The 61,326-nt window shown below is 46.3% G+C and overlaps 3 protein-coding genes across 4 annotated transcripts in view; 1 reads left to right on the top strand and 2 right to left on the bottom strand.

Annotated features, from left to right (window-relative positions):
• Positions 1–5,237: 5,237 nt before the first annotated feature.
• On the bottom strand, positions 5,238–22,120 carry TPX2 (TPX2 microtubule nucleation factor). Of its 2 annotated transcripts, none has more exons than XM_066586355.1 (17): positions 22,028–22,120; positions 17,518–17,676; positions 16,996–17,082; positions 15,923–15,998; positions 15,241–15,354; positions 15,039–15,161; positions 14,721–14,854; positions 14,463–14,620; positions 12,499–12,676; positions 12,286–12,424; positions 8,070–8,283; positions 7,891–7,989; positions 7,141–7,314; positions 6,911–7,057; positions 6,718–6,829; positions 6,231–6,397; positions 5,238–5,611 (listed from the first exon to the last, which is right to left on the bottom strand). In XM_066586355.1, exons 2-17 carry the CDS (start codon positions 17,615–17,617, stop codon positions 5,501–5,503), a joined length of 2,133 nt encoding a protein of 710 aa, XP_066442452.1. In that variant the 5' UTR covers positions 17,618–17,676; positions 22,028–22,120; the 3' UTR covers positions 5,238–5,500. The 2 variants fall into 2 exon arrangements, with proteins under 2 accessions (XP_066442452.1, XP_066442451.1); XM_066586354.1 differs by having other exon boundaries at positions 6,231–6,418; positions 22,028–22,119.
• A 7,800-nt stretch (positions 22,121–29,920) lies between these two features.
• Positions 29,921–40,363, top strand: BCL2L1 (BCL2 like 1). The gene is made up of 3 exons (XM_066587424.1): positions 29,921–30,114; positions 35,373–35,983; positions 39,991–40,363. Exons 2-3 carry the CDS (start codon positions 35,483–35,485, stop codon positions 40,126–40,128), a joined length of 639 nt encoding a protein of 212 aa, XP_066443521.1. The 5' UTR covers positions 29,921–30,114; positions 35,373–35,482; the 3' UTR covers positions 40,129–40,363.
• Positions 40,364–58,245: 17,882 nt separating this feature from the next.
• COX4I2 (cytochrome c oxidase subunit 4I2) overlaps positions 58,246–61,326 on the bottom strand; it is a 6,860-nt gene continuing 3,779 nt past the window's right edge. Inside the window, exons 3-5 of the mRNA XM_066586422.1 lie at positions 58,918–59,076; positions 58,581–58,712; positions 58,246–58,503 (exon numbers count right to left, since the gene is read on the bottom strand). Of these exons, the coding sequence (XP_066442519.1) occupies positions 58,367–58,503; positions 58,581–58,712; positions 58,918–59,076 (428 nt within the window). The 3' untranslated portion in view covers positions 58,246–58,366. The remainder of the gene's footprint in view (positions 58,504–58,580; positions 58,713–58,917; positions 59,077–61,326) is intronic.

Here is a 61,326-nt window from a genome sequence, read left to right as displayed (position 1 = left end):
CTACCTGATGACCAGTGTATCTAAGCCTTACAAGTGTGATACTGTATGCTATGCTGTGTATCGAAGCAGGATGCTGTCTCACACAGCCACTCAGTATTATATCATCTCCCATCTAGATCAGTTCCATATTTCCGCTGCTGTGCGGGTTTTCAGCATCGGAGTGTATTACGTTACGCCTCTTCCTGGACCTTTCAGCAGAAGTCTCATCTGCCTGAGGTTAGAAATCAATGGCAAATCATTTCCAGGACCAGTAAGTATCGGCACGCAGCGCCAATCTGCAGCTCTCAGGGCGCCCTCACATGTAGCTTCACAATTAAGGTTTTGGGAAAACCTGTGTGAAAACCAATAGGGACCCCAACATGTTCCCATGTTTGATTTCACGCTTTAGGGAGATCTCACATGAATGGATTTTAATTGCAAGATCCACAATCGCCATCTGCCGGGCAGATCTGCGGTAAAATGTGGGCATTGAAAGGCATGTATTTTCAGTTCACACTTGCGGGTACGAATTGCAGCATGCTTTATTTTAGCGTGGATTCTGCGCAGACAGCCTCCATTGAAGTTAATGGAAGCGAGTGTTTCGTCGTCCATACACAATTAACATTGCGTATGAGCGGCAAAATGCTCGCAACTTCCAAGGGAAATAGATAGGAAAGCCGGAACGCCGGCATACATCCACATGGAAAACCGGTCGCATTCGTAATTGCTTTCCGCAAATGATCGCTAGTCTTTCACTGCAGAAATTTGACGTGTTCATGTGAGCCCGGCCTAACTGTGTACGGAATAATAACTTCCTGTTGCTACTGTACCCAGAAACCATCGGCAAGCAGGAGCCCTTCTGTTCAAGGAGGTATCCTTATTTAATGACTGCAGGTAACATAGTGTAAGGCTGAATGAAGACAATGTCCATCTAGTCCGGCCTGTTTAGCCTCCTGTGTTGTTGATCCAGAGCAAGGCAAAAAAAAACAAAGAGGCAGGAGCCAATTAGCCCTTTGGGGGGAAAATTTCTTCCCGACTCCCTAATGGCAATCAGACTGTTCCCTGGATCAACCCCTAATAGTTCCTACCTGCCTGTATACCCGGATTAACAATTAATCTAAGACTTATATCCTGTAATGTCCTTCCTCTCCAGAAAGACATCAAGTCCCCTTTTAAACTCCTCTATGGATTTTGCCATCACCACGTCCTCAGGCAGAGAGTTCCACAGTCTCACTGCTCTTACAGTAAAGAACCCCCTTCTGTGTTGGCGATGAAACCTGCTTTCCTCTAGACGTAGCGGATGCCCTCTTGTTACCGCCGCAGTCCTGGGTGTAAACAGGTCATGTATTTATACATAGTTATTTGGTCGCCCCTTAGCCGTTTCTTTTCCAGGGTAATAATCCCAGTTTTGGTGCCTCTCTGGGTATTCCAGTCCCGTCATTCCATGTATTAGTTTACTTGCCCTTCTTTGAACCCCCTCCAGCACTGTAACATCTTTCCTGAGCACCGGTGTCCAGAACTGTGCGCAGTATTCCATGTGGGGCCTGACAAGTGCCTTATATAGTGGGAGGATAATGTTCTCGTCCCTCTCCCCTATACCTCTATTAATGCACCCCAAGACTTTATTAGCTTTTGCAGCAGCTGACTGGCATTGGTTACTCCAGTTTAGTCTACAGTCCACTAGTACCCCCAGGTCTTTCTCCATATCACTTTTCCCTAGCAGTACCCCAGTTAGTGTATATTGGTGACATCCGTTTCTCCTGCCCATGTGCTTAGTCTTACATTTTTCAACATTGAACTTCATTTGCCATTTTTCCCCCCAAGCCCCCGGCTTATCTCGGTCCGTTTGTAGCCGCACATTGTCCTCCATTGCATCAATTATATTATATAATTTTGTGTCATCTGCTAATATTGATATTTTGCTGTGCAGCCCCTCTATCAGGTCATTGATAAATATATGCCACAGAATGGGGCCCAATACTGAGCCCTGTGGCCCCCGGTAGAACCTCTGTGGGTGGCCTTAAAGAGTAGATCATATTCATAGATCTCTGTGGTGACCCAGTTGCAGCTGCAGTCGATTCACGGTTGAATCGCCATTGATTTCCATCGCTGCATTTAGACCTGCGATTTTTAGGCGCATGAAGAAAAAAAAAAAATAGAGCATGTCCTATCTTGGTCCATATTACAGACCACAATATACGGTAAGTCAGCGGGATTGTAGAAATGCCCCTGCCACTTGTGTATGGACTATGTACTTCTGCATGAAATCAGTGGAGGCGCTTGTATTTTTTATTTTGCCCGTGAAAAACAGTTTCTACACATGAAAAAAAAAAAGAAAAAAGTGCAAGCAAAGCCAGATACACAGTTTTTGGTCCATGAAACCGCTGCTTAGTCACAGCCCCAACTCTGCATACACCTGTGTAGATGAGCCTCTAGGGCTCCTGCACGAGCGGAGACGAGAACCCACTGGTTTCAATGGATTCACGCGCAATACTTTTTTTGCGCACATGATAAAAGCTCGTCCCGGATGCATTCCGCTTACAGAAGTGCTTTGCCCATATGCGTATACAGAGTTCAGAGTTTGAGCCCAGCAGTTGCCGCGCAGATATATTGCGATACGATATATATTGGAAAAAACCTAAATGAACTTTTCATAAAAGGGCAGAGAAGGCTCCACATGGGAACATGACGACCAAGCTCCAAAACCCGGCCATTCCCCTTCCTACACTCCCCTCTGCAGTACGTGAGCAGAACGACATGCCGAGGGACGTTAAAACAGCCAATATTATTGCACAGGGAGGGGCAGCTGCACGTCCCCCCCTCATTACACAGAATCTGATCCTTGGAGACCATGGCAGTGTAGAGGCCCCACAACTGGTGTCAGTTCTTTACAGCTTCTCTAGGCGGTGAATAGGTTCCCCCATGTCTGTACTCCCCAATAACGAGTCTATTGGACAGTTGGAGCCAAGATAAGCAGCCTTCACATGAACAATAGGAAAGGCATTACTGAAGACTGCTGATACAGTGAGGGGTCAAGGGAGGTCTGGTGAGGTCATGTGTAGTGACTACACCCAGATGGTGTAAAGCGTGATCAGACATGCTGGGTGTTGTAGTTTTACCCTTCCTATTAAAAAAAACCCACCATCTTGCTTACTGAAGCAGAGAGCAGTGCTGGTTTATACAAAATGTGTTTATTTCACCCAGTAGAGAAAAAGCCAAAATCATTAGTCATGGGACTGGGGCAGAGTGTGGCATCATCATGGGTCAGATGAGCCCAGGATGTCTTTACATGACTGATTAGGTCTGTCCAACTTCTGTCCTGAATGTGCAGCAGTCTCATTTATATCGCTACCACAACTCCTGGAGCAGAGATGCAGGATGACACAGGCAGGTCGTACCAATCCGATGCAACCTCTCCACCCCTGGGAAGGAGGGGCAGCGGCGGAGTTAGATTTGTCAGATGACCCTATGGGTGAAAGGTTGCTTTAAATTACTAGAATGACCCAATGTTTGCTATGTGAACATAAAATGTTTTCAGTGTACCAACTTCCGGCTTCTCTCCCTAGCGGCGCTGTTCGCTGAACTCTGCTAGACTTAACATAGGAACCTTGACCTAGTCTGACAGTCAGGCAATGTATCAAGCTCTAATTTTATGGTGGTGGTGAGGCGGTCACAAATCTAATGACACCAAAAGATCACGCAAAAGGGGTCACAGTGGGTGCAGGAAAAAGCCTGTAGGTTTTTATATTAGCTATGTAATAGGGGTCCATATGACCCAAGCACATTTGAGCAAAGGTTCATTTGCAAGAGTGAAGCCGCACCCCTCTTGCAAGTTGTCCGCGGCCGTCTTTGATACAATAGGAGTTACAGCTGTGTCAGGAGAGGCAGCAAACAAAGGAGCACATGCTGCTCAGGATCAGTGTGAGAGCGCAGCGACCAACATCTGCAGCGGGTGTTGATTGTTGGAGCAGCACTGTCTCCATGCCAGGAAAGCGAGCAGCGCTGATGAACGGAGGGCATACCAGCAGAGGCGCTATGGGCAGTGGAGGACTGTGTAGCTAGTGTCATGAGGGACTGTTTCTGGATAGGAATGGAGACCAAACTTCTAGAATGAAGCTGGAACTTTGGCCGTGCGACTGGACGATCTTCCTGCGGTTGAGGCCCACCTTCCGCCAACAATAAGTGTGAATTAGCAATGTGAGATTGAGGAAGTGTGGGAGCTACGATGCCCTAAGCCTTAAAGATAAAAGTAATGGACCTTCACAGATAAAGTAGGCAGTATTATGATGAAGACATAGTTACAAGACCGTTCAATGTGCCTTGTGAGTTGGAGATCGAGACACAGTTGTAGTGTGTAACCAGTGGAGTTGCATCGCTTTCTACAAAAAAAATGTTTAGGTTTGTTATAAGAAAAGTGAAGTGAGGCAAATCAAAAAAAAAAAAAAAAAAAAAAAAAGTCATATTTGTGCCCAGCGCAGTTGTCACCTGTGGCCACCATGGGAACCTGGAGTATAAAAATTACATCCCAACTCCTTGTCACCTCCTGGAACAGCACCATAACATTATGCTGTTCTGATGTCACCGGTTCCCTTTAACGGGGTTTTCATTGAGTTCAATGAATGGCTGAGCGCTGTGACCAAGCACAGACAGCGCTCCGCTGTCATTCAATGACAGCCGAGTGCTGCCTCCGATTGGCTGAGCACTGTGACCAGAGGCAGCACTTTCTGGAGGCGGGGATTTTTCAATCCCAGGCCACCAGAAGACAGATAGACTGCCGGGGATGGAGAGAAGAGCCGGAAGGAGAGAAGAGCCGGAATGCACTTCTAGGTGAGGTTTTTTCCCCCCATTAATACAGCTAGGGATGATTCAGGGTAGGGCTTACATTTTCTGTGGTTCTGAACACAATCTAGTATATGACAGCCCAAGAGTGTAAGAGATGTCAAGACCTTGCGGATCATAAAAATGTACAGTAACTTAATAGGCAGTGTGGATTTTAAAGGAATCATGTTTCAATTTTTATTATGCAGATTGTCCCTTTAAGGGAAAGTGAATCTGTAGTGAATCCACGTGTAAGGCTTGCAGATCCACAAAATACAGAACTGAAGTTATGTTCCCGATGCACATACTATGAGTCACGACAACGTGTCAACATGGGCATCACTAGTCATACAGGGTAGAGACTGGAATGAGCTCTGACAGCATCATCCACCATGACTGAGCGACTGATGGAGAGCAGCAGACGGCAATAAACTCACTGGTTATGGCAGTTAAAACTGCGAACAGTCATAGGATTTTTTTATTATAAAGTTACATTGTACACTAAGAAAAAAAATAGCAAAAAACTAAAACCAGGACAAGTATTTACATGTATGCTTTACATCCCCCTCCAGCACTTCCCCATACATACCATTTAACAATACTTTTTTTCTCCCCCCCCCCCCCCATGTCTTCATCATGAAACCATCCAGATTTTATTTATACAGAACACTAAGCTGTAAGGTAGCAGGCGGCAAACGAGGCACTATATATTAAACCGGTCTGAGAAGTTAGGGGTTTTGGGCACAGTCAGTGGAACGTCACTTGTTTTGATGTCAACCTGCTTGAATTTTCTGACTGGTTGAGCCTTGTGAACCTAAAATTAAAAAGAGGTAGGGAGATTGAGGAGAGTTACATATCTTGAAAGGGAGCAATTATCCACTGACATTGTGTGTGTAGCCACCACTAAAGGGAGCTCACTGCACAGATTTATACAGCTCCTGCGGAGCATCAAGCAGTCCTTATAGAGCTCCTCTAGTGGCTGCTGCCGGATACCATCGTTTTATCATTTACACAACAAATTTTAAAAATCAGGAGGCTGGAATCGGCAATGGACGGCACAGAGCCCACGGTGCACCATGGGAGAAGACCCGCGGTGAATCGTGGGCGAAGATCCCGGCGGCCATCTTGGAGGAAAAGGAAGGAGTTGCAGACAGGGGATTCGGGCAAGACAAGTTTTCTTTAGGGGGTCTGTTTATACAAGCTGACTATTGGTCCGTTGTTTTGGAGTGCCAAACAAAGTATGTCAATCGACGCTCACAGCTGATAGTTCGCCTCCCATACAGCCATTGTGTGTCTATCCACAGAAAAAAAAAAGTGCGGCGCACGAGTGTTTTATGCTCACATTAGTGAGCTGATCAGCATTTGCTCATTCATTGGCAGATCATGTATGAAAAAGTCAGGGAAAGGGAGAAGAACCTTTTAAGATCACCTACCAGTTCATATCTTAGTCTGTTGATCTCTTCCTTCTCCTGCTCCTCTTGCTGCCTGCGTTCCTCTTCTTCTAGGAGGCATTTTTGAGCCTCCATTTCTGCCAAACGCTTTTCGAATTCCTGCCGTTCCTTGGCGCGTCTCTCTGTGGCCAGCTCAAAGCCTTCTTGAACTATGGAACCAGAAAGGCTATCTAAGTTCGGAAACAAAGGAGAGAATTGGTGCACCAAGGTGGAGGGGAAGGAACTAGTGTTCAGGGGCTTCAGGATGCATTCAGACCCAATCATTGCCTTCCAACAGTGCCCAGGAATAGGATCAAGAGTTAAGAGTGAAGCATAGCATTATGTGGAACCAAACAAAATGTGACAATTTCCCACAAATCTCACTTTACAGTGGCTTGCTGTGCTCTTCCGACACCTATAAGCTATAATAGTGCATACGAAGAGGGGGTTGTGCAGTTGGCGTTACCAGACTTCCTGTGACTGTCCCCACCTGTTAGTCTACGACTGTCTTTCTTGGGCACAAATGGCTCTTGATGGGTCACAACGTTAGGACGTGCCTTGAAAATAGTCATTTCCTTCAGCTGCTTCTCTTCCTCTTTAACCTGGAATTAGGACATACCCTTAGATAAACACTGAACAGCAGTCACCCCAAGTCCACAGAAGTCCAGCCCCGAAGGCCTCACCTGTTGCTTCCACCTCTGCAGCTTCTGCTCTCCACGTTTATCCATCTGAAGGTTGAAAGGTTCTTGATGCGTCACCTCCTTCACCTTCTTCTCGGGAAGGGCAATGTGGTCAAAGTCAGGCAGAGGTTGAGCCTTGAATTTAGGAACCTGAAGCAGATCACAAGAGAGAAGCATCTTAGGACACCTACAGGCAGTGAAACAATGATCTCACACAGAACCCAAGCACTTACTTCTGGATTTCTGAGCTGGTCCAATTTTTTCTCCTTTACTTCTATCTTTTGCCGGTCACGTTCAGTGAATGAGAAGGGACACGCTTCTACTTGTCTCTGCTCAACCAGCTTTGGTTTAAAAGGTACTCCAAAATGGGGCATTGGGTTGGCTTTTATCACAGGTGCAGGTTCCTCCTACAGATGCAAACACAGTTGCTATACATCAGGGATGCACACCTTTTTCTGGTGTGAGGCTCCCAATGTCAGACTGCATGACAATAAAATCAGAAGAGGCATCCCCATGTATCAACAGTATATGCCATAAGTGTTAATTTTGGGTGTTTTTTTTTTACTTAGGGCTTATGTCCACATATGGGTTTGAATTGCAGAATCCCTGTGTAGATGATCTGCAGTTCAAGATGCCCATAGGGAGACGCAGGCTTCTGCAGCCTAATTAAAGCATGCGGATTTGTTTTGCGGACTTTCTGGTCCAGATAAATCCCAGGTGGTTTTATTTTGCTGCAGACCCCGCAGTGACCGCTTCCATTGAAGTCAACGGAAGCCATCCGATCTGCGGCACAGCCGGTTGGGCATATGCAACACTCCATTCACATGGGGCATACAAGTGTGCTGGTCTTGGCACCCCTGGGGGTCCCAGAAGTCAGACCCATGACCAGACATCTGCGGATAAAGGATAGATATCCCATCACAGCGTTTGGGGCAGCATGTATATGCATCCCTGCTTTACAGAACTCACAACTAATAACTTGCCTTCATTTCCTCCCAGCTTTGTACACGGACTCTATTCTTAAGTGCAAAAGCTGGAGACTGCGGCACAGTTAACGGCAGCGGCTTCTTCTCAGGAACCCCCTGAAACATGGAAAAATAAAAGCTGCATTACAGCTGAACATCATGGAAAAAGGAAAACCCGGTGACTGCAGACTACTGACCACTACATCTGTCAGGATCTTGCTGGGACACGGTTTGGAATGGAAGGTGAATGCCTCTTCCTCACCATCCTTCTTCTCCCTTTGCTGAATCCGCTTCTCAATTTCCAGATTGAAGCCAATAGGTTTGGTGGGTTCTTTAACTGGGGGCTTCTTTAGAAGGACAGGGCCGCCTTCCAGCATTTTCGTGTTGAGATCTTGGGCTTTAAACTTATATCTGAAAAAATAAAAATATATCATATGAAGTTAAGGTGTGTAAGCGTTTGAAACCAACATTGAGCTGTATTGGAGAGAAAAGGAGTACAACACAGTAGCATTTTATACAAGTTTCATGTTAAAAAGTTTGTACCAAAAACTACAGATAGTCCCCGACTTGCGAACGTTTGAGTTACGAACAATCTGTCCTGCGCAGTATGATGTAAGCCTGTCCAGTCAGATCACGGGACACTGTGCGGTTGCTAGGCAGCCGAGGGCCTTCTGAAGGGCCCTAGGGCTGCCTATGCAGAGTGCCTATCAAGCCGTGTGCTTGATGGGCACTCTGCACAGGCAGCCCTGGGGCCTTTCAGAACGCCCCTGGCTGCCTAGGAACCTCACAGCGTCCCACGATCTCATCGCAGGACACTGTACAGGACCTCCGAACGTTAGGTGCTGGCTGTTTCTTACAGCCGGCACACGGCGGCAGCAGTTCCGACAAGCCATGCCGCTCATCTGAACTGTTAACACTTTAAATACCGCTGTCAGAGCGGTAGTTTAAAGTGTTAACAGTTCCAACAAGCGGCGCGTCAGAACTGCTGCCGCCGGGTGTCTGTAAGACCAGCCGGCACCTGACGTATGAAGCGGGATCCACCCGCGATCCTGCTCCATACAAGCATTTGTTCGGCCATACGAACAAATGTACTTGAACAGGTCCCTGGAACGGAACCTGTTTGCAAGTAGGGGGACCATCTGTACTTACCTTTCTACAGGATCAGCAATTGTCTCATTGGTGGAGTTTCAGTGCTGAGAGCCCCACTGCCCCTGAGAAGAGAGGTCCCGTGTCCCCCCCTCATCACTGCAGGGTTTCTACACTCGGCCACAGTGAGGTCAGATTGAATGGAGCAGCAGTTGCACATGTGCAGCGCCAATCATTTCAATGGGACTATAAAAATGGTTGAATACAGATGTTCAGCAATTTCTAGCAGTCCCACTGAAGCTGAATGGAACAGCACAGAACGTGTGACCGCTGCTCCATTTAATACACTCATTGCAAAAGAGTGCAGTGAGCAGGAGAGGGAACATGGGAAACCCCTTTTTGGGATCGGTGGGTCTCGGCAGGAAGAACTCCAGACTTTTACAACCCATTGTGTTCATAGAACAAGATTTTTGTACTTACTAGAGGACACAACTAAAGACTGAGTAATTATATATACATACACACAATCTCGCTACAGCCACTAGGAGGCAGACACTAAGCAGAAGGGTTAGCTCCTCCTACTACTAGCTATACCCCTCCTGCAGGTACCAAGCTAACTAGTTTGTATGCAAGCAGTAGGAGCAGCCAAGTAGCATATGAAAAAAAGTAAAAAAAAAAATGTGTTTTTTGCTCTAAGGAACGCTTGAACAAGGAGGAAGATCTGGTTAATGTGCCAAGAACAGACTGGGTGGATGCCGCGTCACTGAATGAACAAGACAAAGATTTTACAGCAAGTACAAATCTTGTTTTCCTTGTCTGTACCATTGGGGGACACGGCTGAAGACCGTGACAAGTTCCAAAGCAGGCCCTTGGGGGCAGAAAAAGTATAGAGGGACGAATTCGGTCAGTTTATGAAAGTCTAAAATTCTTCCGACTGAAGGAGGTGTCCTTAGATGCAAGAGTATGCATCCAGGAGGGAAAAAAAACAAAACAAAAAAAACCTTGCACTTTGAAAAGGTGTGCAAAAGAGGTCCATGTAGCAGCTTTTACACACTTAAATAGCAGAAGACATACAGGAACTGGAAGTCCATCCATGGAATTACTTGTGCGTCCACTGCTCAAGCTTGGGGGATCTTGAGACCTGGACACAAAGATTGTCAGCTTGCGATTCCAGACGCCATCAGATAGACATCCGGTTGACCCCACGTGCTTCATGATGTAGCTTTATTCTCCCGGGTCAACTGTCTCCCTACTGAGGAAGTCAGCTATCCAGTTGTCTACCCCTGGTATGTGGAACGCTGCAAGGTGATCTTTGGCCCATGTCAGGATTTTCGCTGCTTCTTCCAGGACCTCTTTGCTGTGGATCCTACCTTGATTTATATACGCCATGGCCATCCAGGTTTCTCCAAGACATAAATCTTGATTTTCAAAGACACCCGTGGAACTCGTGATACATGCAATCAAAAGGTTTAGGCCGGTTTCGCACAGTCGAGGAAAACAAGACAAAAACAAACCCCCACACGATTCTCGCACTGCGACGGTGCTACAAATTGCATGTATGTGAAGCTCATGCTTTCCAACGGGCTCTTCCACATGAGTGAGGTTTTGCGGGCTGCTACATTGTTAGAATATAAGATCGCAGCATGCTCTATACAGGCACTATTTTGCTAGGTTTTGTAGCCAGTGTTTCCTGCTCTGGCAGATGTGCTTGTAGGTTTTCAGTCAGTGCTTCCTGGTTTGGAGGTTCAAAATCCCCCACCTCCAGGAAGCGCTGGCTGTGATTGGTTCTCGAGTGCCATGGGTCAGCCAATCACAGCCATCACATTGAAGGTTTATAAACTTTGAAACCAAGCTTTACAAGGGACACTTAATAAAATAAAAGCCACACACGATTTGACCCTTAGCAAAAGAGATTCCATAACAAAAATCAAAAATACATGACCCATATGAACCCTGCTGTTGTATTGTCAGCTTAGACCTGTCAGCTGAGGTTTGAAGTGATGAAACTACAGAAGACTCAAAATCCCAACACCTTTTCTCAGTAGTGTTGACTCATGCATGGTTCAAGTGCCCTACGCCGTTGGAGTCTGCAGAGTATCTCCCTATCCAGCTGAAGAGGCTGACATCCATTGCGAGTACCTGCCATTGGAGGGTCAGAAAGGAGTGCCCCAGATGGATCCATGGGTAATCCAGCCACAAAAACAGCAGAAGTAGTCAGAGTCATGGATCAAAGCCATGGATTTGTTCTACCTCGAGAAGGAAGGGGGGGGGGGGGGGGGGGGAAATGGGAGGAAGAGGAAGGGAAAAAAAACAAAACAACCGCTCACTGGAGAAGCTGAGCATAAAGTTGACCAAATCGCACAACTGCTCAGCCAGTCACAGGCTTCAATGATTACCGTATATACCGGCGTATAAGGCGACGGGGCGTATAAGACGACCCCCCAACTGTCACCTTATACGCCGGTATTCAGTGGAGAAAAAAAAAAATTTTATTACTCACCTCCCACGGCGTTCTGTCGCGCTCCGGCAGGATGTCGCTCGCTCCGGCAGGCTGTCGCTCGCTCCTCGTCCCCGCCGCAGCATAGCTTTCTGAATGTGGGGCTTGAAATCCCCGCTTCCAGAAAGCTAATACACACGCCGGCAGCCATGACATCATTGAATGGCTGTGATTGGCTAAAGCACACGTGGCTTCAGCCAATCACACTATTCAATGACAGCATTGAATGGGTGTGATTGCTAACACGTGCGCCTTCAGCCAATCACAGCCATTCAATGATGTCATGGCTGCCGGCGTGTGTATTAGCTTTCTGGAAGCGGGGATTTCAAGCCCCGCATTCAGAAAGCTATGCTGCGGCGGGGACGAGGAGCGAGCGACATCCTGCCGGAGCGCGACAGAACGCCGTGGGAGGTGAGTAATAAATTTTTTTTTTTTTTTTACACTTTTTTTTTTTTTTGTATTACCGGCGCATAAGACGACCCCCGACTGCAGAGCAGATTTTTCGGGGTTCAAAAGTCGTCTTATACGCCGGTATATACGGTATGTACCATTCATGGCTATACTGCTGTTGAAGCCAGCATTTGGCTAAGCCATCACGTGACCAACACAGATTTTTTTGCGAACCCAATCCCTGGTCATACATTTTAAAACGGGCAGAAAACTAGATTACGACTATACAGATATTGAATGTACAATATACAATGTGAGTGACGAAATCAAGGGAATGTGAGCACAAAGCTACAGTTAGCGGTCGGCCATCACCAATCTACTACTACCTCCTTCAAGGCCAGGTTCCAGTTTATCAGTTGTGTTTTCTCCAGGTTACTTACTCCTGCTGCTTTGCCAACTCCTCCGCTTCCAGTTCTGCAGAACTCTTGCATGTAACTGGTCTGTGTCGCTGCTTGGTCTGTAGTAGAGGGGTCTTTGGCTGTGTGACTTTTAACTTCACTGCTTTCACAGGCGAAGGCCCTGTAAACGACAATGTACATCAGTCAGGGGCCACAACACAACGTCCTTTATAAAACTCGACTTCTTCCACCAACCTTCAGTGTCCTTCTGCCGGCTGCGCAGGTGGAAGCGTTGCGGTGTCTTATTGCAGAAAGCCAAAACTTGCTCGGCTGTAGAAACATACTCCCCGGCGGTCTCCTCGTGTTTCCTCTTGTTGCCCTGAGACAAGTTGAAAGGTTTGGGGATGGTGCGACCTCCCTTTGGTATACGGGCCTGAAAGCAAAGCAGAGAAGATATAGCTCAGGTTTGTACATTATGGTGGATATATGAAGCTGGAAATCCTTATAGGCATAACCTCCTCAGAAGAGAACACGAATGATAGCAGTCTCTAACGTGACTAAACCTCTTCAGCAATGGTAATTACCCAGTTGGGATTTCCATCTCATAGCAAGCATGCCCCCCCCCCCCCCCCCTCAACCAATTATCAAATGGTCGACCACTGGCATTAGGAAATCCAACCCGAGGCCGCCATTCATTCCCCTGTACAGTGTTCACTGCAGGGAAAGAAAATGGGAACAAGTTGTCCATACAAGGCATTGTACCAAAAACAGACTTATCACCCATCCACAGGATAGGTAATGAAGTCTGATCAGTAGGGATTACATTGCTGAACATCCCTCCCACAATCCCATGAACAAAGGTCCTAATTCCCCACTTCCTTCTCACTACACCCCTTGAAGTAAGGAAGAGACTGAATGGAGCAGTGATCACAAGTGAACGTTGCCACTCCATTCATCTTCAACGGGACTGCTGGCGATATGGCCAAGTACAATTGCTTGGCCATCAGACGTCCCCGTTGAAATAAATGAAGCTGTGCCATGCGTGTGACCACTCCCTTTAATCTCCACATAATGGTCAGTGGGTGCAATTAGTGCACAGTGACAAAACAGGTAGGTTATCTGGATTGGCAAGGGGATGTCTCAGAGGGCAACAGAGCAATGAGGGTCACTCAACAAAAAAAAAAAAAACAAACAAAACCACAGCATTCTGAGCCAAGACCTATGGCAGTCCAAGAGCAATCAAACTGGATTTTGGTCTCACAAGCAGCTTCACCATAGTGGCAGGCAACTGTGACTCAGATCAAACTTTTTGTAACATGATTATTTATCACTAGCTTTAAAGAAGCTTTCCCGTTACTGGACAACCTCTTATCAATAAGACCCCTTGTGTGAAAACAGATACTTACCCCCTCTGGATGGTGGGATCCAGCACTACAGCCTGCTACAGGTTGGGGTTTGTTGTAACAGATAATGAGGCTGCAGCATCACTTTCTTGAACTCCAGGGATCATGACGCTCAGGATATGAGCACCGATGCCAGAACGGGCAGTGACACTGTAGCCCCTCATTGGCTGCAGTGGGCACCCGATTTTCTGTGATATCTGACAGGAATCCCTAGCACCACAGTGAGGTGCAGCACTGGATACCAGAGGTCAATGAAGTAGTATACGTTTACTTTACACAGGACTCTTATCGGAAAAAGGGTTGTCCAGTTGTAAACTACCGAAGACCCATCTTTAGAACAGACCATCAATAGTAGACCAGTCAGGGGTCTGCTGTTTGGGCCCCCGCTGATCAAACTCACCAGATGGCATGCTTGTGTATTGAACTGATCTTTTCAGGAAACAGAAAGCTCTGTTTTCACTATAGTGGCCAGGCCTGGATTTGCAGACCAAGCTCCCATTGAAGTGAATGGGTGCAATACCAAGCCTGGCCACTGGAGAGAGAACAGAGCTGTCTGCCTTCTGCAGAAATCAGCTGAGGGCAAAAGCACACTGTCCGGCAAATAACTGATCGCCAGGGATCCCTGGCAGCAGTCTACTACCGACCTAATATTGATGGCCTAGTCTTAGGGTAGGCTAACAGTTTACAACTGGACAACCCCAATTAACGTGAAGCCTGTGACAATGCTTTATGGCTTCCATTAACTCTTCCATAAAGTGCGATTGAAAACCATTGCACTTCTGACACGTAGCTGCAGCATTTTCTGCAAATACTCACTGGAGAGGGTGGATGTTTGCGGAGCTCTGAGGTAAAGTCCACAGGTTTGTACTGCGCCTCACTAGTCTCCTCTTGATGTCGCTTTATGCGATCATCTGTGTGGAAATGAATGTCTATGGGTTTCGTAGCCTGAACTGGTGCCTTCTTCAAGAGCTGACCTGTAGCAGGGAAGCAAGGATGTCAGTTAGCCCATGAGTACGGGTGCCAGATATTAACATGCAGGTCTATCCTGACGCTACGGTAGTTACACTCCCCTACCTGCTCCAGCCAAGGCAGATTTCAGGGACTCCTCATTCTGCTTAAGTTTTTCTGCAAGTTCCTGCTGAAGTTGCTGCATCTTTTCAAGGTTTTGTTCCTCTGAGTTCTTTACCCTTAAGGGCATATGCTTCCTCCTAGAGGGACAATACACCATATTAAACAGCACAGCTTCCTGCAAGTGATACAACATCCCTCTCCAGACCTCATGTGGACACAAGTAAGTAACCCTGACTTTAAAGTCAAAAGCGTTTGGGGTTCAATATCGCACTCTAAAGTCAACTATGGTCAACCCAAACACGGAAGCCAGAAGAGACCTACTTGAGCACCATGGGGGTGGATGGCAGAGTCAGCTTGGCCTTCAGTTTGGGAGAGGTTTCTGATACTTTAGAGGATGGCCCTTTGTTGATGGAGGAGTCTGTGGATTTACATTTGCTGGCATTCCTAGAAGAGAGACAACGTTAGTGGCCTGGGGAGGATTTTCTTGTTTATTGGCTTCAGCAGCTGAAGACCAGACACTTACAACTTCTGTCTCTTGTAAGGTGGGTGTTCTTCCTGCTTAGGAACTTTTCTCCTTTCAGCTCTGATTTTTGACATTTGCTTGCTCCTTTGTTGTGCCGACAGGCGTTTTGACGATCTTGGGATTAAAAAAAGAACTACATTATAGATCACACAAGATTCAGATCTGATCAGAAGAGGAGAAGCAAATATGGATATGTCAGAGGATCTGGAGATATTTTAGAGGCGGAGGGTCACGTGACACATGGACAATTAAGAAAGTAGCTAGACCAGGTACAGTGAACCCATTACTACATGACTTATTGTTATGATGTACATTAGGAAGAGGTAAACAGACCTTGGGTCCTTAGATTATGTCACAGGAAATCCCTGTGATTCTACCTGTACTCTGCCAAGACAGTCCAATTAGGAAAGTGGCATGCTTCAATCATAGCATAGAAGGGGTTAAACAGATCAGAGGTGAACACCGTAGTAAGTGACAGGCACAGTAGTAGTGCCCAAGCAGTCAGAGCATAGTAAGAGTATAAGGCAGGTGCTGTCGGTTCCATCCTGCATGTACTATTAGGAGGCGGGTCGTCAAAGGGGTTAAACTGAAATGCTGTTTAAGGCAGAATTGCCCTGTAGACAGCAGTGTGCCCCCCCCCCCCCCCCCAACCATTACATGCACTAAACCTCTGTGGTTTTACCTTCTGGCCTGTGTTTTTGGAGTCTTCAGCTGTTTCTTGGAGTTTCCAGGATCATTTTTGCCAGCTGCACTCTCATCTGAAACAACGGTCAGTATATAAAGTACAAATCCAGCAAGAACCCCACCCCCAAGATCTCAGAGGCAGTGTGCATATCAAAAGACAGGCTCTCATATGGGGGGGGGGGGTGACAACACATAATCTAGCAGAAATGTGCAATACCCTGCAAGTTACAGCAGATCCCACACTGTTGGCCTCCTATGGAGACCATGTAATTACATGTACAATATGCATACAGTAACTCCACCAGCAGAATAGTGAGTGCAGCTCTGGAGTATAATACAGGATGTAACTCAGGATCAGTACAGGATAAGTAATGTATGTACACAGTGACTCCACCAGCAGAATAATGAGTGCAGCTCTGGAGCATAATACAGGATAAGTAATGTATGTATACAGTGACTCCACCAGCAGAATAGTGAGTGCAGCTCTGGGGTATAATACAGGATGTAACTCAGGAGCAGTACAGGATAAGTAATGTATGTACACAATGACTCCACCAGCAGAATAGTGAGTGCAGCTCTGGAGTATAATACAGAATGTAACTCAGGATCAGTACAGGATAAGTAATGTATGTACACAGTGACTCCACCAGCAGAATAGTGAGTGCAGCTCTGGAGTATAATACAGGATGTAACTCAGGATCAGTACAGGATAAGTAATGTATGTACACAGTGACTCCACCAGCAGAATAGTGAGTGCAGCTCTGGGGTATAATACAGGATGTAACTCAGGATCAGTACAGGATAAGTAATGTATGTACACAATGACTCCACCAGCAGAATAGTGAGTGCAGCTCTGGAGTATAATACAGAATGTAACTCAGGATCAGTACAGGATAAGTAATGTATGTACACAGTGACTCCACCAGCAGAATAGTGAGTGCAGCTCTGGAGTGTAATACAGGATGTAACTCAGGATCAGTACAGGATAAGTAATGTATTAGGTTTGTGCTGCTGGCAGACCTTTTATGATTTCCGTCAGCAGAATAGTGAGTGCATCCTTTCGGTCATTACCTGTTTGCATACGTGCCGTATCCTCAGATACAGAACTCTCTGTATTCTGATATGTTGGGGGGATGTTTTCTCCTTCCTGCACTTGATCTGTGGTACAAGAATAGGAGTTAGTCAGTTAAGGGGGTTTATCTCAGAGAAACACGTCAACCTCTACCCATGGTGGGGAAACAGACAGCTGGGGACCCCACCAATAGCTTCAGAGGTGCTCTGGTGTCCTGAAGTGTGAGCAGCGGCAGTCGTACACCACTACTGCACTCATGGCAATAGGACTGACAGATTGTAGAGTACAAGCGCCCGGCTATCTGTCAGTCCCAGTAAAATGAACAAAGCCACAGTGCACATGTGCAACCGCCGCCATCGCTTCAGGATGCGCCCACAGCCCCTATCTAGGTACTGGCGGGAATCCCAGTGGCCGGTCAGCCCCCCCTGTGGCTAGGGGATGACTCATTTCCCTTAGAGCAACCCCATTTAGTGGTTTACACCATCAACCCTTTAAAAGGGAAGAAAAAAAAAAATCCTCACCAAACCAGGAGTCTGCATTGTGATCCTCTTCTTGGAAAGACTCAAAGTTAATAAATGTGGAAGGAGCGTCATAAGAGTAGCTTCCTTGTAAGTCCGACATGATTTGCTCCTCTTGCTAACAAGTCTTCTTGGAATCAGTATTGCAGTATTCTATTAATCCTGTATGAAAATGAGCGGGAAAACAAAGTTACAAGAGTATTAAAGGCCGATACGATGGTCTCTTTTGCATACCAGGATAACCAGCTGCTGCAGAACCTCAATACACAGCATATGACTCCTTCAATTGAGTCACCTGGATCCTCCCCAGAGTGAACACTGTCCAACCGAGTCCACACCTCACTGTCTAGAGCAGAGGTTCCCAAGCTTTTTTTGCCCCGTAGACCCCCTCTGCCTGCCTAAGGCCGGCTGTACACGACCGGGTCGGATTCCACATGCAGGAGTCCTCAAAGAATTCCGACCCTGTGCCCAGCCGGCATCTGCGAGCCTGTCATTTCTTCTTTTCTGTGCTGCGGACGGTCCGCTCGCCGTCAGACATGTGCAGTACAGATTTCTTTTTTAAACCCCTGCATCACAGCCTAGCGATGATGCGGAATCTGCAGCCTTTCCACAGTCAGTAGCAGTCGACACGGAATCTGCTTAAGAGAAAATGCTGCGATTTTTCCTCTGAGTGGAGAGGGAAAATAAAGTATGCGATTGATTTGCGCTCGTGGGCAGGAAAAAGCATTTTTCAATAGCATGCTACGGGCGGTATTCGCTGCGGAATCCAGAGGTGGGCGCCTGCTTCGGTTTCTGTAATGCAAATCCAGCCGTGTGCAGTCGGCCTAATAGTGAATTTTCCTTAAAGGGGTTGTCCCGCGAAATCAAGTGGGGTTATACACGGGACAACCCCTTTAACTTATTAACCCCTTAAGGACCGGGGGGGGGGGGGGGGGGAGGAGACACGAACATTCATTTTTTTTTTTCTATTTGACACTTTCCCACTGTAGCTGGGGCATCCATGGGAGACGCATCCACAGGAGCCCCAGTTACAGGGAAAACAGCCCCTGCAGTGACATTAGTCACTGGGCAGAGCTGGCCAGGGTCTAGTTTGACCCTCCAAGTTTGCTGTAGCAGGGAACCCAGGTGGTCACATGACCCCCCCCCCCCCCCCCTTATTGAGCACTGTGTACTAGGGGAAGGAAAGGCAGGAAGGGATAAAAACCCCTCCTGCCTTCTCCACCAGGTTATCACCACCCATTCCTGCCTCCTGATTGATTGCAGAGCAGGAGGCTTAACGCACCACCGTAATTTTACTATCGGCGGTGCTGTAAGCCCAGGAGCCGTATATTTACCACGCCTGGTCCTTAATGGGTTAAAGTCAAATGGGTTTTCCCAGCTGACAGCGCTGCTCACTTAGATGGGGCTTTTTGCAGGGTGGACAGCAGTTTTTTTTTTTTTTTAATTCAGATCTTTATTGAAAAGACAAAATACAAGGAAATATTTGGAACAAAACACCAGAATCTAATAAGATTCTTTCACCAAGTTAATCCACAAGTGATGCCGTTAGTGGAGGGACGAGCCGGACGCTGATAGCAGCTGGGCAATACTTGGCTTCACATTAGTGAGGTTTAGTCTCAAATCGCCATTTTCAGAAATCTGCATTTAAATTATTTTTTGTAAGATTGGCGCCGCGCTAAAACCCCTTTCCACGAGATATGAAGATGGAAAAGCTATCAAACCTTCTTGCGATAGTCCATAATGCAGGGTGAGCAGCAGGTACGGTGCTGCTGGTATGAAGACGAGCACCCGGCACACCACAAGGCAGATGGGTCAAGGTCACACAAAACCTCTTGGGCCGCGGCAGATCACGTGAAAACAAGGCGCAGTCGAAGCTTTATAGGCAGGTTCGGTACGGCGCAGCTCTGATATCCATCGCCCAAGGAGTTTTACGAACTCTTACATTTATGAAATCTCAAAGAGGTAAGTAGTTTCTGTCTACTATAAGTATTATGTACAATCGGTGTATGATGTCATTTATAGAACGCCTAAATGGAGTCCGCTCACGTGGAGTCTACCCCCTCCCCCATTTACATTTCGTGCACTCCCAGATTTTTTTTCTTGCCGACAGACTCCTGGGGGTCCATATAGACCACTTTGGGAACCACTGGTCTAAACAGTCATCACTGACCCCTCAACACACCCTCCTCCCCCAATTCAGTCATCCTTGTCCAAAGCACCTTCCACCATCCAGTCAGCGCCCATCCCCCCACTGCGCTAATTTCATACCATTTAGTCATATTTGCTGACAGCGTCTACACGTTAAACACATCCTTCAGCGCCCTACTGAAAGGGGAACGGTACCTTCAGACGGGGCAATTAGTGCAGGAAACAGTCCGTTTGGAGGATGGTCGTCCTGTGTACCAGCGGACACCAGTAGGGCACCGAGTGACAAATCGCCCACTTGTCAGACTTGCCTGATGTTTCGTGCCTACTGGCCCATGTAAATGAATGACTCGTGTTTACGGTTGGCCGTAGATCTCCGGTAGGCTCGGCCTCCATTCATACAATGACCATCACTCCCGTGTGAAGCTGATCTCTGTATGGGAGTAGCTTACTGCCAGGCTTATGGTGGGTGCATTAAGTCTCTGGGTTCCATTAGTTCTTGCTCAGCGTTGGGCAGATGATTACGGTTTCTGGCGAGTTGCCAAAAGAGAACTAATTGTGAGGATGTGGGAACCCTCACTGAAGAAACCTCAGGATGGGTGGAAGGCATCCTCAAACCACTGGTGAGGACCACAACCAGCTATCTGCAGGACACCATGGACCTACTGAACAAACTGCCAACCGTAGGTCCCCTGCCCGCCGGCGCCATCCTGGATGTGGAGTCCTTCTAGTCCAACACCCCACATGAAGATGGACTGACGCCGGCCAGGCGCACCTTGAGACCAATGGCGTTGCCTCTGACTCCGCGCTACAACTCACAAGGTTCATCCTCACAATTACTTCTTTGTAAGCAGATTTTCATGCAGCTCACCAGGTCCGCCATGGGCAGTAAGATGGCACCGCAGTATGCCAACCTATTCATGGCAAAGCTGGAGTGCGACTTCCTGGCCTCCTGCCCCAACAAACCATTGGCCGACCACCGCTACATTGATGACATTCTAATCATCGGGCCCCACACGAACATTCCATGAGAGATTGACTGCATGCCACCCACCATGAGGGCCGATGCCCACCGCCGTTACACCGCAGCTGGGTTCACACAGGGCGAATTTCACCACGACAAATCCACCTGTGGACGCCAATCCCATGATTAGCCAGCCAGAAATCTCATCCACACAGGACGGCCAATCCGTCGTGGCGAAGCTGGGCGCAGCATGTCCATTTTTTTTTATTCCGCTGCGCCGTGTTCTCCTCTATAGGAGCGCCGGCCGCAGCGGAAAAGAGAACAGCCAGGCGGCTTCACAACCCTCAGCTAAACGCCACGGGGCTGGAAGCAGCGCTTTTCCCAGCAGAAATTGTGGTTTTTCGCTGCGGCCAAACCGTGAGATTCCTGCCGGGTGTGAACCGCGCCTGATAGCTGAATGTCACCCTGCGGATTCAACAGCGCGAAAATAGCCGTCCTATGTGCCACGGGGATCCGTGCGGCGGGCTGCCATTGTGGTCAGTGGAAGCCGGCGGTCATGCTATACTGCTGGAGTAGAGCGTGAATACATGCCCCGCCCACATCACATGACATGACCCTGCCGCCACATCGGGCCCTGTACTGCGCATCACGTGGGACTCCGCCGCGTTGCCCGCAGCCATTAGGTTCTATTGAACCTAATAGCACAATGCGGGATTCCACCGCGGAATCCCGCGGCGTGAATTCACCCGTCCTCCCCCGCGGCGTGAATTCACCCGTCCTCCCCCGCGGCGTGCTCTATTTGTCGCGGGTGTACACGCGGACGGCTTCCATTGCAGTCCGTCTTGTAGCACAGTGGAAGATAGCGTGAGACGGGGCGGCATCCATCGCCCACAGCCGGACCATCAGATACAGCCCAGACAGGGGCATCGATACCAGCTCATAAACCAGGGCGACCGTCCCACCGCAGCTGATGACCAGGATACCCGGGAGAGACCCCCCCCCCAGGATAACCATCAGTGGGGGCCACAGACGATGAGGATGAGGGGGGGGGGGGGGCCAGGCTTCCTCCTATGAAGCAGAAGGACTCAGGCCCCCGCAGTCAGTTACCTTGTGGGGTCCCTTCATTACACAGGACGACCTCATGAAGCCCCCCAGTCACTCTGCGGCCGCCCCTCCCCCACTGCAGACCCCATAAACCATCCCGTGCCTGTCCGATATGTGGCATCCTTCACCCCCCTACTGAGCGTCAGATTCTACCCCCTTCACCTCACACACATCTAGCGCCCCCTCATCCCTGCCGCCGCCATTCTAGTCCTCCACCAACACTTCCAAGACCCCCTCCCGGCGGTGGCGGCGACCCCGCTCCTCACTCTTATCCCCCACATAACGGCTCCCGGTGCTCACCGTCCCCGCCGGCCGCGGCCTCCTCCGCTCAGCTGCTGCCTCAAGCTCGTACGTTACCAGTTTAAAACTAATCGCACAGTCCAAACTGACCAATCAGAGCGTCCTGTGTCAGCGCCTCTTCTGATTGGCCCGTCATGAGGGAGACGTGGTACGATAGGATGCTGGGAAATGTAGTAAACAGGCACGCGAACCATAGTTACTCAGGACGGGTAAGAAACTACAGCTCCCAGAATACATTGCGACGGTCTTTCCCGCCCACTGTTATTTAGGTGGTAGTGAGCTATGTGTGGCGCGGTGTAGTGTGTACATGAGGTATATAATACATAGCATGAACACGGGCCTTATATGATCAGCTGCTGCAGAACTGCTTTTTAAATAAAAAAGACGAGGGGGTAGATTTGTCAAAAGAAAATCAGGTTTAGTTTCTTATAGCAACCAATCAAAACGCAGCTTTCATTTTACCTCAGCCGTATAAGAAGTGAATACTGCGCTGTGATTGGTTGCTATGGGCTGACATGTACCGCGCTCGAGGCGAATACCCTGGTGGTTTATGGCACCGCAGTTTTTAACCCTTTATTATACAGTTTGTGGTTACCAATAGCAACAAGTCCCCACTACACGGCTTCTTGCACTCTGGTGCGGTTTTATCACGGATGCGACCGGCAATTCTTAACCCTTTACGGACCGGCCTATTTTGTGTCTAAAGGACCATACAATTACAGTAGCCATAACTCGTTTCTTCCTGACGCAGCGATACCAACTATGTGTTTTTATTTTATTATCGAGATTCATTTATTATAAATAAAGCGGGGGGGGGGGGGGGGGAATAAGCATTTATTACCTTTTATTTTTTTGTAATAATTAGTAAAGCCTTTTTAAACTTATTCTTACCTTTTTTTTTAGTCCCCAGAGGGGACAAGAACCCGTGGTGCTTTGATCGCTCCTGCAGTGTGTTGTAATGCCGTATCATTACATCATACCACGATCTGACAGGCAGTCTATAAAGCCACGCCACAAGCATAGCTTGATAGGCAATCTGCCATGGCAGCCCTGGTGGCTTTCAGAAGGCCCCCGGCTACTATGACACTCGCACGGCAATCCGCGATCTCATCGCAAGGGGCCATACGGGACCCCCAAACATGGGTTGAGGGATTTAAATACTGCTGTCAGAATTGACCAAGGTACTTAAAGGGTTACCAGCTCTGATGAGCCGCGTGGCTTATTGGAGCTGTTGCGGGTGTGCGTCGGCTGTAAGAAACAACCGGCACCTATGTTGTAGGGAGCGAGAACGTCCCACGATCTCCTTCACACAGCGCCGAACGTGCAGGACGGAACGGCAAAAAACGACCAGAAATTCTGCCATTGTTTTTTTAGATATTATTTTCACACGGTCACCAAAAATAACCTGATAACGTCCTTATCTGATCGCCCGATCACTGCGATAACAAGTTTAGAGAGATTTTTTTTACTACTTTAGCACAAAAATACCACATTTTTAAAGAAAAACAAGTGACTGCATCGCCGCATTCTAAGCCTGGATTCACACGAACATATATCGGCTCTGTTTTCACGCCGGCCAATATACGTCATCTCTCTCTGCAGGGGGGGAGGCTGGAAGAGCCAGGAGCAGTGCTTTGAGCTCCCGCCCCCTCTCTGCCTACTCTCCGCCCTTCTGCACTATTTGCAATGAGGAGAGGCGGGAGGGGGCGGGGCTAGTGCACACCACCTAGCCCCGCCCCTGCCCCACCTCCTTTCATTGCAAATAGTGGTGAGGGGCGGGAGCTCAGTTCCTGCTCCTGGCTCTTCCATCCCCCCCCCTGCAGATGAGGACACCGTATATCAGCTCGGCTGAAAACCGAGCCGATATACGGTGGTCTGAATCCACCCTAAGACCCAGAACATGTGTATTCTCCTCGGAGATCTGTGAGGGCTTCTTGTTTATCAGGTTTGGCACACTGTTAGCCAGTAGAGCGAAGTGCGATTGTCCCAGGAGGTAATCCTGTAGATATGATGCCTTTTAATGGCTAACTCAAATACATGATGTCATTGTGAGCTTCCACCCTCTCAGGATCCTTCCTCAGGCATAATGAAATAGATCCAAAGATGCATACATATATATACACACATAGGCGTACCGTCAGGGGCCCCGATGGCGACCGGGCCCCTGCGCTGAAGGGGCCCAGAGTCTGCCCTCTGCCATATACATATATTACCGGTTGGTCGCACTGTCGGCCACACCGCACCAATCATGCGTCCGGCAGTGCGACCAGAGAAGAGGAGGAGTGAGGCAGATGCACGACTCGGCCCTGACTGAGCGGCGCAGGATGATGATGTCATTTCTGATGTCAGTTTTTATATTTTCATTTTTTTGTTTTTTATTTATTTAAAAAGGTTTTTCATGGGAAAAAAATGTGTATTTTTTTTTAGCTGCGGTCCCGCTGGTTGTTTTTGCGATTGCTGACATCACAGGGACGTAGGTGACCAAGGGCTACAGCGCCACCAGTCGTTCTCCTGGCATCGGAACTCACATCCTGGGCACCATAATGCCAGGAACGTGACGCTGCAGCGCTCACCAGAGGTCCTGTGACAACATTGGTCACAACAACCAGCCGGGCGGCAGCGCTGGATCCTGGCGCCCGCTGAGGGGTAAGTAGGCTTAGTTTATTACGTTAGACCCTTTAGCTACCTACACATGGGTGAGCTCGATATCACGTTCACCAAAGTGCGATTTACCCGCACATCTGTCAACAACGCCTCCCATCACTTCACTAAAGTAGCGATCCTCCGGGGCGGCTTTCAATCGCGTTGCAGAATTTGCAAATATTTCCCATTGTGTGAATGGTAAACCGCGCATCGCACGCCGGCGAGGTGTATTCGGGTCCCATTAAAAACAATGGACGATGTGTTCCAAGGAACGCGAAAATATAGGACATGCCACGATTTTTCCCGCATCATGTTACGGGTAAAAATCACTTGTGGGTATGGCTTCATCCAAAGAATGGGGTTCATATTCGTGCGGGATATGTGCGTTTTTCTGTGTTAATACGTGCGCACAAAATTGCATTGATTTTGTGTAAATCCGCAGGCTTCTACGGTTTATCCTTCTCTGCGTCCCTTCGATCTGCCTGGGTTTTGGCCAAAGTAATCTTCTAACTATCTGATGCACAGAGCTCATTACTCTGCGATTGGCCAGCACTGAGCACATGAGCAGCGCTGTCCTATCAAAGAGCAGGTATAGTGCATTGGTAGTCTGAAGATTGCTGCGGCCATCTTGGCTGACCAAAAATGGGACTGGCGGATCAGAGGGATGCATAGGAGAATAACTGTAGGAGATCTATCCTCCTCCTCCTCCTCTGGTCCTGAGATAGGATTTTGACCCAAAACCAGAGAGTTGCTTTAAATTCTTTTCCCCAAGTAGTTTTCATCATTGTTTTCGGTTAGGGATTATTTAATATCTGTATTTCTGATATTTTTCCACTGCTTATCTACCATTAGACTAAATTAGGATGGGGGCAGGGCAGGTCCTTGTGCTGCATATTGAGGACAGATAAATGACTCAGCTGATCCGCTACGTCCGCCGCCTTTCTCGCTTTCCCTGTCGTATCGTATGTACTCGCTACACGGCTGTTTCTAGAGCTGCCACAATATTTCCTTCGCATTGACCGGTAATGGACTGTATACCTGAACTATCCTCTTAAAGGGTGACTCCACCCAGCACACAGGAGTCTGACCGTATTATGGCCCCAAGAATCGGATTCCTATGTGTCTCGAGTGAATCAAGCTTAGCTGACCCCAGAATTATGTTATAATCTACACTGAAAGGCCCCTTTATTAGAGCCCCGACCCGCTTCCCTGTATGGAGATTCTCCCCGTGACCCCGGAGTGCAGCATAAAATCACGTGACCAGTTTTCCGTGGATCAGTTTCAGTGTGAATCCACATTAGATGGATCCACCCCTTGCAACTATTTGCAATGGTAGGATCGGGATGGGGCGGAGCTAGGCTCGATACTTAGCTCTGCCCCCGTCTCACCCCCTCCTATTGCAAATAGTGGAGAGGGGGCGGGAGCTCAGTTCCTGCTCCTGGCTCTTCCAGCCTCCTCCCCCTGCAGACAAGGACAAGGGCGTGAAAACCGAGCCGATATACGGTTGTCTGAAATAGCCCTAAATGTGATTTTCTATGCAAGCGCGATGCGTTTCGCGAGAAAAACTCATCACGTTGTGGTACATGCGAATCGCACATGTGTGAAAATCACGTTAGGTTGCACGCACACGGACAAGATGTCTGTCTGTTTTTCGGATTGAAAACTCAGTCTAAAAACCGTACGGTCTTAGCAGCCGCTGAATGGATGTGCGCACGCGGAACGTCAGAGGCAAAACATGGCAGCATGTCCTGATCTTGTCCAATTCTCCAACGAAAATAGCACATGTCCATGTGGGGTCCCATACAGCGGCCCGCGCACGGACAAAACGCCTGTGTGATGTCCAGTCCGAGTTCTGCCTGACAAGCTCAGGTCCCACGTACTCGTTACACAAGGAAAGAGTTACAAAGGTCAATAAAAAATATTTAATTAAAAAAGCTCGGGTGCAACTTTTTTTTCAGTTCGTGTGCAAGTAGCCAGAGGCGTAACTTGAAGCTCCCGGGCCCCGATGCAAAACTTCTAACAGGGCCCCCAACTATAAGGCTGGGTTCTCACAGGGCGGATTCTCGGTGGAAATCTCGCGCTTTGGCCGCAGCGAAAAGTACTCGAAAATCGCGGCGCTCGGGCGAAAAAGGGGTGTGGCCGAGTAGGTTCGCTCATCTCTAGCCATTATCTATTTATCTACAGGGGAGACTTTTCTCTCGGAACGAGAATCCAGGATAGAAAAAACACAGCAGCTTCTATTATTTGGGTGATAGCGACCGTTATTTTCTATGGGAGCAAAAAAAAAATGGCATCACATTCACGTGCAGAAGTCAGCTTTATGCGAGCGGGAAGAGATTTAAGATTTTTCCTATTGCAACGAGGTGCGATTTTAACGTGCGTGTACAGCAATGTGTTATCGGGCCGAGTTTCACGCATTCGCCCGCGTGAGCAGCATCGCCCTCGCCCGCGTGAGCAGCATCGCCCTCGCCCGCGTGAGCAGCACCGCGCTCGCCCGCGTGAGCAGCACCGCGCTCGCCCGCGTGAGCAGCATCGCGCTCGCCCGCGTGAGCAGCATCGCGCTCGCCCGCGTGAGCAGCATCGCACTCGCCCGCGTAAGCAGCATCGCACTCGCCCGCGTGAGCAGCATCGCACTCGCCCGCGTGAGCAGCATCGCACTAGCCCGCGTGAGCAGCATCGCACTCGCCCGCGTGAGCAGCATCGCACTCGCCCGCATTAGGAGCACCGCACTCGCCCGCGTGAGCAGCATCGCCCTCGCCCGCGTGAGCAGCATCGCACTCGCCCGCGTGAGCAGCATCGCACTCGCCCGCGTGAGCAGCATCGCACTCGCCCGCGTGAGCAGCACCGCACTCGCCCGCGTGAGCAGCATCGCACTCGCCCGCGTGAGCAGCATCGCACTAGCCCGCGTGAGCAGCATCGCACTCGCCCGCGTGAGCAGCATCGCACTAGCCCGCGTGAGCAGCATCGCACTCGCCCGCGTGAGCAGCATCGCACTCGCCCGCATTAGGAGCACCGCACTCGCCCGCGTGAGCAGCATCGCCCTCGCCCGCGTGAGCAGCATCGCACTCGCCCGCGTGAGCAGCATCGCACTCGCCCGCGTGAGCAGCATCGCACTCGCCCGCGTGAGCAGCACCGCACTCGCCCGCGTGAGCAGCATCGCACTCGCCCGCGTGAGCAGCATCGCACTAGCCCGCGTGAGCAGCATCGCACTAGCCCGCGTGAGCAGCATCGCACTCGCCCGTTTGAGCAGCATCACACTCGCCCGTGTGAGCAGCACCGCGCTCGCCCGCGTGAGCAGCACCGCGCTCGCCCGCGTGAGCAGCACCGCGCTCGCCCGCGTGAGCAGCATCGCACCCGCCCCGCGTGAGCAGTATCGCACTCGCCCGTGTGAGCAGTATCGCTCTCGCCCATGTGGATGCTCCCTGTTTCCTGGCTCCAGATATAAAGTCTGTATTGTCCTTAAACGCCCTCTAGATGTTGTTTGTGTGTTTTGCATAGGGGTCTGCAGCCCCAGGACCCCGCGGACACCATGGCTGCTCCCCCCGGTTTCCCCCTAGGTGACAACTACCCTGATTATCAGGGGCGATCTTGTTGCTGATGATTCCGATGACTAGGATACATTTGGGAATATCTGATGTCCTTGGATGTCAGGGATCTGCTAAGTAGCAGAATAGTGTGAATGTGACACCAATGCTGCCTCAGGCGGCAGACGTCCTCTCCTCTCCTTCAGACAATCCCCCACATTACCCTTCTGCATTCCTCCTAAGCGATTCCTCCGCGTTTCCCTCTTGCGTCTCCAGCGCGCTCTTCGGGGCTCTTCTTTGATAAACGTTCTCTTCTCACTATTCCAGAGGTGAAGCCTTCTGTTGGCATGCGGATTGCTTCCGAGCTGTATGGTGGATACACCCAACGGCCCCTTTATTAGCCCCCACCAATGGCGCGTTGGGCTCCTTCGGCCTTCAGATCCGCAGCAGTTCGTCGTGGTGTAGATCCCACTGGTTCTGCAGGAATACCGGCCCCTGCGGACAGGAAGCTTCTTGTAGTTGCCGCAGATTAGATGGCGGTTCTGACATGATCTGACCCAGCTGACAGGAAGGGGTCAGCGATTCATGCTGCTTGTGCCAGATTCTGCCCACCCATAAGCATCAGAATCGCCCTCTAATCTACGTATTAACCCTTTCACTGCCCAGGACATATACTTATGGCACGGGGTGTGTATGGATCCAGAGCCGATCCTGCTCCATACTAGGCGGGTGTCGGTTGTCTTTGACAGCTGACACCTGCGATCAGCGCTCACACTGATTACAGCTGTTAACTATTTAAATGCCACTGTCAATTCTGAAAGTGGTATATATATCCCTTGATTGGCATTTGGTGTTCCCAAACAACCCCCTTGCGATGAGATTGCGAGGGGCCGTTCAGTTGTCATGGCAACACAGAACCTCCTAAAGGCCCCCCAGGCCTGCCATAATTGACTGCCTATGAAGTCGGGCCAGATAGACTGCGGTATAATGCAATACTATAGTATTGCATTATACTGTATGAGCGATCAAACTATTGCAAGTTTATGTCCCCTGTGAGGACTAAGGAAAAAATAAAAGTAGGAAGAAAGAAAAGTTTCTTTTTTCATTATTTAAAAAAAATAAAGGATATTAAAAGTTTACCCGCTGACCATATTTTAAATAAAAAAAATAATCCTCTTTGGTTATCCCGCACCCATAAAAGTCTGATCTATTAAAAGAACACATTATTTGGCCAGTGTCCGCTGTTTTTAGTCGCCTGTCTCCAAGAAAAAATGTGATAAAAAATGATCAATTTATTTTTGTAAATGACTGAAAGTAATTCGACGAATAAAGCTAAATACATTTTGTATTGTTGTAATTGACACATAGAATAAAGTTATTAATATGTCATTTTGATCGCAGTGTGTGCGCTGTAGACCCCCCAACCAAAGATGGTGAAACTGGATTTTTTTCCATTTCACGCCCCCTTAAATACCACCAAAGTCCTCAGACGGCGATGTTCATATAAAAACAAAAGAGCTATAATTTTTGGAAAGTTCGTAGGAGAAACTAAAAATCGAAATAAAGAAATGGTCTGCATCCTGTGGGGCTTAAAAAAAAACCACTCGTTTAGGTCTACGACAATATGGCCGCCTCCGGGCACATGACGCAGCCCTCTTATCATCCTCTCCACGCTTGGCTTTTGCGTCAGCCTGACGTCAAAGGAGCAAAGCATGTCGGGAGATGTAGTCAGTCAGTGCTGCGCGAGCGCTCACATCTCCGGGCGCTGCCGGGGCAACGGCTCTCACTGTCTCGCTGTGTGATTGGCTGCTCGCCAAGGGGCGGAGCTGCGGGGGACAAGAGACTCTCCGGGCTTGTGAGGGGGTCAGAAAGGTGTCCTCGGAGGGACTGACGGAGGGAGCGTGGCGAGGCCCCTGCTGAGTGAGTACCGGGGCCTTCCTGTGTGCGCCGGCGGGGCGCTAGCGGAGCTCTGCCTTCTGTACTGGAGCCCCTATTCTGCAGCTATCACATGTAATCCCCTGCTGTGCCCAGCAGCTCCAGAGGGGGCGTCACCCTCAGCTACAGGAGAAAATAAAGGCCCTGCATGTCATGTAGGTGTCAGCCGTGACCTGGCCAGCTGCTGGGAACTACAACTCCCAGCATGCCCCTTGTTGTAGTAGTGCAACAGGTATCACAGCACAGCACTGAGCAGGGGCAGCGTCCCCATAGCTGCCTGTAGGTGTGGCACTACAAGTCCCAGCCGCTCCATCCTGGGCTGCCTGCATGGAGGAGGGAAGGATGAGTAATAAGCTGATTATTACGCTACGGCTGCTCTAATATTGCCCAATGCTACTGATTTCTCTCTGACCCACAAAACGCCTTTATGAGTCGATCATCACAAGACGTTCACTTTCTGAATAGCTGTCTTGGAATTTTGGCTTTCTGGAAGATGTTTATCGGCATCATGTGACCTCGCGGATCGTCCTCGGCGCTAATCAGATGTTGGGTTTTTTTTTTTTTTTTTGTTACAACTCATGGTGTGGGGTTAATAACGCAATGTTAATGAATTGCGCTCTTACGGTCGCGGCGATTAACTTTTTTTTTTTTTTTTTTGATCCATCTAGCTTGATTAATTAAGTGCAAAGGGTCGAAACGCAATCGTCATTTTTTGCTATGGGAGAATAAAGTTTTTACAACTTTTTGCACCCGCCGCGTTCTCATGGCTTTGGGTGATCCTGTGGATATCCTTCATGTTCTGCTGCCGCATATTTTTTTATGTACTCACACCCTGGTTAGTCTAATTTTCTCTTTGGTCCCCCTAGGTGACTTGTACTACTGACTGTCTACAATATACTGCACTACTTCAGCATTGCACTGTATCATGTCTTACAGTCATTCTGCTTTAAGGGGAGCGGTCACCTGCCTATTGCTCCATGACCTGACTTGGGCCGAATGCCCACGGCCGGCTTGGATTCCGTATGCCAGGCTGCTGAGCTCTGCGCACCTCTCCGGACTCGTCATGTGGATGTGGCGGCGCACATGTGCGGTACAATGCCGTGTCGTTGCTAGGCGATGATGCAAATTCCACAACCTTTCCACATTGATGATTGCAGAACGTCCGCGGATCAGATGGCTTCCTTTGACTTCAATGGAAGCCGTCTGTGCGGAATCCACGCTGGAGTAGAACATATTGCGGTTTTATTCATTTCTTCCATCTGCAGTTGGTCTCCGCTCGTGGACACGGAAAAGCCCATTTCCATAGCATGTTTACGGTCGGTATTTGCTGCGGACGCTCCGGATGGACACTTAAGTCTGCGCAGCGGATGAAAATCAGACTCGATTCAGAGTCCATTTACTTGTGAAGCAGAGCGGGCAGGCCCCCAAGAAGTCAGAGTATCAGCCGGTGCGCAGACTTAGGGGGTGGGAATTAGGAAGCGGGCGAGTAGGAAAAATACACCCCGTCTCCCTGATACCTGCAATAACAGCACTGCAAGCCAGGCTATAAGGCTTTACACAGTGATGGGTTCCCTTTAATAGGAGATCCACGATGGGCCCCGGGCCCTCACATGTCTCCGGGCTTCTAGGGTAGCGGATCAGCACTCCACCATCTCCTCAGAAAAGACCGCGGGAGAGAAGCCTCTTGTACATAGGATGTATAGTAGTTATATTCTCGTATATAGGGGGCAGTATTATAGTAGTTATATTCTTGTACATAGTGGGCAGTATTATAGTAGTTATATTCTTGTACATAGGGGACAGTATTATAGCAGTTATATTCTTGTACATAGGGGGAGGCAGTATTATAGTAGTTATATTCTTGTACATAGGGGGCAGTATTATAGTAGTTATATTCTTGTACATGGGTGGCAGTATTATAGCAGTTATATTCTTGTACATAGGGGGCAGTATTATAGTAGTTATATTCTTGTACATAGGGGGCAGTATTATAGTAGTTATATTCTTGTACATAGGGGGCAGTATTATAGTAGTTATATTCTTGTACATAGGGGCAGTATTATAGTAGTTATATTCTTGTACATAGAAGCAGTATTATAGTAGTTATATTCTTGTACATAGGGGGCTGTATTATAGTAGTTATATTCTTGTACATAGGGGGCTGTATTATAGTAGTTATATTCTTGTACATAGGGGGCAGTATTATAGTAGTTATATTCTTGTACATGGGGGGGCAGTATTATAGTAGTTATATTCTTGTACATAGGGGGCTGTATTATAGTAGTTATATTCTTGTACATAGGGGGCAGTATTATAGTAGTTATATTCTTGTACATAGGGGGCAGTATTATAGTAGTTATATTCTTGTACATAGGGGGCAGTATTATAGTAGTTATATTCTTGTACATAGGGGGCAGCATTATAGTAGTTATATTCTTGTACATAGGGGGCAGTATTATAGTAGTTATATTCTTGCACATAGGGAGCAGCATTATAGTAGTTATATTCTTGTACATAGAGAGCAGTATTATAGTAGTTATATTCTTGTACATAGGGGGCAGTATTATAGTAGTAATATTCTTGTACATAGGGGGCAGTATTATAGTAGTTATATTCTTGTACATAGGGGGCAGTATTATAGTAGTTATATACTTGTACATAGGAGCAGTATTATAGTAGTTATATTCTTGTACATAGGGGGCAGTATTATAGTAGTTATATTCTTGTACATAGGGGGCAGTATTATAGTAGTTATATTCTTGTACATAGGGGGCAGTATTATAGTAGTTATATTCTTGTACATAGGAGGCAGTATTATAGTAGTTATATTCTTGTACATAGGGGGCAGTATTATAGTAGTTATATTCTTGTATATAGGAGGCAGTATTATAGTAGTTATATTCTTGTATATAGGAGGCCGTATTATAGTAGTTATATTCTTGTACATAGGAGGCAGTATTATAGTAGTTATATTCTTGTATATAGGAGGCCGTATTATAGTAGTTATATTCTTGTACATAGGAGGCAGTATTATAGTAGTTATATTCTTGTATATAGGAGGCTGTATTATAGTAGTTATATTCTTGTACATAGGAGGCAGTATTATAGTAGTTATATTCTTGCACATAGGGAGCAGCATTATAGTAGTTATATTCTTGTACATAGAGAGCAGTATTATAGTAGTAATATTCTTGTACATAGGGAGCAGCATTATAGTAGTTATATTCTTGTACATAGGGGGCAGTATTATAGTAGTTATATTCTTGCACATAGGGAGCAGCATTATAGTAGTTATATTCTTGTACATAGAGAGCAGTATTATAGTAGTAATATTCTTGTACATAGGGGGCAGTATTATAGTAGTTATATACTTGTACATAGGGGTAGTATTATAGTAGTTATATTCTTGTATATAGGAGGCAGTATTATAGTAGTTATATTCTTGTACATAGGAGGCAGTATTATAGTAGTTATATTCTTGTACATAGGAGGCAGTATTATAGTAGTTATATTCTTGTACATAGGGGGCAGTATTATAGTAGTTATATTCTTGTACATAGGAGGCAGTATTATAGTAGTTATATTCTTGTACATAGGGAGCAGTATCATAGTAGTTATATTCTTGTACATAGGGAGCAGTATTATAGTAGTTATATTCTTGTACATAGGGGGCAGTATTATAGTAGTTATATTCTTGTACATAGGGGGCAGTATTATAGTAGTTATATTCTTGTACATAGGGGGCAGTATTATAGTAGTTATATTCTTGTACATAGGGGGCAGTATTATAGTAGTTATATTCTTGTACATAGGGGGCAGTATTATAGTAGTTATATTCTTGTACATAGGGGGCAGTATTATAGTAGTTATATTCTTGTACATAGGGGGCAGTATTATAGTAGTTATATTCTTGTACATAGGGGGCAGTATTATAGTAGTTATATTCTTGTACATAGGGGGCAGTATTATAGTAGTTATATTCTTGTACATAGGGGGCAGTATTATAGTAGTTATATTCTTGTACATAGGGGGCAGTATTATAGTAGTTATATTCTTGTACATAGGGGGCAGTATTATAGTAGTTATATTCTTGTACATAGGGGGCAGTATTATAGTAGTTATATTCTTGTACATAGGGGGCAGTATTATAGTAGTTATATTCTTGTACATAGGGGGCAGTATTATAGTAGTTATATTCTTGTACATAGGGGGCAGTATTATAGTAGTTATATTCTTGTACATAGGGGGCAGTATTATAGTAGTTATATTCTTGTACATAGGGGGCAGTATTATAGTAGTTATATTCTTGTACATAGGGGGCAGTATTATAGTAGTTATATTCTTGTACATAGGGGGCAGTATTATAGTAGTTATATTCTTGTACATAGGGGGCAGTATTATAGTAGTTATATTCTTGTACATAGGGGGCAGTATTATAGTAGTTATATTCTTGTACATAGGGGGCAGTATTATAGTAGTTATATTCTTGTACATAGGGGGCAGTATTATAGTAGTTATATTCTTGTACATAGGGGGCAGTATTATAGTAGTTATATTCTTGTACATAGGGGGCAGTATTATAGTAGTTATATTCTTGTACATAGGGGGCAGTATTATAGTAGTTATATACTTGTACATAGTGGGCAGTATTATAGTAGTTATATTCTTGTACATAGGGGGCAGTATTATAGTAGTTATATACTTGTACATAGTGGGCAGTATTATAGCGGGTATATTCTTGTACACAAGGGGCAGTATTACAGCGGGTATATTCTTGTACACGGGGGGGGCAGTATTATAGCGGCTATAGTCTTGTACACGGGGGGGGCAGTATTATAGCGGCTATAGTCTTGTACACGGGGGGGCAGTATTATAGCGGCTATAGTTTTGTACACGGGGGGGCAGTATTATATGATGTCTCGATGATTTAAGTAGAATATCTCTGCAGGATATTGGAGGTCTTGATAAGTGACAGCCTCTCCAGTGATACAGAACGGCCCTGCTCGTCTGTCTCTTCCTCTTGTCTTATGCGTTGTATCACAGGTCCTGACTTTGGCCCCGGAAGTCTCTCCTTCTCCCTGATAGAGATTATGGAATTTCGGCTTTTCAGCCCGATGGGAGGAACACGTCTATTGAGATTCCGTTCCGCTGTGGGCTGGAGGTGTTCATTGTCTCTGGCTTTCTCTCTGGTCTTCATGTCTCCATCCATCTTTTGATGCTGTTGCTTTTCGTTCTCTCTGCAGATCTCCATGTGGATTTGCTGACCTCCAGCCTGGGGGACGCCATGTTCTTGCACTGGGAACCTTAGATCCCCGTCTCCCTGCTTCCATGTAGTGCCTCTCTCCCAGGACATATGTTCTCACTCCTGAAGATGGACGGAGGCAACAAGAACCTTGTGCAAAACTTCATATGCAAAAAACTCTCCCAGAAAGGCTTTAACCCGCGTTGCTGCAGTGATCCTGAGCCCGGCGTCCTGCTGAATGGAACCTCGCCGACCGCCGTGGCCCAAACCGCTGCCCCCCTGGACGATTCCGTGGCTGAAGATGTCCTGCAGGCATTGCTGGAGGCCTCAGAAGAGTTTGAGTTGAGGTATCGGAGGGCATTTAGTGACCTCACCTGCCAGCTCCACATCACCTTGGACACTGCGTACCAGAGCTTCGAGCAGGTGGTGCACGAGCTCTTCAGAGACGGCATAAACTGGGGGCGCGTCGTGGCCTTCTTCTCTTTTGGGGGGGCTCTGTGCTTCGAAAGTGCAAACAAGGAAATGGAAGTTCTGATACCTAGGATTATCGAGTGGATGGCCACCTACCTGGACACGGCTTTAGGACCATGGATACAAAGCAACGGAGGCTGGGTGAGCAATGGGCATGTGGGGGTGGATTAGTAGGGAGTTGGCATGGGTGAACAGTTGGCGGTTACGGTGGGTGAGTAGTTGCTTAGGTTATGGCACGGAGAATTGGGCAGGAATCTCTCACCATAGAAAGAAGAGAGTCCACAGCGGAAACGGCGATACAATTGACATGTCGCGGATCTGAATTCCGCACCGCTTGTCCGCAGCGTGTGAACGCGATTTGTCCACTTTGCTGATTGGTCTCAGGTTTAAGAATGCATGCGGAACTTCTGTACAGAAAGTCCATGATGACTCCGCCTCATGGGAACCCACCCTCACTGCTTTGATCTTCACCGATCCGGAGATTTTGCACCACCGCTCCGTTCACTTCAGTGTTACCACCAGAGATAGCCAGGTGCTTGAACTTGGCAATCTCCGGCGGTGTCGTTGAAGTGAATGGCGCGTCGGTTCGCATGCACGGTCACTGCTGGCGTCATTTTTGGACATGCTAGTCGTGACGGAAGAACACCCTTATTAAAGGGGATGTGCCAGAACTAGAAGTTATCCCCTATCTACAGGATTGGGGATAACTTGCTGATCCGTGAGGGTCTCACCACTGACGCCACCACGGATGCTGAGAACAGAGGTCTCATGTCCCCCTCTTCTCGTCACTACGGGAACGCATCTCCCACCCGCAGTGACTGACGTCTCACTGAAGGGGGCGCTGGCTGAGCATGCAGGTCAGCGCTCCATTCATTTCAATGGGACTGACAAACAGCCAAGTGGCAGACGCTCGGGTATCTCCACAATCCCACTGAAAACTGATGCAGCGGCAGCGCGCCTGCAGACCGTCTCTCCATTCTTGCTCCTCCTCACTGTTTGGGGTGCAGTGAGCAGGATGGGGCTTCCATTCTCAGCAGGTTATCCCTTATCCTGTGGGTATTCTGTGGATAACTTGAAATTCTGGTACAACCCCTTTATGTCACTTTAATCACATAATCCCTTCATCAGTCCGGCTCAGCGAGTGTTACCTGACAAGGAGCCAAAGACTCCACTTCTCTGTTTACCTGGCAGCGTATTGGCTAAGGGCGCTCGCCAGCAGATGGCATGATGTGGAGAGTCACTACCCGCCGCCGACGGGGCAAGCAGATTGATTTATTCATGTTCCTCATACCTGTTGGGGAAGTTTGATGGGGAGAGTCTAAGTTTCCCATTCATTAAATATATTCTTGTTTTACACTCTGGTCATTGCATTTATGAGCGCCCCCTGCTGCCGCCTGCAGTTGTGTGTTTTTTTTAGTTTTTTTTTAGTTTTTATGCATGGCATTAAGGGATTGCACCACAATTACAAGTTATACCCCATCTACAGGATGGGGAATAGCGTGCTGATCAGTGGGGGTCTCACCACTCAGACCACCACTGATCTTCACAGCGGAACTTCCGTGTCCTGTCCTCCTGTCACTGTGAGGCTCGGCGCGAAACTCGTGTGTTGTTGCGAGACGCACAAAATTTACGCAGATATGAACTGGAGTTTTGTGCGTCTGCAGCTCTGGATGTGACTACTGTATAGCGGTGCTTTTACACAATTGGCTGAAGAATCGCTCCAAGCACATTTTAAGTGCTAGTTGTCCCTATAAATGCAGAAGCTGACGGAGTACTGAGCGGGCAATCACTCGTTAGTCGTACCGCCTCACTGAAACGACTAGTCAGCGACTTCTCTAAACAGACATTCGCTCTGCCTGTTCACAGTGAATGGAGATGGGCGGAAGGAATCTCCAGCGCGCTCCACCGCCAGACGCCGAACGACTGTTGGGCAAGCACAGAAGTGCTAGTCGTCCCGTGTGACAGTAACCGAAGACGTAATGTAACCAAGTAAAGTGTTTGTAAAGTTACACAAGAGGGGAAGTGTTTGCAGTCGCTGCAGTGCCGGGCGCTCGGCCGGTCGGGGCTTTAGCATTGCTGCAGGCTTGTTGCTGGGTTGAGTAATGAATACTGACTAGTCAGTGAGCAATGCGAGGAATGTCATTGTCTTCTCTGCACCTCGCACCGGGGACACTCCTGAGAACATGACAGGGATTCATGCCTGGACTTACCCCGCCGCCGCGTGTCAACAGTCCTGGCCGAGGACATTCCAGCGGAGGGCGAGCTGCCAGATAACAGCGGCCGGGGAGGAAATCGCCTCCTGCCTTAATAGCCTGATGATCTTGGCGCAGACATCGGATAGAAAAAAAACCTAACTTTTCCTGCGTTCTAGGAGCTCGGCGCTGCTCGCATCTGATCGGCGCTGCATGCTGCAATATGGTGGATGCCTGGCGGACCTCTAGGGTCAGTGGAGTCTCTCGGGGGGCCGCCATTTCTATCAGTGGATGGACCATCATTCCATTTTCTTGCTTCGTCAAAGGAACAGTAAAACTGGATGCCGCGGTGCAAGTGTGAATTCCGCCTGCGGACTTGTCCACACATGGAAATCTGCGTCGGTCTTTCTGCCGCAGATTTGCATTGCAGTTAACTCAGGATTTGCGCACAAATTTGAAAAAATCCACAGCAAACTCTGCGCCGTATGTTGTGGATGTGGTGCAAATCTGCAGCCGAAGTGCAGATGTTGACAGAGATTTTGGCGCATGCTACCGTAGAGCGGGCACACGTCTGCATTGGGGGTTCCTGTTTTGTACAGAACCACCCGCGCCGGACTGACTCTAATGGGGTCCGTCCACTTTCCTCCCGGGTTTTGGACGGAAAAAAAAGTGTTGCATGCCGTGCTTTTCTCCCGGTATTTTCAGCCAGATCTGCAACGGAGCCTCTGATTGGAGGTTACGGCGCAGATGTGAAACCGGCTTTAGACTACTGGCATACGGACAATATTTCTCTCCAATTTTCAAAACGAAAAATTAGTTTGAGAATCGGACAAAAGTAGCGCCAATTTATCTGACTTTTACTAGAAAGGAAAGATGAGTTAAAAATTGCAGCATGTCCGATTCTCAGGTGAAAATGGCGCATGTGCGGGGTCCCGTACGTTGGACCGTACGCAGATGCCTTTTTTTTTTTTTTTCTCCACCCACCCGTGCCGCTGAGCCTTCAGCTTGAATTTCCATTAAAGTCAATGGGACACTTTACACTTTTTGGATGTGGATATATATATTTTTTTTAATGCGGAATCCACTACAAATCTGCGCCGACGTCCACCTTGTGAAGTTCACGTTCACATGGCGGATTCCACCGCTGAAATTTTGGCATGAAGTCTGTTTCTAAAATCTGCAGCTTCCTGCAGTGGATTTTGGCGCGGATCCACACGTGGTTTTAGTTCTGTCAATGGGCACAATCCGCTGGTGGAATTCTGATGTGGAAATGTGAAGTGGCGCGTCGCCTTCTGACGCAGAAACGTCTATTTCTTCTGCACAGATTCTGACACGACCTATTTAGAGACAGAATTCACATAGAAAATTGCGCAGGGCGTTCTGCCGCACGGCGCTTCCCTGAGGCTTCATTTGGGGCCTCTGATACAGATCCGTCCCGGAAAATGCCAGATGGAAGCTGGACAGACCCTTTTATAGTCAGGGGGGTCTCTTTGGTTTTCTCTTAGGGCAGATCGGTTCTTTGCAGCCCCCATGATAGAGGAGGAAAACGTAAACCAAATGCAGATGTGACGCGGGGCCATGGTTCCAGATACGGCGCAACATTCCCTCGCTCAGTCCAGTGTGAATGACAGATGGGTCCAAACCGGACCCCTCGCAGCGAAACGAAGCCCTAGCTGTTCCTACAATATGTGCGGCTTCCATTAGTAAGGTGGTCTTGCACATTGGGCTGAGCTGGGGGGATGGGATTAGAGACCCCAGTATTTTGGCCATCCCTGGGGTATAGGTGAGAATATACGTCCCGAGGAGTGAAGGGGTTAATGGCAGGGGTGACCACCTAACCGTGTAGGAGGTGTCCACGTTAATTGGCATCAGTGAGGGATGATTCACAGACTCGTTGTCTCCCATATTTCGGCCCTGGACATTGGTGTTTTATCATCTCCTCTTCCTTCCCCACAGGAAGCTTTCGTCAGCCTTTATGGAAGCGACGCCGCGGCCAAAACCCGAAAGAGCCAGGAACGCTTCGGGAAGTGGCTGCTCACTGGAGTGTCGCTGGCCGGAGTCGCCCTGTTGGCCTCCTACGTCCTCCGCAGATAGACCGCCACAGACCGGAGCGGATGAAGCTGGGGGGGAGGCAGAGTTTTCAATGTTGACCCTTGGTTAAGAATGTTTTATCCCACCTCATGGTGCGGGATGTCACAGTGAGGAGCACAGATCCCACATCGTTGGGACTCCTGCGGACGGACTTCTCGTTAGTTTGTTTTTAAGTTTCTTTTCTTCAGATTTGTTATCTGTATCAGAATAAACACGTTTTTCTTGTTTTCTCCCCTTTCTTTGCTGGAAGCCGCTGCGTTTTCTTGTTCTGGATGTTGGAGACATTGCTGCATGATTGATCCACAATGCAAGTCCTGGGAGTCCTATAACGTTATAACAAGGTCCAACGTCCTTCACCGTGTAGTTATGGGGTCTTCTACCTCATTCATCACCTGTGCATCTCAAGGTAACAGATGGCAGACCCTCGCTGTATGAGGTGGAGAGCAGGGGCGTTCAGTTGCCACTCCCTCTGGGCATCTTCAGCTGCTCAAGACGGGGTTTGGTAAATATGAACAACTCCTTTTGATCTTAAAGGGGTTTTCCAGTTGCAAACTATTTACGGCCTATGCATATTCTACTGCAGTGACCCGGTTTGGTAGTACAGATCAAGTTGAAGTGAATGAGAGCTTGCCTGCAATACTAAGCTTGGCCACTGCAGTGCGAACGGAGCTGTCTGCTTCCTGCAAAATCTGCTTGGTGTACAGCAAATAGCTGTACGGAGTGTTTCCAGGTGGCATGCCCCCACCAATTTGCTGTTGACGGCCTATCCTGTGGATAGGTCATCAGTAGTTTACAACTGGACAACCCCTTTTAAGACTGAGGCTACGTGGGGACTTTGACCAGGTCAGACTAGTAAATATTACAGTGCAGCCGTGGGATCTCTTAATCTAATGGAAGTCAATGCAGGTCTCATTGCGGGTCGAAGTTGCTGCATCTCACAGGTCACAAGAAGTCCAGTAAAGTTGGAGCTCTTGCAGTCAGTGAGTCGCAGTGACGGTCGACGGCAAATCGCACCACAAGCCACATTGACTTACGTTATATTAGCAGATTGCAGGTTTACACTACCATTTTCGGTTGTGACCAACTTGCTGCATGTCCCTGGCCTAAAGGCTATGAGAGCGAGCGGTTTGGTTTTTAGGGTTTGTTCACACGCAGCAGATCTTCTGCTTTGGAAAATTTCCATCATTTGCGCTATGTGTTACCGCAGCCTTGGGCCGCCCTCACTTACGCAAAGCGCTGTGATTTCTGATGCGTCACTGTGCCGCGATTTTACTTTTTTGGCCACAGCTCCTTGCGGCTGACAGCAGTGTGTTGTAGCGCACTCCATCATTGTGGTCAAAAATTGCGGCGCTGGAAAGTGCTGTCCAGCGCCGTGATGGAGCGCATTTTTTATTTTAATGGGAGCGTTATACAGCTGAACCCAAACTGATCGCGTAGTTCCCACCCTGGATAACCCCTTTTAAAGGGGTATTTTGGTTTTTAACTGATGACCTATCTCCTGGATCTGTCATCCGTAGTTGAGGGACTGAGGTCCGGCTCTTGGGACCCTTATCTATAAGCTGATGCTTCGGCCCATTGCACTCTGCAGCCGGCCAGACATGGTCATCAATGGTCAGAAGGAGCGCCGGTGTCTCTCCCCCATTAAATCAATGAGGGCGCTGCGCAGCTTCCTGCTCATCTCATGGTCAGGAGGTTGCATGTGTAGGAGCAGGGCGGAGCTCCCTCTGACCGTTGATGACTATGTCCGGCCCACTGCACTGACGGCTACCTGATCAGCTGATGGATGAGGGAATAAGCCATCAGTTAAAAATGATTGGAGTATCCCTTTAATTCCCTTTTGTGAGTTGGCTTCCCAGCTGAGAGTGCGGGAACCTATAGAGGTCAGCTGATGTCACCAGGGGAAGTAACTGGGCAACCATATAATCCATGGTATGGTCTAGTCTCCTAGCAGGAGGGGGTCTCGGGCAGTGGAATGACAACCCCCATATGATGCATGCAACGGCTGGGGGTTGTTAGATGAGAGAAATGTGGTGATTGGCCCTCTCACGTGGGAGAAGCATTTGCCTCGAGGTCGTCTGGTCCGTTTTCTATATTGCTTTTTTTTTTAAAGGGGAATTTCAGTGCTAAAAAGAAATAAATTCTACAGGCAGGGAATGTTGTTAAAGAAATAAGCCGTCCTTTTTAAAAGGGGTTGTCCAGTTGGAAACTGTTGACAGCCTATCCTTCAGAAAAGCAACCAGAAATAGATTGGTGGGGTTCTGCTGCCTGGGTACCTCCTCAGATCACTTGTTCTCTGGGCCAGTTGCACTTGTGCACCAAGCTGATTTCTGTAGGAAGCAGACAGCTCCATTCTCACAGTAGTGGCCAGGCATGGTATTACAGGCAAATTTTCCATTCACTTAAATGCCTGTATTACCAAGCTTTGCCACTGCCGGGAGAACTGAGCTGTCTGCATCCTGCAAAAATCAGCTCCGCGCACCAGTGAGCATACTGCCGGGAAAAAAACAAAACAGCTGATTGATGGAGTTCCTGGCAGCAGACCCCTTCTGATCTACTACCAATGGTGTATCTTGCTGATAAGCCATCAGTCGTTTATAACCGGACAACCCCTTGTAAGTGGTCCCCCATCCAGTGCAGAAGCCCCGGCCCGCTCCCGTCAAGGGAGCGGCTGCATTGGGTGCAAGCCATAATCACCTGTTCACCCTGCAATCGGTTGGTCATGTGTCCAATAAACGGCACATGACTGCTGCAGCATTTTATGGACCAAAGCAGTGGGCATCGGGGCGTCTACGCTGGACAGGCGGCCACTTACAGGGAAGGATGGCTGACTTCTTTATCTTGTACCATATTCTCTCCCCCCTACCTTTTTTTTTTTTTTTTTGGTTCTGGTAAACCCCTAGAATGGGACTGTACCACAATTACAAGTTATGCCCTACCCACGGAATGCCCACAGGATGGGGCATAACTTGCTGATTGGTGCACATCTCATCTCTGAGACCCCCACTGATCTTAAGAACAGGGGTCCTTTGTCCCCTGTCGTCCTCACTGTGCGGTTATCGCAGCTCCTCCATTGAGGAGAGGATTGAGCGGAGCGCTGGTCACGCCAACGCACAATTGTTCCATACACTTTCAATGGGGCTGTGGTGATAGAGGAGCGACACCTGTTCAGGTATTTCCGTCAGCCCCATTGAAATAAATGAAGCGCTGACTGTGCAACCTCACCCAGCGCTCCCTTCATGTTGGTGTCCCTGCGGGGGAGGAAGCAAACCCTGCAGTGATGGGCAAAGTGGGAGCGGGAGTCCCGTTCTCAAGATCAACAGGGGTCTCAGCAATAAGACCCCCCCCCCTCCCACCACCAATTAGCAAGCTATCTGATATCCTGTGGATAGGGAATAACTTGTAACTGTGCTACAAGCCCTGTGGGCCGGGTGCACACGGCAGAGCTGGACTCCGCATGCGGGCTCCCGCAGCCGAATCCAGCTGTGACTCCAGGCAGCGACTCCGTGTACCTGCTCTTTTTGTACTGCGAACACTGGCTGTCAGTCATAGGCATTACAGATGGAGAAAAAAAAATAAAAAAAAAAAATATATATATATATATGTTTTCTTGCGCCGTCGCTAGGTGATGACGCGGGTACCCGCAGCCTGGGATGCGCTGCAGGTCGGACTGCTTCTATTGACTTCAATGGAGGCTGTCAGCAGCAAAATAGAGCATGCTGCGAGATATATTATAATATATGTAATTTTTTTTCCCCCGTACATTTGAACGCATGCCATTTGCTGCGGATCCTCCGTGTGGGCGACAACCACGGATTCCGTAGTAAAAATCCACCCGTGTGAAGCCGGCCTTAAGATTTTATTGAGGTACTAAATCATAGACTTGCGCACGTTTTTATCCAAAAGCGTAAAAATTTAGCAATAATTTAGGACATTAGACGCACTAGCTTAAAAGTAAAAGAAAAGCGGTGGTCAAGTCTGACCCGAACTGTAGCGCCGCAGCAGGAGTTACAAACGTAAATTTAGATTTTAGTTTGATCCCAATCAATAGCGGCTGTAGTACCATTAATGACCCTGCAGGGGGCGATATGTCACCCCGGGTACCAAATAATTTAAATAAATAAATAAAAAAAAAAAAAATATATATATATATAATATGAAAATGAAATCACTTCTAGCACAGCAGCCTGTGGCTGTCAGAGCATGCTGGGAGTTGTAGTTCTGTAACAGATCGGATGTTGCTGTTTACAAGAGTTCCATAAATGTATATTGTGACTAAATCCGTAAAACTCCAGGGTGACGACGGCGCACAGTAATATCCTCCTCCGTATCGGTCACAGGAAGCTGGGATAAGAGGAACTGTTTGCACAATTGCTGGTCTCCATGTTCCCTCCATATCACAAGGACCGCTACAATGCAACGACGCTGCTAACAACCCCTCGTATCACAGCTGCTGAGGATACTGTGACGCAGGGCAGACGGATCGGGACTAATCTGAGGCACATCTGAGGTTATAGTATAGGCGTGGGATCAGGGATATTTTACATGGGTCAGCCATGCAGGTGAGCGCTCATTTAACTTGCCTTTTACATAGGCCAATGCGGGGGATGAACGGTTGGGTGGGGGTGAGGGCTCGCCCCCGCTTGTATCCCCCATTAAGCTAGGAGTAGTTCCCGGCACTTTATCGAAGACGAAACCACTCCGATCCTGGTTGCTGGGCTCCATTTTCATAGCGCCTGCTGTGCTGCCCGGAGGCAGTACTCTTCCCGGCAGCACAGATTCAGTGCAGCGGTGGCGGTATATGCAGACAGCCGGGATCAGAGCCGTTTCGCCTTCAATAAAGGGGTATGTAAAAGGATATCCAGCGCTAGTCATACTTAAAGGGGTTGTCGCACTATATAAAATTTTGAATAGCTGGGCATGGCATAAAATGAAAAAAAAAAAAGCCAATACTCGTCTCTTCAGCCCCCTAGGAAATGGTAGAGTGGCTCCAGAGTAAGTCAGGTGACCACTGCAGCCAATTAGAAGCTGCGATGTTGCTGTCCTGAACTCCTGGCATCATGGCACCCAGGACGTGAGCGCTGATGGTCCCTTTGTATTATATTTTATGCCGTGCTAAGCTATTAGTATTTTATTTTATTTATGGTTGAACATCCCCTTTAATCACATATAAAATTTATATACAATATATCAAACTTCAAGAACCTAGTGACAGAATCCCTGCTGTGCCTGCAATACCATCCTGGGCCACTCCAATGTACTCGGAGCTGTTGGCTTTTGGCTACGCCCCCACTGACAGCAGGCTGGAAGGCAGCTGATCACCAGGGGTTCTAAGATCCACTATCGGTGACCTATCTTGAGAATGGATCACCAATAGTTCAGACCTAGACAACCCCTTTAAGGAACCGAGTATTGATTGCGAGAGCTGAAGCCCCAGGAGACAATAACCTGCAGAAGGATAACAATAGGAAGGTGTTATGTAACAAATGCATGTATAAAAAATAATACAAAGTCAGAATGCCTAATCACCATCTAGATCAATAATGGTGCTTAATGAGAAGGGGCCTATCATCCAAGTCCTGCCATTTCTTTGTTTTTAGGTTTAATATTTTCTGTCGATTTGCTTTCTTAATATATCTTATGAGTCTGAGCTTCATTTCTCTGATGCAGAGCCCCAAGTCCCCTGCAGAGACCTAGTTACATGATGAAACTGTTCACCTGCTGCCACCACTAGAGGGAGCTACCTGTACACAGTCTGCAGTGAGCTGCCTCTAGTGGAGGCCACAGTTCATGTAAAAGTCTGTGCAGAAAACTGGAGCTTCCGTCCTGTTTACACAAAACGCCGATTCATTTCACATGCAACAAGCGGACTAATAAGTGTCTATCCAGCCGTGGGAGATTGTGCAGATTTTATATAAGAGTGATTGATTTCACCGACTATTTTTAGGAGCATTTTGCTCATTCTTTTTAACATCTGAACAGTAATCACTTCACAGATTCCACTGTCAGAATAATAGATATGTTCTCTGTAATAGATTACTCCTGCCTGGCTATCATGATTTCATTTATTATAGCGCCTTCATCAGGGTTGTTTCTGTAATGTCAGATAAACATTTTATTTATTACATATTTTTTGATCTCTGTAATATGTTTCAGTAATAAAATCCAATTATACAGTTTGTTTCCTGGCTATTTGACTGGCTCTGGATATATGGCAGTAAGTGGTGGGGTCCTCCTATCTGTAAATTAAAGGGGTTCTCCAGAATGAAGACATGGCGATGATTTTGGTGTTCTGTGCATGTGGTAGACCAGATAGGCAGTCCACTCTTCTGCTGGTGAAGTCACTGTGTTCTTGCATTAGTTATCCTGCACTGATAAGTAATGTATATACACAGTGACTCCACCAGCAGAATAGTGAGTGCAGCTCTGGATTATAATACAGGATGTAACCCAGGATCAGTACAGGCTAAGTAATGTATATACACAGTGACTCCACCAGCAGAATAGTGAGTGCAGCTCTGGAGTATAATACAGGATGTAACTCAGGATCAGTACAGGATAAGTAATGTATGTACACAGTGACTCCACCAGCAGAATAGTGAGTGCAGCTCTGGAGTATAATATAGGGTGGAACTCAGGATCAGTACAGGATAAGTAATGTATGTACACAGTGACTCCACCAGCAGAATAGTGAGTGCAGCTCTGGATTATAATACAGGATGTAACCCAGGATCAGTACAGGCTAAGTAATGTATCTACACAGTGACTCCACCAGCAGAATAGTGAGTGCAGCTCTGGAGACCCCCAAATCCAGATAATCCAGCTAAGGAAGTGGATCTGCGGAAGAATTAGAATGCTGGTTGTGCCTCTGCTGTTGCTGAGCCTTGTGGCAGTAGGGATGCCACACAAGTGGGTGAGATGGAAGGGTAAAGTTGGCACTTGTCACAGTGTCTCTACCAGACTTCTTCCCTGAGGGACGCAAGCAACCTTGGCCCAAATACCGCTAGGCCTCTTCAAGTAGATGTGAAGTCAGGGAGAAAGACACAGATCACACTGAGTAAAGCATTGTTATGATAGTGTGTATGAACATGGTTGGCCTAACCTTTTGTAGATTCTACTAGGCTGAACAGAATTCAGGATGCACTAGTATAGCTATGGCGCACATACATTACTCTTCTCCCCAAAGATTTTAGGCAAGTGGAATGAACGTCACTTCCTCTGACAGAAGGGAATACACACTAATAGAGAAGGGTGACTGGTAGGAAAAAAAGAGACGAGTGGAATGACCATCACTCTCCCTGAAAACGGAATATACTCTGACAAGTGGTATCTTAAGTGAATACCCCATGCCTGAGACTAAAGGGATTATAGGTGAAAAGGATGCCCTGCCTCCTGAGGCAGACTAGGATGGTGGGCAGACACTGGCACTAAGGACTAGACATGGGGAACAATAAACCTCCAGTCATACACATAAAATCATGCTTACCATTCATGCAGTCTCATTCAAACAGGAGCGTTTGTGAAGCTGAACAATTTTTACTTTACAGTAATAAGCATATTTGGTCTACTTCCTGCACGGTACTTGAACAGAACCTTGCATAACAACACGAACAATGTGAAACAGTAATAGCAGCAGACTATGAAAAGGGGACAGGATAAAATAACCTTTTCAGATTAAAGGGGCTTAACGGTGAAAACAAGTATGTCTCTTACACAAGAGTCCTAGAAATGGAAAGAAAATAGGGGTCACGGAGAGCGCCAACACACTATGTATAATACCACAATGATGCTCGTGTGGTAACTCACCTGGTGCAAGGCATATCACTCTCAGGTGATTATGCCTGCACCTAACATCCTGGTATGCTTGTAAAGATTACTTTATCCAGGGTATACCAAAGACAGATTAAGCAGAAAAAAATCCAAAATTTTCTGGAGAGCTGCGGGTCACAGTATAACTCCGTTCCTCCTAGGAGGTCGGATAAATCAAAAGAAACTACCGAAAAAAAACTATAGACCTGCGCTACTTAAAATACCGAATAAATTATGCATGTCTCAATAATCAGTGTTTCCAATAGAGACAAATAAAAAACACTTTTTTTATTTTATACAAATAAAAGAGGTAGCAACCTCCTCAGTTTGATATATAAAAATACTTGCGGGATCCTTATACATGCGACGCGTTTCGGCGCAATATACGCCTTTCTCAAGCATACAAGACATCAACAAACATGGGTATAAATAGGACTAAACAAATGACGTACCTATTGCAAAGTATCATTCATCAAGTGTGGATGGGTTGCAGTTCTTGGCGCCGTTATGGTCTATCATTTAGTCCGTCAGTAAATGCAAATTTGTTTGACCTTTTTGTTGATCTCAACCATTTTATAAGAAAATTAACTGTCACTCGTTTCTTTTCCATCCAAAAATTGAAAAATGAATATATTGATAAAGAAAAAGAAAAAGATGTAGTTGGAGTCTTTAAATTGGAGGACCCTATATTAACAGATCTGAAAGCACCTAGCAATTTTTTCCCAATAGAGAGCAAAGGGAACCATATAAATTTATTTTATCAAAATGTACTACATGATTTCTCTACACTCTGTGCTAAAGATAAAGGTATGAAATATAATCTGGACAAAAAACATCATATAGCAATAAAGAGCTTGGTAGATAACCCCGATATTGTTATAAAAAAAGCAGATAAAGGGGGGGGTATCGTTATTATGAATTATGATTATTATAATGACGAGTCCCTACGTATTCTAGAAGATCCTACATATTATCATAAATTAGATAAAGATCCGACGCCATTCGTTTCTTCTAAATTACGTACATTGGTGGATGTAGCAGTGGGTAATAACTGTTTAACGAAAAAAGAGAGGGATTATATTTGTGTCTCTAATCCCGAAGTACCTTTTTTCTACTTTTTACCAAAGGTACATAAGAATATAAACACACCTCCCGGGCGTCCAATAATTGCAGGCATTAATTCAATTACAAGCAATTTGTCGCACTTTATAGATTCACATCTACAGAAATTTGTTACAGCCTTACCCACCTATATTAGAGACACAAGCCATATTTTGGCGACAATTAAAGAAATACCTTGGAAGTGTAGCTATATATGGTGTAGCCTGGATGTGACTGCTTTGTACACAAATATTCGCCATAATCAGGGCATAGAAGCAGTACAATATTTTCTGGAGCAGGATCCTTTAATGCCACCACAACAAAAAAATTTTTTATTGGATGCAATATATTTCATATTAACTAATAATTATTTTGTGTATAATAAGACTTTTTTCCAACAAACGAGCGGTACGGCCATGGGTACTAAGTTTGCGCCGAGTTACGCAAATTTATTAATGGGCTATTTTGAGCAAAAATTTTTTAGGAATGATCATATTGTTCTACATAGACGTTTTATTGACGATATTCTATTGATTTGGGACGGTGCAATAAGCGATTTAGAGATTTTTATTAGAGAATTGAATGAGAATGATTATAATTTAAATTTTACATATCATATTGATGACACAGAGATAGTGTTTTTAGACTTAGTTATATCATCAAAAAATGGTCATATAAGCACAAAGACACACTTTAAGCCCACTGATTGCAACAGCTACCTGAATTTTGGCAGCTGCCACCAGAAAAGCTGGAAACTAAACATACCTCAGGGACAGTTTAAGAGAATAAGAAGAAATTGCTCGTCACTGACAGACTATGAAAAGCAGTCAAAGATCCTCACAGCCAAATTTAAACAAAAAGGTTACCCACAAGAATTAATTAGGGCAGCATATGAAAAAAATCGTCAAGATCTGCCTTTGGCAACACCAGACATAAGTAATCGTGATATATATATAAATAAAACAAAGAAAACGTTTTGAAATGGAGAACCTTTATTTATTACGAAGTATAACACACAATACAAGGAGATCGAAAAGGCCATGAGAAAACATTGGTCCATTTTGAAACAAGACCCCTTTCTCCAATCAGGTATACTGGATAAACCGAGGGTCATTTATCGTAAAAATAAGACATTACAAAATATACTGGCTCCTTCATATCCTAAAATATTACGGGGCGCCGAACAAAAACCAATACACCCGAATAGGTTGATAGGCACCTTTAAATGTTTGAAAACTCGGTGTAAATGTTGTCCACTATTGGTACAAGGTAAAAAAGATATCGTACTGAAACGGGAAAATAGGGTGATGAGGATCAATCAATTTTTGAGTTGCAGTTCTTCTTTCTTGATATATTTGTTGGAATGTCCGTGCGATCTACAATATATAGGGCGGACTACAAAACCTTTGAGAGTCAGAATAAACCAGCATAGATATAATATCAAGAGAGGCTTTCAAAAGCATAGCGTCTCTCGCCACTTTATGGAGAGACACCAGAAGAATGCATCCCTATTGAGAGTTACTCCATTGAAAATGATAACTTCTGGTTCTTTCGCTCGCCTAAAAACCCGCGAAATGTTTTGGATTTTCCGGCTGAATACTTTGTTTCCCAAAGGCTTAAATGAATCTCTGGAGAAAATATTTTGATATAATATTAAAAAATTATTACCGTAATATATAATTATGCCTTTTATATAGATGTATTAATAGGTAGTTATTTATTCGATATATATATTTTAATGAGTCCTGAATAATTATTAATTTTAAGTTAAGGATATTAGTTATGGATATTTTATGTGATTATGTATTTAACATTATACTGTATAGAGCTATATTTTTATATTATTACATAGAAGATTACCACAGGATACATTGATTGATTATTACTAGTTATATCGGATTATTAATTATTGCTAGCTATTGTATATTCATAAGAATTTTTATTTATATATGGCTTATAATATGTGCATAGTAATAGTTACCTTTAGAATGTCATTTATGAACAATTTATATTTAATGTATGCTCACCAAATGACGATGATAATTTATGTCCATTACCTCTATAGTTGTTTAGGCATCTGGTTTCATGCAGATTAATTTGATATATCATCATAACAAATGAAGTAAGAAATGCATGAAATAATTAATTTAAAACGTTTTAGTTTCATTCAACAGCCCCGTGTATACTCAGCACACAGTGCCATTATAAATTCCAGGATTGGCCGCATGAAGTAAACAATTCAAAAACGTTGTAGTTTAATTTAAATAGTCATGTAGACAATAAACACATAGTGCTATTAAAAGTCACATGATCGGCCGCCTCCACGCCCCTTGAGGCGCAGCGTTGCGTTCCACCTCGGCATTCCTTGAGCTACGTCATCACGGTCCGTACCGGAGCCAGGAAGCGCTACGTTGCGCTTCATTATGGAAACTACGGAGTTACGTCATGACGGCGTGTGTCTCTAGTTGGAAAGGAGCTACGTTTAATGAGACGCACCTCTGAACCCAGGGAGGCGTGGTTCGGTTCAACATCAGAGGCACTACGATCTCTGATGCCGGCCGCATATGTCACATCCGGAGCGCCGCACTGAGCGTGGTGATGTCTGATACGTCATCTTTCTTGGCCATAACGGCGCCAAGAACTGCAACCCATCCACACTTGATGAATGATACTTTGCAATAGGTACGTAATTTGTTTAGTCCTATTTATACCCATGTTTGTTGATGTCTTGTATGCTTGAGAAAGGCGTATATTGCGCCGAAACGCGTCGCATGTATAAGGATCCCGCAAGTATTTCTATATATCAAACTGAGGAGGTTGCTACCTCTTTTCTTTTATTTGTATAAAATAAAAAAAGTGTTTTTTATTTGTCTCTATTGGAAACACTGATTATTGAGACATGCATAATTTATTCGGTATTTTAAGTAGCGCAGGTCTATAGTTTTTTTCGGTAGTTTCCTAGAAATGGAAAGGGTTTCTTGGCCAGACCAGACTGGAAAGTAGAATTACCTGCGAGTCGTGGCTTTCTGCGTTGGTGATGGACATTGGCAGATCCTCGCTGTTGGGAACTTCAACTCCCAAACTCTCAGACGAACACGCTTGATAAATGCGTCTTATTTTCTCATCACACTTTTACAGATTCAGATACTGAATAGCTGTAGTAAGTGAGGTCAGCATGGAGTCGTCCTCCAAAGAGGACGTGTCCTTGATGGCAATAGGAGATGTAACAGGTCTGTGGTGAGGTTGCCGCAGAGGCAGGTTTGGTATAACACAGCATGCTCCCATAAACAGAAAGGAAAAGTGATGGTCCTCATATTCCACAATGAACTGCTTCAAGATCTCTGTCAGGCAGTCCTCAACTGCAGGGTTATCATGGTGAATGAGGATCCAGGGCTGGCACTCCGCGTGAGCAACTGTTTCTGCCACCCTGAACGTGTACATAGGGCGGGCAGGCAGGCAAGCATGGAAGGCCCTGAAGTTGCATTGGCTTCTGCTGATCCTTCAGGTGGTGAGAAGTAGGCGAGTCCCACAGAAGCAGGGGCAGCAGCTGTGGGTTTTCTCCCCAGTAGTACTGAGGTCGTCTTAAGTTGGCACATCTCGAACTGGACACAGTCTCTGCTCTCTGTGGGGAGGGAGCATCCTAGCAGTTGGCTAGTTGAAGACATTCTGCCAGGACTTATGTAGATGACACAACCACCCAGGAACTTCCTGGTGTGAACTTTTTGGCAGCAAGGTTTTGGTAGGAATTCCCTGTAGAAAGGAAAGAAGACATAGTGACTGGGTGTCATCTTGAGTAGACATGTTGCAACTCACGTGGGGCTCTGTAGCAAAGTCAGTTAACTGCACATGGTCTAACAAGATTAGCACACTCTCTCGGTATAGTATTTGCTTGCAACTGCCACTGGAGAGGAAATTTCTTGTACAACTGAAGACATGGTGGGACAACTTGACTCGGAGGTTTTCTTTTACTTCGGACTTGACAAAAATTCTTTCTTGAGTACCTCTGCAGTAACGCAGGCAGACAGACGTGGTACAGAGGAGTTGATCCTGTTTGTGACACCAAACGAAGAGCTGTGGTGCCCAAGTGGCCCACACCAAGGAGCTGGGAGGGTAGAGTTGTCACGGTGGCTTTTACCAGACTCCTCCCTGCAGGGACTGTGGTGAAAATGTATAAAAGTGGCTATTTGCGGCCCGCCATCTTGTGTCTCAGTAGCCATGAATATAAACTATGATGAGTGTATAATTAGTTTCTCTATGACCATGTCTGGACTATGAACTTCTCTGTAAAAGACCTGTTGAACCTGGTTAATCCTGTAATAACATCACCATTGTTGGAAGTAACGTCTAGTTTGACCAGACTTTATTACACTCCAAATGTGGCTGCTTTGGATGTGTGATAACTTCAGGGAAACAAACCTTTGTTCTTGCAAGGATACAAGCTCAGGGCATAGTAGATGACTATAGTGTATAAACGATTGGAGTTGATGCATGGAGGACAGAAGCTGTGAACCTGTGAGTAAGAGATGGTCTCTCACAGTGTAGTTCTCCGTCTCCCACTGCCGCTTCTCCAGCTGATGTCCAGGCAGATGATGTTACGGAAGGCTCCTACAGATGGGATTGGTTTCGCTGCTTCTGTTTTTCGCTGCTTCTTCCTGCAGTTGATGTGCCAAGACAGATGATGTTTTTGTGTTGTAAGTATATTCATGTGTCATGTGAATGTGTTTATGTATATCCCTTGGTGATATCAGTACTTCATCTCCAGGGTGAAATCCTTGGTTTTTTGAGAGTAATTTTGGTAAGTACCGCTCGCCCGACCCTTAAAGAAACTGTAGCATGTCAGTGAATAGTAAAGTGGTCACTGGACTGGTCGATAGGACAGGGTCCCTGAATCGATCCAGTTCAGGGATTCTGGAGATCGTCAGATCCTACTACTCGCAACTCTTGGGAAAGAGGGATCTAGATTCAGACATGATGTCGGCTTTCCTGGCTGAAACTATCCCTGAGCCGGGGGTAGACGCCTCTCTTGATGTTTTGACAGAAGAGATCAGAGAAAAGGAAGATAGAATGGCGATTGATGGGCTCCAACGCAAAAAATAACCAGGTCCATATGGCTTAACATCTGAGTATTATAAGACCTTCAAGGACCTCTTGAGTCCCCTCTTGACAGAGGTATTAAATAAGTGTTTTTTTTCTCTGGCACTCTGCCTAGGTCAATGAGGATCATTCTGTCAAAGGGTAAAAATTCGAAGCATATTGAGAACTGGCGTCCTATAGCGCTTCTCAACTGGTGAAGTTTGCACCCCGGCTGTTCTCGGGGGCCCAGCATTGCTAGTTTCCAGCCCCTAGCACCATTAGTGCTGTTTTTGATGTCCCGGAGGCAGCAGAGCAGGGTAGAGCTGGTCACTGGGAGGGGTACTCACCGTTGGGAATGCGCAGTACAGCTAATTTGACTTCAATGGAGGCCGTCTGCGCAGAATCCGCAGCAAAATACAGCAGGCTGCGATTTGCCCCCCCCCCCCCCCTCCACTTGTGAAATAAGCACTTCATATCCGTGAGTGTGAACGATAAAGCGAATTTGCTTGCTTTTCAATGCATTCGTATTGTTGCAGATCCCACAATTGGAATCCACCTGTGTGAAGCTGGCTTTAGGAGGGTTGATTGTAGCCCTTTAGCGGGGGTTATGGATGGACCGGACGGTGTCATGGGCTCTTCTGAGGGCTGTAGCATACACCAACAATGTCACGCTCTTTGTTTCCTCAAGACGGCAGGCAGAGTTTGTGGTGTCGGAGGTGGAACACTACTCTGAGGCATCCGGGTCCGGGGTCAAATGGGATAAGTGTGAGAGTCTCTGGTTAGGAAGAGGGGATCTCACGTTTGGTCTGGATACCCCAGACTTTGGTAAAAGTTCTTGGCATCAAATTTCTCCAGCGGAAATCCCCAATGCAAAATTGGGTAGATAGGCTGGATAGTGCGACTCGAAGGGTGAGCCTGGTCAAAACATACCTGCTCCCTTTATTCATCTACCTGGGCAGTGTATGCATTTTGCCAGAACCTCCCTGGACCCGGGTCTACAACCTGTTCTAATGTTGTGGGGGAACAGGTTGACCCTAATCAGGAGAGATGTTACATACCGCACGAGGAGACCAGGGGGGTTATCTATGGTCAACCCCGTGGTGTTTCTTGTAGAAACCTTTTTGTAAGATGAACATAGGCAACCTCTGGCAAGAGAGGGCTCCTTCATGGGTCTACTCCTGCCGGGGATGGTTTCGGCCCTTCTTCCAGGAATGGGAAACAGGAGGGCGAGTGAAAGACTTTTGAAATGTCCCGGCTTACGCTACCTTGGCTCTGAAGGTGATACGCCGTGGGGTCTGGGAATCTGGAAGATCAGGAGGGAGTCTGGAGATGGAGATTACCTGATTTTATGAAAATTCTTTTGTTTGTGGATCATGGACCCGCAGGTGAAGAGATTGATTTTGCTGTGTTCATTTATAGTATTGTTTTTATTATTGTTACAGTTTGGTATTTTTGTTATGTTTTCTATTTTTCTAATAAAAGATCTACAGGATGTAACTCAGGATCAGTACAGGATACGTAATGTATGTACACTGTGACCCCACCAGCAGAATAGTGAGTGCAGCTCTGGAGTATAATACAGGATCAGTACAGGATCAGTAATGTATGTACACTGTGACCCCACCAGCAGAATAGTGAGTGCAGCTCTGGAGTATAATACAGGATGTAACTCAGGATCAGTACAGGATAAGTAATGTATGTACACTGTGACTCCACCAGCAGAATAGTGAGTGCAGCTCTGGAGTATAATACAGGATGTAACTCAGGATCAGTACAGGATAAGTAATGTATGTACACTGTGACCCCACCAGCAGAATAGTGAGTGCAGCTCTGGAGTATAATACAGGATGTAACTCAGGATCAGTACAGGATAAGTAATGTATGTACGCAGTGACTCCACCAGCAGAATAGGGAGTGCAGCTCTGGAGTATAATACAGGATGTAACTCAGGATCAGTACAGGATAAGTAATGTATGTACACAGTGACTCCACCAGCAGAATAGTGAGTGCAGCTCTGGAGTATAATACAGGATGTAACTCAGGATCAGTACAGGATAAATAATGTATGTACACAGTGACTCCACCACCAGCAGAATAGTGAGTGCAGCTCTGGGGTATAATACAGGATATAACTCAGGAGCAGTACAGGATAAGTAATGTATGTACACAGTGACTCCACCAGCAGAATAGTGAGTGCAGCTCTGGAGTATAATACAGGATGTAACTCAGGGTCAGTACAGGATAAGTAATGTATGTACACAGTGACTCCACCAGCAGAATAGTGAGTGCAGCTCTGGAGTATAATACAGCATGTAACTCAGGAGCAGTTCAGGATAAGTAATGTATGTACACAGTGACTCCACCAGCAGAATAGTGAGTGCAGCTCTGGAGTATAATACAGGATGTAACTCAGGATCAGTACAGGATAAGTAATGTATATACACAGTGACTCCACCAGCAGAATAGTGAGTGCAGCTCTGGAATATAATACAGGATGTAACTCAGGGTCAGTACAGGATAAGTAATGTATGTACACAGTGACTCCCCCAGCAGAATAGTGAGTCCAGCTCTGGAGTATAATACAGGATGTAACTCGGGATCAGTACAGGATAAGTAATGTATGTACACAGTGACCTCCACCAGCAGAATAGTGAGTGCAGCTCTGGATGATAATACAGGATGTAACTCAGGATCAGTACAGGATAAGTAATGTATGTACACAGTGACTCCACCAGCAGAATAGTGAGTGCAGCTCTGGATGATAATACAGGATGTAACTCAGGATCAGTACAGGATAAGTAATGTATGTACACAGTGACTCTAGCAGCAGAATAGTGAGTGCAGCTCTGGAGTATAATACAGGATGTAACTCAGGATCAGTACAGGATAAGTAATGTATGTACACGGTGACTCCACCAGCAGAATAGTGAGTGCAGCTCTGGAGTATAATACAGGATGTAACTCAGGATCAGTACAGGATAAGTAATGTATGTACACAGTGACTCCACCAGCAGAATAGTGAGTGCAGCTCTGGATGATAATACAGGATGTAACTCAGGATCAGTACAGGATAAGTAATGTATGTACACAGTGACTCCACCAGCAGAATAGTGAGTGCAGCTCTGGATGATAATACAGGATGTAACTCAGGATCAGTACAGGATAAGTAATGTATGTACACAGTGACTCCACCAGCAGAATAGTGAGTGCAGCTCTGGATGATAATACAGGATGTAACTCAGGATCAATACAGGATAAGTAATGTATGTACACAGTGACTCCACCAGCAGAATAGTGAGTGCAGCTCTGGAGTATAATACAGGATGTAACTCGGGATCAGTACAGGATAAGTAATGTATGTACACAGTGACTCCACCAGCAGAATAGTGAGTGCAGCTCTAGAGTATAATACAGGATGGAACTCAGGATCAGTACAGGATAAGTAATGTATGTACACAGTGACTCCACAAGCAGAATAGTGAGTGCAGCTCTGGAGTATAATACAAGATGTAACTCAGGATCAGTACAGGATAAGTAATGTATGTACACAGTGACTCCACAAGCAGAATAGTGAGTGCAGCTCTGGAGTATAATACAGGATGTAACTCAGGATCAGTACAGGATAAATAATGTATGTACACAGTGACTCCACCAGCAGAATAGTGAGTGCAGCACTGGAGTATAATACAGGATGTAACTCAGGATCAGTACAGGATAAGTAATGTATGTACACAGTGACTCCACCAGCAGAATAGTGAGTGCAGCACTGGAGTATAATACAGGATGTAACTCAGGAGCAGTAATGTATGCACACAGTGACTCCAGCAGCAGAATAGTGAGTGCAGCTCTGGAGTATAATACAGGGTGTAACTCTGTGTACCTACAATACTTATTTTGTACTGACCCTGTCACCGGCAGCAGAATTGTGAGTGTAGCACAGTGACCCTGCCGGCAGAAAAGTGAGTGCAGCTCTGGAGTAGAATAAAGGGCGTAACTCATGGTCAGGGTAAGTAGCCACAGGCTGTTGGAGCATGATAGGAGTTGTATTTTACTAGCAACTGGAGGACTACAGGTTGCAGAAAACTGGACTAGACTACATACATGTAGGCCTGAGTGACAGAAGGCACGCTCACACACGTATCATGTGCATTCAGTAACAGTTTATTTACGGACTGCTGGTGAACTAGTACAAGGCACGCTGCGATTAGGTTGTAGGCAGAGGTTCTGCTGGCTCGGATTCAGTTCCTTGCAAGCTCTTGGCTTATTTCTTCCATTCGTTCTTCTCGTAGTCCCACTTGGAGGACAGGCCTTCAATGGCCCCGATGCGCATGTCGAGCATCCTACGAGTTTGCATCGCAACCCATTCCTCCTCCAGGGTGTGAGGGAGAGGAGGGAACACTGCAAGGGAGAAAAATGTAGTGTCAGCCCCACAGCGTGGAGGCCCTACACAGAGGCCCATTCTACCATGTCCTCACCATGTACCCTCTGCCACCACATGACAATTCCTGTGAAGCCAACGAAGAAGAAGACGCCTCCAAGCACAGTTTTCCATTCCTGGTTTGGCTTATTCATCTCTGCATACGTCTGGTTAAACATGATGTGGTAAACTGTGGGAGGCAATGAGAAAGGGAAGGGTTAAAGCAGCGCTTGAATAATGAAAACCCTCCTACCAAGTGCACCAACTTCCAAAGCTATAGAGGACCCAAACCACCCCCAGGGGGCCCAACACAAACAAGCAGCCGCACCAGTCACATCCAGAGCTCCAGTAACGGGGAACAGCAAGCCGCCGACTCTGACAACACAGTACATTACGTGATTTCTTCTCTTCTGGACTCAGCTGCTTCCAAGGTCCTTTCTCCTTTTCCTTCAAGGCGGTCTCCTGGGAGGTCAGAGCTGCACGGAAGGGGATATCAGGCAGAGGTACATGCCGCAGGTCGTGATATGTTGGGAAGGTGAAAGCTGGTATCACATCTAATGATGGAAGACACAATGCCATAAGTCCGGGTAACTGTCACAATAGTAGTTATATTCTTGTACATAGGGGGCAGTATTATAGTAGTTATATTCTTGTACATAGGGGGCAGTATTATAGTAGTTATGTTCTTGTACATAGGGGGCAGTATTATAGTAGTTATATTCTTGTACATAGGAGCAGTATTATAGTAGTTATATTCTTGTACATAGGGGGCAGTATTATAGTAGTTATATTCTTGCACATAGGGGGCAGTATTATAGTAGTTATATTCTTGCACATAGGGGGCAGTATTATAGTAGTTATATTCTTGCACATAGGGGGCAGTATTATAGTAGTTATATTCTTGTACATAGGGGGCAGTATTATAGTAGTTATATTCTTGCACATAGGGGGCAGTATTATAGTAGTTATATTCTTGCACATAGGGGGCAGTATTATAGTAGTTATATTCTTGAACATAGGAGCAGTATTATAGTAGTTATATTCTTGTACACAGGGGGCAGTATTATAATAGTTATATTCTTGTACACAGGGGGCAGTATTATAGTAGTTATATTCTTGTACATAGGAGCAGTATTATAATAGTTATATTCTTGTACATAGGGGGCAGTATTATAGTAGTTATATTCTTGTACATAGGGGACAGTATTATAATAGTTATATTCTTGTACATAGGGGGCAGTATTATAGTAGTTATATTCTTGAACATAGGGGACAGTATTATAGTAGTTATATTTTTGTACATCGGGGGCAGTATTATAGTAGTTATAGTCTTGTACATAGGGAGCAGTATTATAGTAGTTATATTCTAGTACATAGGGGGCAGTATTATAGTAGTTATATTCTTGTATATCGGAGCAGTATGATAGTTGTATTCTTGTACATAGGGGACAGTATTATAGTAGTTATATTCTTGTACATAGGAGCAGTATTATAGTAGTTATATTCTAGTACATAGGGGGCAGTATTATAGTAGTTATATTCTTGTATATCGGAGCAGTATGATAGTTATATTCTTGTACAGACGGGGGCAGTATTATAGTAGTTATATTCTTGCACATAGAGGCAGTATTATAGTAGTTATATTCTTGTACATAGGGGCCAGTATTATAGTAGTTATATTCTTGTACATAGGGGGCAGTATTATAGTAGTTATATTCTTGTACATAGGGGGCAGTATTATAGTAGTTATATTCTTGTGCATAGGGGGGCAGTATTATAGTAGTTATATTCTTGTACATAGGGTGCAGTATTATAGTAGTTATATTCTTGTACATAGGGTGCAGTATTATAGTAGTTATATTCTAGTACATAGGGGGCAGTATTATAGTAGTTATATTCTTGTACATAGGGGGCAGTATTATAGTAGTTATATTCTTGTACATAGGGGGCAGTATTATAGTAGTTATATTCTTGTACATAGGAGCAGTATTATAGTAGTTATATTCTTGTACATAGGGGGCAGTATTATAGTAGTTATATTCTAGTACATAGGGGGCAGTATTATAGTAGTTATATTCTTGTACATAGGGGGCAGTATTATAGTAGTTATATTCTTGTACATAGGGGGCAGTATTATAGTAGTTTCTTGTACATAGGGGGCAGTTTTATAGTAGTTATATTCTTGTACATAGGGGGCAGTATTATAGTAGTTATATTCTTGTACATAGGGGGCAGTATTATAGTAGTTATATTCTTGTACATAGGGGGCAGTATTATAGTAGTTATATTCTTGTACATAGGGGGCAGTATTATAGTAGTTATATTCTTGTACATAGGGGCAGTATTATAGTAGTTTCTTGTACATAGGGGGCAGTTTTATAGTAGTTATATTCTTGTACATAGGGGGCAGTATTATAGTAGTTATATTCTTGTACATAGGGGGCAGTATTATAGTAGTTATATTCTTGTACATAGGGGGCAGTATTATAGTAGTTTCTTGTACATAGGGGGCAGTTTTATAGTAGTTATATTCTTGTACATAGGGGGCAGTATTATAGTAGTTATATTCTTGTACATAGGGGGCAGTATTATAGTAGTTATATTCTTGTACATAGGGGGCAGTATTATAGTAGTTATATTCTTGTACATAGGGGGCAGTATTATAGTAGTTATATTCTTGTACATAGGGGCAGTATTATAGTAGTTATATTCCTGTACATAGGGGGACTTTTTCCTTAGCTGAAGTAATAAGCATTCAGTGGATTTAGTTATTTACTGGATGTTTTTCGTTCCTGTTTCATGTA

The sequence above is a fragment of the Eleutherodactylus coqui genome, chromosome 13, assembly GCF_035609145.1.
Source record: "Eleutherodactylus coqui strain aEleCoq1 chromosome 13, aEleCoq1.hap1, whole genome shotgun sequence".
Classification (NCBI taxonomy): domain Eukaryota; kingdom Metazoa; phylum Chordata; class Amphibia; order Anura; family Eleutherodactylidae; genus Eleutherodactylus; species Eleutherodactylus coqui.
Note: the sequence above shows the minus strand (reverse complement) of the source record. Positions and strands in the feature narration are given on the sequence as shown.

Excerpts from the sequence above, each read along its gene's own strand:
- TPX2 (XM_066586354.1), bottom strand. The coding sequence starts at position 17,617 with ATGTCGGACTTACAAGGAAGCTACTCTTATGACGCTCCTTCCACATTT. Across the intron at positions 15,999-16,995 it reads TACGGCACGTATGCAAACAG|ATGAGAGTGCAGCTGGCAAA; the intron begins GTAATGACCGAA and ends CCGTTGTTTCAG. Across the intron at positions 12,425-12,498 it reads CCGGCAGAAGGACACTGAAG|GGCCTTCGCCTGTGAAAGCA; the intron begins GTTGGTGGAAGA and ends TGTCGTTTACAG.
- BCL2L1 (XM_066587424.1), top strand. The coding sequence starts at position 35,483 with ATGTTCTCACTCCTGAAGATGGACGGAGGCAACAAGAACCTTGTGCAA. Across the intron at positions 35,984-39,990 it reads TACAAAGCAACGGAGGCTGG|GAAGCTTTCGTCAGCCTTTA; the intron begins GTGAGCAATGGG and ends CCTTCCCCACAG.